The sequence below is a fragment of the Lepidochelys kempii genome, chromosome 2, assembly GCF_965140285.1.
Source record: "Lepidochelys kempii isolate rLepKem1 chromosome 2, rLepKem1.hap1, whole genome shotgun sequence".
In the NCBI taxonomy this organism is placed as follows: Eukaryota; Metazoa; Chordata; order Testudines; family Cheloniidae; genus Lepidochelys; species Lepidochelys kempii.
Genome location: NC_136381.1, coordinates 113,694,568 through 113,755,515, shown reverse-complemented (window position 1 = coordinate 113,755,515; position 60,948 = coordinate 113,694,568). Strand labels below are relative to the sequence as shown.

At 42.4% G+C, this 60,948-nt stretch overlaps 1 protein-coding gene and 1 long non-coding RNA gene across 2 annotated transcripts; both read left to right on the top strand.

Moving 5' to 3' along the window:
- The first annotated feature begins 13,992 nt into the window (after positions 1–13,992).
- Positions 13,993–23,278, top strand: LOC144930157 (uncharacterized). The gene is made up of 3 exons (XR_013635262.1): positions 13,993–14,052; positions 15,644–16,137; positions 19,027–23,278. It is a non-coding gene; the product is annotated as an uncharacterized LOC144930157 (long non-coding RNA).
- Positions 23,279–24,254: 976 nt separating this feature from the next.
- EDN1 (endothelin 1) lies at positions 24,255–31,131 on the top strand. Its single transcript, XM_073332030.2, has 5 exons — positions 24,255–24,723; positions 26,188–26,350; positions 27,665–27,823; positions 28,093–28,206; positions 29,802–31,131. The coding sequence occupies exons 1-5, from the start codon at positions 24,660–24,662 to the stop codon at positions 29,941–29,943; spliced, it is 642 nt and encodes a 213-aa protein (XP_073188131.1). The 5' UTR covers positions 24,255–24,659; the 3' UTR covers positions 29,944–31,131.
- Positions 31,132–60,948: the final 29,817 nt, after the last annotated feature.

Genomic DNA, 60,948 nt, shown 5'->3' with positions numbered 1-60,948 from the left:
ATTCGGAGCTCTCAGTATTTTGCTTTTGGTCGGGTTAAAGGACCAAGCCATTGTCTTTGGTATGTTATAAAATCCTTGGAAAATAAAGCTATTTAGTGGGAGCACTGACAGTCCTTGAAAACGCTGCATTGCTAATTTGGTTCATTTCTAGCCTCTTAGACACTCTCTCTGTGAGACAGCAGTTGTACTCAGTTCTCGTAGAACATGGGGCTCAGAGTGAAGAAACTAGGATTCTACTCCTGGTTCTGCTACTACTGGCTGTCTGGTGTGACATTGGTTAAGCTACTTAAGCACTCTGTGCCTCAGTTTGGCCATCTGTAAAATGGGAATAATGATACTTACCCACATTTGTAAAAGTGTTTTGATACCGATGAATGGAAAATTATAAATTATTTTATTTTAGAGCAACACACATTCAACCTATGATTTTACCAGTGGCTGTCACAAGTTAGAGCCAACATATCTGGTGAGGTTTGGAAGTAACAAAGCCAGGGAAACGTTGGGGTTGTAGGGATTTGAAATTGAAAAACAATAAGTGATGGAGGTTGAAAGAATAATTTATGGTATAAACTAGCAAAGCAGCTGAAAGAGCAACAGGAATCCTACTCGCTACCTTACCCAGTGGTGCCCCCATAAGGAACTCTGCTAGAGGTATCCTCTGATCCTTCCAAGGAGGGGTTGTTCCCCCATCAACAAAAGAAAACAGGGCTCTGTCCCACAGATCCGATGGACCTCACAGATGTGCACTGGCTCTGCAGTCTCTTACAGCTCTAGCTTGGCTCCTTGCCACACGCTCCCCTGCTGGGTTCACAGCTTGGAAAATATATTGGCTAGATTAAGTGCAAATAATTAGCTTTGGTGCATCAGCATAGAGAGGTGTGATCTAAAGCCACAGTTTAAATGTTCTGGAGTAGAGAGACTCATGAAAGCCTAGATCATGCCCTGCGATCCACACATAGAGAGGGCTAGTCAGGCGTAGATTTCCTCCCTACCTTATGAAAGGTAGGTACAGCTGCATCCACAACATTTTACCCCTGCTCAACCCCAACCACACATAGGCTTCTCAGTGGGAAGGAAGGATGGAAACTGCGCTGGGGGGAGGAGTGGGTGTAGCAGGAGCTGGGCACATCTCCCTTCGCCTCCAGCACAGTGGAGCATATTGCCCTATCCTTCCCGTGCTGAGGAGTCATGCAGTGTAATAAACCCCCTCCACCTATACTGCCTTTTGCAGACACCTTCTGCTGGTCCCTGGAGGCATCTGCAGCCAGAGAAAAGAAAGTTCTAAAGCACTGCACTGTCACAGACCTGGGTGGACTTTACTATGGACCAGAGCTAGGACTGGATGAAATTGTTCTAAATTTAAAACGTCAACATTTCTTATTGAAATTTTGACCCCCAAAAGAATCACAATGAGGGGAATTAGCCATTGTAACAACCTAGCTGGAGATGTGGTGGCTTCTTCCTCACTTGAAGTCTGGGTATCTTTCCAAAAAATAACCGAAAGCTCAAACAGAAATTATGGGCTTGATGGAGAAATTATTGGGCGAGGTTCTATGGCCTGTGTTATGCAGGAGGTCAGACTATACGGTTATAACAATCCCTTCTGGCTTTAAAATCTATGAATTTACAGGGCCCCAAGCAAGGTAGTTAACAAAAGGACAAGGCCTCATCCTCCTGTCATATGGCTGGAGGGAATGGAGTGGACTTAGGCTGTGGACTGAGGACGACGGTGCCAGGCACCAAGCAATTGCTGGTCTTGAGTAATTATATTATTTACGCTCTTTCTACAATAGCACCTCTCTACTCAGCTGAGATTGGAGCCCGATTGTGCTGAGTGTTTTAGGTACACACAGTAAAACACAGTCCCTGCCCAAAGAGTCCAAGCTTCCAAACCTGCCATGACTTATGCGCATACTTAACTTTACCTACTACAAGTAGTCCCATTGGAGGAATCTCTGTGAGAACCACGGGGGGACAACAGCCAGTACATTCCAAATGATAATCACAGCTTTACTTGAAGCTCAGAGGACTACTCACAGTGCCAAAAGTTAAGCACATGCATGAGTCTTTGCAGAGTCAGGGCCTAATGAGACAAGTCACGAGACAGAGACCAAGGGAGCAACATGCCTCACTTTTAATACTGTATTTTAATTAGCTGTGCATGATGACAGATATGACCTGTTGTGCTGCAAGATGCTAATGACTACCAGCAGGGGTGATCTTGGATCTAAAGCCAATCCCAGACCTCTTTAACGCCAATGAGTGTGCCAAGCACTCTTTCAGGATCAACAGAAGGAATCAACAAGCCCCTTTGTGTAGTAAAAAGAGTTGCAAACAGTGGGGCCCACCACCTGAGGAATGAGGCTGCATGCTATGGCAGAGCCAAGCCCTGTGGACTGAGGGATTTCCCTGATTGCAGACACAGGGACTGGGATATTGATTGCTACCTGTGTGGGTTGGAACCAGAAAGGCAGGTAAAGGTGCTGTGACTGTGACCCTGAGAGAAAGCAAAGGGCAGGGCTTCTTGGGCACAGAGGTCGCTGGAGTGGCAGGCTAGGGGATTTCTTAGCAAAGAACCTGCCTGCTGTTACATGTCTCTACAGTGTTCAGGGAAATGGGATGTTGTGTACATAATTTGTAAATTAACAAGTTTAAACCAAGAATACGCCTCACTCAGATCTTCACTTTCTCATCCTAATGGAAACAAACCTGCAAGTCCCTGACTATTGGCTAACTGCTCAGACTAAAGGGGCAACAGAACCTTAGAAGGAAAAAATATCCTGGAATCCAAATGCTAACTCTCTAAAAGGAGACCACCCACAATGGCCTTCCCATTCTCCTCCTCCTCTTCCCTCTAATGCTCATTTGTTTCTTATGTTCAACAAGCTTAGCAAAATTCTTCTTGCTAAAAGATTCTATTTTCAACTGCTATTTCCTTCTCTTCCCTAAGTCATCCTGTGTTTATTTTGTTAACTGCACTAGCTGTATATCAGCATGAAGAGATGCTTTTAAAAAGTATTCTTCCTTGCTTTGATTATTGCCCTCCTTTTCTGCATTTTATTTGGGGGGGGTGAGTTATTTGAGGGAATATTACTATTTGTGCTTGAAGTTCCTGGGAGGAATCTCATCAACATAAGCAAGATTTTTACTAAGCTTTTCTACAGACATTTAAAAAAATAAACCCACCCTGAACTCAAAGAATTCTGTGCATGCTCTGGGGAAAAATAATAGCATCATATATGCTATTTGGAGAACTCTTATTATAGCTCAGCTATTCAGATCGTATTTTTGTCTGAATAGCTATTTAGCTGTATCTCTCCCTGGCTCAATCACAGGTGAGCATTAACGGTATGTGTGGGGTGAATCTGTTTTCCGGCTCCCACTCTCCTATCTACTTTATTAAGTGCCAAATGCTATTTGGAGAATTCTCCCAAGTTAGGAATTAGACCGTGTTTCACACTCTCTGTCTTTTACGTACTATGTGATCACAGGAAGCATGATTAATAATCGCTTGGCTTCATTTTATATTCAATGCAAAACTCTGCTTCAATGGAAGGTTATGGTTACGCAGTTAAAAGCAAATTCAGGACATGGAAGCTTTGAACTTCCCACAACAATGTTCTATTTTTTTTTTAATTTTCTCAGCATGTGTGAGGGCCCCTTGAATTGGACCTCTCCCCTCCCATTGGTCCAAATAGCCCAAAATGTGTCTATGTTTCAGGCACGTTTGTTTCCTGAACCTCTTGGAGAGCAGGGAGAATTACGAGCTCAGTACTGCAAGATGCTAAGCACTCTGACTCTAACTCAGAAAAGCACTTGAGTATAGGTTTAATTTGATTTATGCACATGAGTACTCCCAATGAAGTCTCATTGACATCACTGAAGTCAATTAAGATTCATAGATATTAAGTCCAGAGAGGACCATTATCATCATCTAGTCTGACCTCCTGCCTAACATGTTACACAGTGATTGCTGGGTCATAACTTGTGGTTGAGCTAAAGCATATTCTTTTAGCAGGGCACCCTGTCTTTTTGGTTATGCATATACTTAAGTGCTTTGGCAGATCAGCTTCAGACTGATCAGTAGCCTGCAAGATCGAGCCCCATCAGAGTGGTTAGTAGCAGAAAGAAGTGGGAATTGGCTCAATCGTTATTATGCCTACCTATGTCTCATTTGGGGTCAGGAGGGATGCAGTCGGGGGAATTGTTGGCACTGTAGGAATGGTGAAAGTCATTACATTCTATCCTGAATCATGTCAAAGGTGCTTGGAGTAAAGAATAGGTGCCCTTGTATGTTCCTCGCTCTTTATCAACATAACAAAACAAAACAAAACTTTAGGCATTGTCACTCCCCGGGCTTGTAAACCTTTTAAGAAAATCAAAATTTTGACCAGCATTTTTTCAGAAGAGAAAAAAGCTGCAATGGTCCCAATTACCCTATTCACCAGAAATACAAAGCTAAATATTTCTCACAAGCTCAGTAGAAAGTGGGAGCTTCCTTTTGTGCACTAAATTCAAATCTCTAGGAGAACATCAGGGCCTATAATTTACAATTTTCAGTTGCCAGCTATTTAAGCCTCATTGAAGGAGCTCATAATTACCGAGCTCCGTGCTTACAAACAGATTCATATTTATATGAAAGATGAAAACAGCCAGCAACACGTTAACAAATTCAACTGAGGCATAATTTTGGTGATGCAAATTAATTTGACAGCAGTGTGAATTCAGGAGTGTGTGCCCAGGGGAAAAAAATGAGGAGGTGTCTGAAACATTTGTTTTATATTTAGATGAAGGGGGGGGGAACTCCTTAGCCCTCTGATTGTTAAAGAGATACATGAACAATTTACAAAGAGCGAGGGTCCGAGATGGACTCTCTACGTTTGCTTTAGTAAAATCCCACATACAATGGGGAATGTTTGAATTAGTGCTAGTAATGTTTGAGGAACTGTGTGAGCATTAATTCCCCTCTCAGTGGGTGCTCTAGCTTTGCCTTGAGCTGAGCATCCCCTGTTTGTTTCCAAATACCCAGGTCTTTCAAGTATCCAAATGTGTTGCTATCATCCAACCAGCCACTGAAAACCAAACTAACAGCTGCTCTAAGGCCAGTCGTTACCACTAAATCCATTGAGTTGCTGGAGGAGTGTGAACATTTGGGATATACATTTAAACATTTCCAGAACTCAAGCCCGGAAGCATCCAAGCCAGAAGCAAGCTTTTGCTCAAGTTGAAAAGTGAGTTTAGAATTCAGGTCCCAGATTTTCCCTCTAAAGAGAACTCCTTGTCCTCTGTGTCTCCTCTCTGTTACTAATGGCATAATGCTAGAAAACTTTATGCACTAGGTCTAGGGCAAAATGGCACAAGTAAGCCATAGCCTGCAGTAAGAAAGGGTGTGGAACTGTACTGCTTTAGCAAGAATTGCTGAAGAGCTGGGTTTTGGGGTTTTTTTTTACCCACAAAAGCTTATGCCCAAATAAATCTGTTCATCTTTAAGGTGCCACCAGACTCCTCATTGTTTTTGTGCATATAGACTAACACGGCTACCCCCTGATACTTGAAGAATTACTGGAAGCTTTGGGTCCGATTCACCTCTCACTTATATCAGTTTATGGTGTGGCTCCATAGATTTCAGTGGAGCTATTCCTGACTTGCACCAGTGTAAATGAGAGGTGCCTAAGGCCACCAGAAATGCCAAGAGAACATGACAATGTGCCACCCTTTCCCCGGCGTAGGGCCATGGGAGGTGAGGGCTGGAAGTTTCATTGGCTTGAAGTAGACCCTATGCTCCAAGGAGCATAAAGGCTGCCACTGCGTCAGGCTTCTGGGAGAGTATGCAAAGTGCGATGGCTCCTTGTTACCCCCTCTTTCTCTGTTGTACCTCCTGTGCACGCTGCGCACAATAAAGTTCTTAGAGTTTGGAGTCCAGGTCTCTTTTGGGGCTGAAGTGTCAAGTTTCCTGTACGCTGTCTGGATTCCTCTCTTGTCCCTTCTGATTCATTCCATTCACTAATTCCTTTTTGCATTTGCTAAGCAAGCTTTAAAGATCTGATTCAGTTTAATTTGGTTAGTGTGTGTATTGCTCAGGAAATGAGTGTGAGTTTGCTATTGCCTTCCTAAATTAGCCTGATTCTGCGTGGGTAGACTGCAGAGGGTTTGCCATAACAGATCACACTTACACACACACACGGGTTGCCAATTTTGGCTGGACATATTCCTGAGGGTTTCATCACATGACATAATCTTTAACTGAAGATTAATATCTTTCATTCCTGAAGACTCCAGGGCAATCCTGGAGGGTTGGCAACCATAACACACACACTCACTCCTCCTCTCTCACACACACGCAAGCAAACAGAAATGTATTAATTAAGCTATTTCTCCTACAGGCTGGGAAGGAAGATTGTTCTTTTGTTTGGGGGGGGTTGTTGTGGGAGACTGGGGGTTTCCAAATGAGAGAAATCACTTCTGGACAACACAGTAGATGAGGAGTGGTCATAACTTTTCTTTGACTATTCATACAGCAATTTTAATTATAAATATATATAATATATCACACTTGATATGCTTCATTAAAACAAAGCCTTGAGAGAATTTTTACAAGCCCTACAGAGTAATTGCTATAGATCTGAGGAATCTTTCTTCATAGATTTGTATAGGAGTGTGAGAACTGTACCAGGTAATATTGTCTTCACTCTCTTAGACAGCACAGAGCTACTGTGTGGGATAGTGGTCAGCTCAGAATTTGTGATCCTGACAAGGTTTGACTTATAAAGCTAAACTGGACCAACCTTTTGTGCTGTGCTAAGAAATCTGTAGGCCCTGGAGGAGAGGAAATTGGCAGTGATCTATTTGTAAAGGAGTTGGGGGAGGGGAGGAACCAAGATAATTCCACTCCTCCCTATACTCTCTGTTCCCTGGTGCTGAATGTTAAATAACTTTACAATGGGCAATGGATTTTCCCCTTCTTCTCTATCTATCTGTTGGTGGGTCACATGATCATATGCTAAATATCATACAATGCATTCTTCATCTCAATCCACAGCTTCCAGATTTTTGTGTGCCTTCCGACTAGATCAAACTTAGCCCCCACATCCCTCCAAAAATGAGGGTGAGCTACAGCACCCAAAGAGAGGTGGGCATGTCACCCCTTTCTTGTTGAAGCTAAGAAAATGTTCAGATTCCTTCCCCTCCTAGAAACAGCCAGATTGAAGGTTCATAGAACCGTAGGGTTAGAAGGGATCCCAAGGGTCGTCTAATCTAACCCGATGCCAAAATGCAGGTTTTGTCATGTCTAAACTGTCCATGATGTTGTATAAAGCAAGCATTCTATTCAATAAACAAAGGCTTCAGTTCAAGAAAGCATTCAAGCCCATGTTTGTCATCCCTACTCAAAAAAGGATTTAAGCACATGCGTAACGTATCATATGTTTAAGCTGCATTAACTTTTGTGTGCTTGTGTTTCTGTGCTTTTCTAAATGGAGGCCAAAGCCTCTACCTTTCCCCTGCAGACAAGCTCAGTGATGATCTGGGAAGGGCCAGCAAGTGCATCTGCAGTATGGAGAAGCCAGGTCCAGGGACAATAAGCCAAAACTAAATATTTATCCTCAGCGTAGGTGTGCAGATGTTTAAAGGGTCTCCTGCAGTTGTCCTGTTCCAGCAAATGGTAATGGAGGAGACAAAGGGGAAGCCAAGGCCAAGAAAAAGAGAGAATAGCAGAAATCATTGTTTGGGGGAGAACCTGCTGTGGGCTCATCTTGTACTGGCTGAGGCATCGGTAATGCTCCCTCCCACTGAAAAGATTATAATGAGTGTGTGGATTTAGGTGGATATATGTCAGATATATGCACCCTGGCCGCCACTTCAAGGCTGGCAAAAATGTCCCTTGTGTTATACTCCTCCTGATCCACAACAGGGTGCTTAGTTTTTATTCAGACTTGATGTGTGGCTGGACAGGTAGCCCTCAGAGTAAACCTGTAACTGCTGGGATTTCTTCCCATCTTCAAGATAAGGCCTCCTATGGCAGCAGCTTCCTTGATTCTCCCAGGAAGCATATGAGTGAGTGCTGTTAACAGCGAATGGTTGCAAGCTCTGATAGCAGCGTGTCGTTTTTATTCTGGGTGAATTTTAGAACCATCTGATCAATCGGAGCTTCACTCTGATGGATCAAATGTTAAATTAAGGTACAGGAAGGGAAATGGTTACCCAAAGGCTTATTTTTAAAGGACTAAGTTGTGTATACATCCCTTTAAAACATCCAGGGCCTCAGTCTGCCCACCCTTACCCACAAGTTACAGTGCCTTACTCTGTGACTACTCCCACTGGCTTCAGTGGGAGTACATGTGTAGTAAGGTACCAACCAATATGAGTAAGGATGTCAGGATCAGGCACCTAACTACTAAAACTATTGGAAAGGCTGCAGCAGACTCTCTAAAAATGTTGTGGGAGAAGAACTAAAAAAAAACCCAAAAAACTGGAGGGATGGGGGCGGGGAAGAGAAAACAGGTCATTTCTGAAGTATTACTAGGTCAAAGGACTTGGTGCAGGAAAGCCAGCCCAAATTCACATAAAGATCTTAGCACCGGATCAGCTGGAGAGCACATCTGAGAGCTAATCCTTTAGACTATTCAAGACAATGGTGCAAGTCGCGGAAGATATTCACCAGTACAGGACACATCCTGCCTTGTGAATGAATTTTTGAGGTGGTTCTCCTCACATATGCTTCCGTTTGGGACACAATCACCCTTTTTCTCCTGGCTTTCCTCTCCCTCCTTGATGTTTCTGTTGCAGAGCTGTTCAGAGCTGCTCCCAAAACAAATGACCCAATGAACGCACCAAGAGGTAAGGGAGAATCCCAAGTGCAAATACGTCTGTGTCTGACCAAACAGAGGACACTACAGCCAGCATAATTTGTCTTGGGGTGCTGCAGTGTTTACAGATAGCTCTGCCTAGTTGGCAGGCAGAGCGCTGTGTTCTTTTCAACCCAGAGAGAACATATTCAAAGAGCTGTGTGGGGTTTCAGCCCTGTGATTGATTGTCAAGGACTTTGATGGCAGTGACATGTCCGGGGGCCCATGAAATGCTTTGCAAATGTTGGGGTAAGAGTGTAACAAATGGCTTGTTTCAAAGCAGGGGCCTATGCTGTCTCTCCTGTGTGCATGTACGTACACATAGGCATGAGTAATTGGGGGTGTCAAGGTTCGTTCCCCACTCTGGGTACAGATGTGGGGACCTGCATGAAAGCCTCCTAAGCTTACTTTTACCAGCTTAGGTTAAAACTTCCCCAAGGTACAAACTATTTTACCCTTTGCCCATGGACTTTCACTGCCACCACCAAACGTTTAACCGGGTTACTGGGAAAGAGTTGTTTGGAAACGTCTTTCCCCCCAAAATCCTCCCAACCCTTGCACCCCACTTCCTGGGGAAGGTTTGGTAAAAATCCTCACCCATTTGCATAGGTGACCACAGACCCAAACCCTTGGATCTTAAGAACAATGAAAAAGCATTCAGTTTCTGAAAAGAAGAATTTTAATAGAAGTAAAAAGAATCACCTCTGTAAAATCAGGATGGTAAATACCTGACAGGGTAATTAGATTCAAATCATAGAGAATCCCTCTAGGCAAAACCTTAAGTTACAAAAAGACACAAAGACAGGAATATCCATTCCTTTCAGCACAGCTTATTTCCTCAGCCATTTAAAGAAATCATAATCTAACACATACCTAGCTAGATTACTTACTAAATTCTAAGATTCCATTCCTGTTCTGTCCCCGGCAAAAGCATCACACAGACAGATCCTTTGTTTCTCCCCCCCCTCCCCCGACTTTGAAAGTATCTTGTCTCCTCATTGGTCATTTTGGTCAGGTGCCAGCGAGGTTATCCTCGCTTCTTAACTCTTTACAGGGTTTTTCCTCTGGCCAGGAGGGATTTTAAAGGTGTTTACCCTTCCCTTTATATTTATGACAGGGGGAAAGGGTTGGCAAGTGACTATCCAAAGGCTATGAACCCACCTATCCCACTCTCCTTCCTCAATGGTGTAAAGCACGTCACTTTTACAGTGTAATACCCAGACCCTGAGTCTGCATTCCTGTACTTAGGGCTGCCTTAGCTAATGCTCTGGCTGCAGTGGCCACAGTACCATGTTCCAGCCAGGCCTTCTCTCTTCCCCTACACTGGGGACTAAGATGGGGAGGGTGCAAAGCAGTTTCAGCAGCTTTACACTATCTGGGGATACCATTTGCACCATGGGTATTTCCTGGGGCAGTTTCTGCCCAGTTCTTAACCCCTTCATGCCTCCCCAATGGCAAAAACAGGCTCTAGGCAAGAGAAAAGGGGGTGCCCAGCCTCTACAGCTGTCTCTGACCCTCTGTCTGTCGCTGTGGAGAGAAGGATCCATGTTAGGTTTTGTTACTGATACCAGTTCTCTAGCTGACATGGTTTTTTTCCCCACCATTAACTTGAAAACAGTGGGCTGGGTGTTTGCCTTCATCTTTGCTTGTTTTCAGGAGTAAGGCCTGATCCAAAGCCCCTGAAAGCCAACGGGAGGGAGCCTTCCATCTGACCTGAGCGGGCTTTGGGTCAGGCCCTAAATCGATACAGTAGATCTCTGGCCATGTGCAGGAGCTCTCTAGTTGCAGAGGTTTCCTTTGGCTAAAGAAGGGGATGGGTGGGGGGGGGTTCCTAGCACAACCTTGGTGAAAAAGGCTAGGAAGGCACAGCTGCTTCAAGTTCTCACCTATCATGAGAGGGCATGTTTGGTGGTTGTAATGACAGAAAAAAAAACAGGAGTCCTTGTGGCACCCCATTTATTTGGGCATAAGCTTTTGAAATGTATTCGTCTCTAAGGTGCCACAAGGACTCCCGGTTGTTTTTGCTGATACAGACTAACACGACTGCCTCTCTGAAACCTGAAATGACAGAGTTGTTCTAAACTAATCCCACGGGTAACTTGTTGATGCAAATGCAGCAGCCTACATTTGCTATATTGCCAGTCTCCTGATAGCAAACTTTAGAGCAAAGCACCACCTAGTGGCAAGATCTGTTTGTTAAAGCAGTAACGCTTAAAATACGTGCTCCCTTTCTTCTCTGTAAAATGAATATTAATAATATGGGGCCTATTTCCAGCTGAAGATATCAGTGCTGTGGTTGAATGACTTTTTCTGTTTCTTCTTCTTATAAACAAACAGGTGCTCAACAGGGACAATGAATGCAGATCCATCAAAACTATGAGAGAAATTACCAGAATGGGTTTTGGATAAATATACTGGAGATGGGAAATACCATACATTAAAGCGGGCTTTCAATCTGCAAAGTGGCAGTAAAAATGGCACTGAAGTTCTGTATTTGGTGCATCTGAAGGACTCCGGATCAAATGTGTTCAGTTGACAAGTAATTCCTTTCAGGCTGTCTTGAAAAGCCCAGCTTCAAAGTTCATGCACTGAGCAAAGGCTGCTATTCCATTTGTTCATTATCATCACGTGTGGTATCTTTTATGGAGCAATATCAATGTCCTTTTTAATCTCATTAGGGAGGGAAAAATAGTTGACCAGATCCTTCAGTGTAGTGTGATATAAGAGTCTGATTTCTTTTTTTGTCTCTAGTTATTTCCTCTTGGATGTTCGCTCTGAATCTTCATACCCATTCCATGTTTTGACAATCCCGAAATTTTGATTCCTATCCTGGTGATCCACTGTCTAGTAACTGATGGACAAACTCCTTTTGAAAATCAACCATATTCCTGGTATTCCTGTCTCCTCCTCTTGACTTTCCCCTTCTTCTTTTCTTCTTCCTTGGTTAGTCTCTTCCTTTCTGTCCCTCCCTCTGTTTCCTTCCCCACAAATCTGTTATTTGCCTCTCTCAAACAGTAAAATAAAAGAATAAAACCTCCATTGTATTGTTTTCTGCCATGGAAGAGACACCAAGAGGCTTATTCTGCACTCCATGTGTGTGAGTAACTCTCACTGAAGGTGACTGCCTCTCAAGAGGAGAATAAGTCCTTTTTTTTTCTATTTGTGCTTATGGAAGAGAGCTCCGACAGTGGGTATTGTGGTTTTCCTAGGCATGGATTGTATATCCCTTCACCAACATTGGGAGGTGTTGCAGTTGCCATTGCTGAGAATGGGTTGTGACCTAAGTAATATTTGATGCAAACCTACCCAGAGGACCTCATCGCTGATGTAGCTAAGCTGAAGGACAATACCTATCCCAGTACCTTTCCTAGGAGCAATGCACTTGACTTAGAGACTAAAACCAAGGACTCCCCCCTCTCTCCCTCCCCCTCCACCCCAAAAAAGGAGAAGTGCCAGAGACTCCATGAAGTCCACTAAGGACTTCACTATTGCAACTGTTTTACATAGAAGGTGCTCAGCCACTGCTATGACAGGCAGCAATATAAAATGCTGAGGTAAGATAATGTTAATAAATTTCACTTAAAGCCTCTGGTCTGAGCTTCATCTTTGCTCCCGTTTAATACTCAGTGCCCTGTATTTACCCAGGGTTGATCGTAGGTGCCTGCAAACCATGTGATGTTCCCACCTCCAGGTTCCCTGGTACCTCTCAGTAGGAAGCAAGACTTGCATCTTTGTTTATTATTTGTATTGTGCTAGGCCCTGTCCACGCACATAGGAAGCCATGGTTCCTACCTGAATCAAAGGAAATTTCAAATTTCAAGCCCCAATCCTACGAACACTTAAGTACCTGCGTAAAGCTATGCTTGAAGTCAATAGAACAACTCACATAAAGTTAAGCACATGCATAACTTTGCAGGATCAGGGCCTAAATGGCTATTAGTTTTACAACCTTGGGGTGGCTGCAGGGGCCCCATATGACCTTGGGCAAGCTCAGTAGATAGTATCTTTTTTTTCAAATTGGGATTCCAGTCCTTAAATGGTAAAAGAGCTGATATTTCTTCATCCTCTCCATATTAGGCTTAATCCCTGAGCTCCTTGAGTTTCACCCACATTGTTAGATGAGGGAAATATGCTGGTATGTGGCTAAATTACACTTTAGTGCTATTTTCTGTATATTGCCTAGAGGTTGCTTTGCATCCCAGTTCCCTCATAGTTTGATCATATTTCTCAGACCTTGGAGCACTCTTATACTTTGGGCTGTGAAATATCCTTTGAGAAAATAATCCTACTTGTCGATAAGGCAAAAAGAAGTTCTTTCATTCTTATAAAAATGTAGTTTATATTGTATGTGATTAATCAACACCTTACTTTACTCCAAGGCAGTGTGCTGTAAGTGCCCAACAGGAGTTAGTTGTGAATATTCCCTACAACCCAGTAATAAACCGTAGATGTATGTAATTCATAGTGATGAACTGACTAGTGTGTTTCTGTACCACTGTCTTCTATTGGTTAGAATCAGAACCATAGGCCGTAAACTGCTGAGAGCCGATGGAGATTCTTCTTTAACTGAACTGGGTCTGTGTTTTTGGAGATGAAGGATTTGGGTTTTATTCATTAAGTTGCTGTGAAATTCCAGTTTACTGTGGGGTGCAGCAAAGTGAGAAACGTGAATTTCTAATGGCAACGGATTTGTAATAGCTGGTTTGTTTTTATATACTTGGTTTCCACTGTTTTTTACACACACACACACGTTGTATGTACTGATAGCTGATCATTGTGTCCTGCAGAAACTACGCATTGTTTCCAGCCTTGGAAATGCCACCTACTCATCATAATGAAACCCTGTCGATCCTGAATGTTTTGTAGATAAATAGGATTGACTTGAAATGAAAGAAATCAAGGAAGAAAGAGTAATTTGGGGAAAGCTGTGTGAATAGTAAATATGTCAAAAGATAACTGGGTGGGCTGCCCACTCTCTTCCCCACATATGAGTGGTGTTAAGATAGTAGCATCTTGGTGATGAATGTGTAATCAGTCACTTCTCTGGAAAGAGGAAATGGGCATTTCTGTGTTGCCTAGTATACATCTACAGAATGCTTCCTTTGTAATTAAAAACTTCTTGTTTCTTTTTTCCCCTTGGAAACGAGCTAGAAATAAATATGAATGTCTGAAGGCAAAGATGTCATTCACAGGGCTACAGAAATGAAAGGTAAAGTCCTAATTAGTTACATTTCTTTATTTATAACATAACATACCATATTTGTACTAGCAAACTTAGTGCCAACTCTTCTGAGAATAGATACAGTTCTGGAAAGGAATGCAAAAGGGCAATGCCAGGTCCTCTCTGATCCAAACCCCATCAACATTAAAAGAAAATCTATCAGTTTTTAGATCTGCCCCTTACTGTTCTCTGTGTTAAGTTTGGGTTTTGTCTATAATCAAAGTTGTGCTGGTTTAACTAACGGTGCAATTTTAAAACTGATTTAGTTAAACTGGTGCAAAACCTTAAGTTGACATTCTTAATCCAGTTTAAACCAGTCTTTTCTCAATTTAACTTAATTCATTAAGGAACTGACTGATGATAAAATGAGATAAATCTCTTTGGGGGGAGGGATAGCTCAGTGGTTTGAGCATTGGCCAGCTAAACCCAGGGTTGTGACTTCAATGCTTGAGGGGGCCATTTAGGGATCTGGGGCAAAAAGTGGGGATTGGTCCTGCTTTGAACAGGGGGTTGGATTAGATGACCTCATGAGGTCCCTTCCAACCCTGATATTCTATGATTCTTAAATCTAAGAGAATCCACACTGTGGGTTTTTTTTTTTAAATAAATCCAGTTTTTAAACTGAGTTAAAGATAGACTGGTGCAACTTTGAATGTGGACAAGGCCTTAGTTAAATTTTGAGGAAGGAGTGTCCTCTCTGGAAATATGAATTCGCAGGATCAAATATTTCTGGCACCAGGATTTCCACTTTTGTTATAATTTTAAATGAAAATGCTTATTTTATAAATGGAGGGCTGAAATTTTGTCTTGTGTTGCATACAGTGCTTTCTCTTTACAAGCTCTTTATATACCTTGTATAAGACCTACTGATTCCTGGTTAGCTCCACTAAAATCCACTACGAGCACCCTGCACCCCACTTTTATAACCTGATACCGGCAAGAGAAACACAGAGTGCTCATCTCCACAGAATGAGCTGGAGGGTGATGGGGGAGATGTCATTAAGAACTATGAAGGGGCATTAGATACTGTGAAAACTTAAGTTTTCTGGAAATGTGTGACTGGCCAGTTAGAAGGTGGTGGATGCTATAGCTCTCAGTCTCTCTTCATTTCAAGCTCTATGTGTAACTCCCATTGATGGTAGTGGGATTTCTGTGGCAAGAATTGGTCTTAAAATTGAGATTGATCGCAGAAAATCTAACCAAGACTGGTCAGATGTTGAGTGTTTCCCTGCATATGTCAATATGCAGATAAATATACAGAGGAGTGCAAGCAGGGTTGGTACCCACCAGTACCGGTGAGAGATTTTAAGCACGTATGGGGTACCGGAAAGACTTGGGGCTGCACTCTGCTCCCCAAGGACGTTCATTCTTTAAATGTCTTTAACAGCACAATACATATGCTAACAAACAAAGGCTTTGTTTAAGTTTGTTATCCTATGTTTTGTGCTGTTACATTGGTCAGGAGTCCTCAAGAAGGGAAGGGTATGGGGGACAGAAGGTGTTTAAACTGTATTTTTGTTTCTGTTTCTCCCCATTGGTCTGAATTATCCATGACATCACATCAAATCCAAATCATTAGAGGAATGCCTCTGTTTGCACTGTCCAGAAGATGTTTGATGTCAGCCCAGTTCTGCAGCCTGACGGGAATCAGGTGGTGTCACCAGTGTACCTAGATTTCTTCTTTGAAGCCAAACATGCATTTTGTTAACTGGAACTGGAGCAGAAAAACAAAGAAAACAAATGCTTCATTTTCCAGCTTTGTGGGTAAGAGAACTATAAGTGAAAACTATAATGCTGGACACTGATGGCCTTAAACCAGCTGCCTCAGGAATCTGCCAAGAACTTTGCTGAAAATATGTTCCTCATCTTAGCAACAGAGCTAAGACTTATCACATCTCTGCCCACCTTTATTTCGAATGAAGCTCCTTCTGATCTGACAACTCAGACATTGTCAGTTTCATCCAGAACAATTTACAAACTTGGAATCAAATCCTGCAAACCCTTAATCATTTGATCAGTGCTGTTGAAGACAATGGGACTATTTGCATGACTATGGACAACTTTTGTGGACCGGTAAGAGTTTCAGGAGTCTGTTCTGTTCCTATAAAGGAAGTTGAATCCCCCATTGAAATTCAATGTTTGGGTACAATACCATAAAACAGTTTAGGATACAGTCCTACTTAAAATTTGTCTTTTAATAAATCATACAGATGCTGAAATGGCTCCTCACCCAACTCCCATATTCCATATAAACAGACTGAATACTACATATGTGGGGGGAAAGTGAGTAGTTAAGCATGTTGAAGTTTGTATATACAAAGGATGGTGTCGGAGGGGACTGGGAGAGGGAGGGGATCTGGGCTGGGGGTGGGGAAGAGTGACATGGAGGGTCATGTGGGGAGGTCACATGTACCCCTTGTGTCCCTCCTGTGAGTGCAAGACCAGCAAGAAATGAGTTCTACTTGCACCACTGAGTATATAGAAGTCCATCTCTTCCATGGATTATTTAATCTTTGAAGATACCATTCCAGGTTCATTCTATATTGCATCATATTGTTTCATACCCATTAAAGCCTTTTAAAGTGTGAGCTCTTGAGGACAGGCACTCTGTTATTTGTTTGCCCCATCTCATGTCCTACAGTGTACACCTACACTGCTATATTCATCTGAAGATGCATTTTCCGTACGGTCTCAGCTCCAGGTTTAGAACTACTGGTCCTCAAACCAGGCCAAACTGTAGTTCCCAATAGGAAAATTTGCATTTACAAGATGCCTCTTGTATTTTGCTGTTCCGTCTGGGTCTAAATGGGGCAATCTTTACAAAATAAAATCCCCATTGTTGCTACCACCAGTTCAGCTGAGCTAATGTTAGCACAGGTGGGAGGCCTAATGTAGACAAGGCTCCTTCCATTGTGTTTTACTGTGATATTAGATAAGCCTATTGAAAAGCAGGTTTAACTGACCCAATAGAAAAAAATGGATCCAGCTGCCAGTCATGTCTGCACTAGAGTTCCCACCAGCATCAACACCAGTTCTGCTGAACCTGGTGGTCACCCACATGGAAATATTTGGGTAAAATTTCCTAGTACAGCCAGAGCTCCAAACTGCTTATTCAGAGACAGCCCTTAAAGATGGCCTCATTCCTTAAATTCCAAATTCCAGATGCTTAGATGGTCAATGGATAATTCTGCTATGCTGAGAAGATTGGTTCGTTTGAGCTCATTTCCATGAGACAATGTTAGGAAACCCTTGTGGCAATGAATTTGGAGGTGGAGCAGAAGTTTCCACTGCTTTGGAGACAGATAGAGGCAGCCAACTAGGCTGCATCTCCTCTTCACAGCGGTGGCCGTTCAATAAAGGGTAAGCAGGGCCATATTCAGTGTAGCATTTCCCCAAACCTCTTTTAAACACCAACTCCTATAACTGTAAACATATTTCATGTTGCATAATGTGCATTGGTAGCTCTAACAAAACAAAACAAACCCAAAAACCAAAACCCACAAACACCACTGGAACTAGCAAACACGCATCAAAGCCCAGCTAATCCTAGAATCAGTGCAAACTGTCTCACAATCACAAAAGGTGCTAACTGCTCCAGGGAAAGGGCTATTGATGTAAAATAATTATCTCCTGCACCACTCTCCGAACAATGCCTTTGCTAATTAAATTAATCTCCATGAATCCCTTATACAAGGAGAAAGGGGGAGAGCAGGTTGGATTAAAAATTATGTATTGTTTTGGGTCTTTTGAGACACAATCACACAAAAGATGGGAGGTCTGTATAACCTGAAGAGAACCTGGGAATTTTAAGGAAACATTAAAAGTCTAAAAATGAGTTCTAAGAAAATTCTGCCCCCAGTGAATTGTACAAAATGAAAGGCCTAGCCTTTTTGAACAAAGCAACAGAAAATCCTAGGAATGGGCAAACCTGTCAGAAGGTAAGTTCTAAAAAGCAAAAGTTGAGATGCTTCTTTAAAAGGTACATTTAGAGTATACAGTCCTCTTAGGTCTGTAAAATTTTTCTGGGCAATCCTAAAAAAACCACTGTCCCACTTTGGGTGGAATATGAGTCAATACACCCAGAATCCAGACAGAAAGATGCTCTATCAATTCCTTTTCATACAAGAAAGTTAGGTACCGTAGTTGGAAAGAGAAATCAAAGCTGGCCTTCTAGCACAATGTTACGGTCAATTGTTTATAAAGCCAACAGTTAGGGGATTGAGACTTTTTGGTACAGCATCTAGTGCAATAGGATTGTGGATTTCCTTGGGCTACTACAATACAACTAATAAATAAAAATAGCTAGAATGATAAACATGATTAGGCACTCAGATTCCATGGTTATGGGTGCAATATATTAGGCCACTCCTCAGGAGTTGCGGGGGAGGGAGAGAGTGACCCACTGTCATCTACATGATGACTGCAGTAGAGGAAGAGTGCTAGGAGCCTTGGTCCCCGGCCCAGCATTGTCTAAGTCCACAGGGATGAAGCAGAGGAGCGCTCTGCTTATTCCATTCCTCTGTTCCAGGTACTCTACTTCTCTTTAGCAATTGTGGGGCTGGTGAAAGAAGCTTCTAGAGCTTGTTGGGATGGAGGAGGATGAAGTACATTCAATATCCCCAGTCTCCTGCATTTATGGGACCTCAGCACAACTTCCCCTTCAGCCAAGATATTAGGGGTGAGACAACTGTATCGCCCAGGGGAATGGAGAAATGGTGTTACTGGCAAACTCCCTTCCACCTAAAGCTCCATGGATTCTTCATCTGTTTCCAGACTATTTAAATCTTCTCCTCTTCCCACATAATGTTTCCCTTTCCTAATCCTTGATTTGGCTCCTAGCTAATTGTTTCCCTGACATTCCTAGCTCTTTGCTGTGCAAAACAGAAGAAAACAGAAGAAAAGGGGGAGGGTGGCACACAAAGCTATCTCTCCGAAACCTGAATCTTTGTATTTGTGTTTCAGGTGACATCATCCTTCACCCTCCAAGAGGCAGAAAACGGCATTCAGTAAGGCCAACATTCTCCGACATTTGAACGGACGGTGATTGGATTTCAGCTGCTGCACCCAAGTGTTCACTTCTTCTCTTTTTAGCAAGCTTGAAAATAATTATTAGTATTATTTTTATCACCATGGCTGCCCATTGCTGTTAAGATCTCCAAACCATTATGGCCCAAAGCATAACGGCCACATTCCACTCATTTAAAAGAAAGGAAAAAAAAAAAGATAAGCCCAAACACCAGCACCACCACCCTAGTCTTTAGCCTTTGGATCCCTACCTATTCCCCGGCCAACCTTACTAACCACGGATCCCTAAGCCAGTCTCACCATGGTATGAAAACAATATGCAACCAAGATGAGCACTAAATGCTGGCTCATAGTGAACTAAACAGAAAATAAATCCTTATTGATATTATGATACAGTGGGGCCCTCTAGAACTTGGTAGTTCCACCATGCTGCACACAACAGCCACTTGGAACTTTCCAGTGACAATAGGGATAAACCATATTTCTCCTCCTCATTTAGAGTATGACACAAACCATTAGTTAGACAGTTCTGATTCCATCCAGTAGAGGGCAGTGATACACATCTACACTAGCCAATATGTTAAAATACAGTCCCAGCACCTGATTTCTTAATGGTACAGGCAGCCTTTGTGTACTTTCCCATTAGGTTCTTCATGGCATCACATTAGTCCAGTGTTTCCTGGCTGACCATGTTGATTGTCAAGACTCTTTGACAATGCCTGTGCCAAATGACTCCTGATAATGTGTAAGTGTCTCTTCTCTTCTCAGTATTAACAATGAAGTTCACCCCTATGCACCTCTTAAACACTCAAACTAGGGCTGAGATCATAGACCATGGGCCTTTGTGCTGGCCCCCTAACAGGTTGAATCATACCCTTTATGCCTGCCTTTTAGTGGCATTTTACATGGGAAGTGCTGTTTACAGGATAATCATTCCATGTCTATATTCTGCTGCTAAAGGTCTATGTCAGGAATGCTTACCCCATGTCCAGGTGGAGGAAAAATGTAGCACATGGGTTCCTCCCAAGGAGTATATGGAATGGGAAAGTGGTGGTGGGGAGGGAGGATTGTTTTTTCTTTGTTTGTTGTTCTGGGGTGTGTGAGAATTATTGGTTGGACACTTTGGAGGAACCACATAATTATTAGTGATGTGTTGAATTGGGAATATCTGCTAATCATTATGGCTAGACTCCCGAACACCTTACGGGCTCCAAAACTATAGGGAGAGAGCAGTTTCTTTGTCCTTCCGGGAAGCTCATTAATTGGAGGTAAGGAGGAAGGTTGGTTGACAATGGACTCACCTTTCAGTCAGCCAATGAGCAAGCAGAACAGGCCAGTGGCAGCGGTGTTAGTAGACAGAGTGAATGGGGGTAAATAGAAAGCAAGCTATGTGGCATCAGATGAGATGACTCACGAGGGCCCTAAATTTAGGCCTTGAATGTGGTGTTTGAGTAAGACTGGGGCTAAGTGAAAGAATGACTGGAAAGTCCGGGAGATAAGACGGGCAACCCTGATGAGGGAGGGAAGGATTGTGTAACTTTCATTTTGCTTAATATTATGTTTCAAATCCATAGAAAACAACAAGTTGCTCCCCTTGCTCTCGAGACACAAAGGACCAGTTTTGCAATCTCCGCTTATTGTTCCTGTGATAAGCCAGCATTTTCCATTTCTGACACTGGACAAAATGTCCTGCAGAAAATTCAGTCATTGCCATGACAATTCCCAGCTGGAACTCTAGAGCCAGAACCTGTCTGTCTAGTTGATTTTGCTTCCCACACTATATTGCCAAAGCTGCCGTCAGTGGAGGTGCTGAAGCTGGCATTCCCTCAGTATAAAGGAAAAAAATCTGCTGGAAGGTTATTCTCCATGAGAGACTCTCAGCTCTCTAATTGTTCCAAAATATCCCTAATGTGTTAACAAGGCCCATCTATTCACCAAAGATTTGGGGGAGATGGGCTTCCTATGCAGTGGAGTGATTTATTGAATAAGTAAGAAGCCATAACGTGACCTTGGATTTCCAGGTTGCAAAAAATGACTCTCGGCCAAATTCTAGCCCCAGCTCTGGCTGGTTTGTGCCACTCCAGTGGTGCAAAGCAGCTGAATATTCAGTGGATCTAATCCTTTGTGGAATTTCATTTCCAAGCAGTCTCTGAATGGCATAGAAGTGCCATACACCTCCCAGCCTACGGGGCATGGCCTGGGAGAAAGAGTGTGCAGTCTTTCTTTGCCCTGGTAATCCCTGGCTGCTGAAATTTTCCTTTGGATCTATGCATAGTTGGACCTAAATCCGAGTCTGCTCTGATGCCAGGACCAGCTTATTCCCAGCTAGTTCCAGAATCAGAAGGAAATATAGTTGTCACGATTTGCTGAACCAGAATAGATAAATCTCTGTCAATGCTAATACTTAAAACCCTCCCATAAATCACCGATGTTTTTGTTTTTGAAAAATTGAATGGCACTTTAATAAACCCCCACCACGTGATGTTTTTGCTTTGCTACTCCAGGGAAAAAATGCTTCCGAGTCTACATGCCATTTCCACCAGCTAACCCAATACATTCTAGCAAGGCATTTTGACAGAGAAGAAGCAAATATCTTGCACTGATAGATGCACTTCTTGGAAATGGCAATTTTGGAAAAATCTCTTATTAAAAAATGCTGACATGCAATGCCATCCTTAAGTGACAGACCTGGCAAAGTTGTACATTCTTTGGTGTTATACAAAAAAACTGATTGAAGTAGAGAGACATCTTCCACCCCACAGGGTCGTTCTGTCAGCATTTTCCATTTTCTGAACGCAGTTCCCTCCTTTCCCAATATTTGGATAGCAATGAAAATAAAGCATATTGTTTTAATGTGCTACTAATACTTCTTATACAACCCGCAGTTTATTAGGCAAACAACCCAGAGTTACTTGGGAAACTGCATCTTGGGGCTCTGTGCTGGAGTGAAAGCATCCAATATTTAAAACGTATGACTGCTGGTGGATTATCATTCAGTAGCAGTAGTAGTGTGTGTGTGTGTATAGATAGAACCCTATTATTATTCCAGTAGTCACATCCTCAAATATAACATGATAGTTCCTGTACAGAAAAAATGATGAATGTATTATGATGGCACTTAAAAACTTGTCATTCTCCTGAGATAATTTAAACAAGATTTTCATTTAGCAACTTCAATATTTGCCATAACTGAGGAAATGTCTGTAAGCATAGGAAAGTAGAAGAAAATATAACAGATAATGAGGTAACTATCTATCTGGGGTAAAATTGGCACATTTTTTCAATATTATCACTGCACATTTGATCAGAGGCATATTTTGTTCATGTGAGCTCCATTCAGATGAAGGCCATCTCAGTTAGTTTATCTGGTTTCATGGATTTTTATAAAGAGGGCTGGTGTACAGCAATAATCACTAAAAATGTACTGAATTGTCAAATAAACAGCATGAGTCTAAATAAGAGACCACAATATAAATAGGACATCAGAAACCAGCACCTGGGGCCTACTCCTGCTCCTATGAAGTCAATAGCTGGGGGTTCAATGATTTCAAAGGGACAGGATCAGGCCCCTGGTGTGCATACCATACCATGTCATTGCTATAATCCTTGTTATGCCCAGGGACAGAAATACTGACAAACAAACCGGACAGGCATGTTCTAAAAGAACCAAAACCAAATCACAAAAAATAGGTATGAGTGTCAGCAATGCTATTGTATTCATTCTTCTTACAATTACTACTTCCTGTTTTATACCTGTGCTAGGTATTTCATGAAGGACACCGTTCTTGCCCTGAAGACCTTGCAATCTCTATTAATTATTATTATTATTATTAAAATGTATATGGTGTTAAATATGCATATCTCTTTGCAGTGGATTGGATGTAGCAAAATGACCTACAGTTAATGCTATTCAATACACCTATGGTTTAATGGATAAAAGAGAAAAACAAAAGGAGACTAGTTCTTTTCTTTCTTTCTTTCAACTCATCAGGTTCCTTGGAGCCCTTTCACCACTAGGGAAACTCTAGTCCACCCTGACTCCTCAGTGAGATAGGCAGCTTCTTGCACTTCCCGATGCCCCCTCAAAAAGACTATGAGTGTGATCTATAGCAAAGGTTCTCAAACATTTCTTATTGCGGACCCCCTTCCAGATCTACCAATTGCCCGCATACCCCTACCCTTCTCATTGCTGACACTTTGTGTGTTCTTCTTAACACTACCTGTCTTTAGCCTTGTGTCCATACTTCACTGTTACATACAGATATAGTTACAGTGGAAGGTATACAACTGAAAAAAAAAAACAAAAAAAAACCCACCACTCAGTTAGACTGAGTAATTGCTGGGCCACTGAATCTGCTCTGTAGGGTGACTGGAGGTGAGGGCTCTGTACCTCAGGGTCTCTGTGTTCTCACTGATAACATCTTGAAGTCAATTAACCACCTTATTTTATATAACAAATTCCAGGGAGTTTTATAGCTTCTTTGAGTAGCCAAAATGAAAATGCAATAAATAAAATAACTAATAAATAAAATCCACCATTGCACAATTTCTCCTGCGTCCCCGGAGAGTTGCCTGGTGTACCCCCAGTGGTACCAACACCACAGTTTGGGAACCCCTGCTCTATAGCATTCAGGGAGCTAGGGTGTTGGAGAGGGGATATCAGCCTTTCCCCATCCAAAACTAGACTCTTTTTCACCCTCTTCCCTAGAAACAGCCAAACCCTCACCATTAAATGACTGAAAACAGGCAGTACTGTGCCTTCTTCACCCAGACCAGTAAAGGATGATGGTGTTGAACCACGTGGGCTTCAACGTGCTGAGGTTTAGGATGTTTTTAATCTAGCCTGATGCTTGACAGAACCCCTTCCTCCGCACCCGTGTTTTCTTTTCAAACAACCCACTTCTGATTTCTACATGGTTGGCCACCTTGGAAGGGAGAGGGGAGGGGACGGTGGCGGCAGCCGAAGCAGCCGCATCTGGCCAGGTGTCAGGTGCTCAGCGCTGGGGCTCCCCCTGCTGGCTCTATGCCGTCGGCGCTCTTTGCCCTCAGGTTTCTTGCTTGTGGGTCTGCCCGGGCTATTTATTTTCCTTCTCTCGCTCTCTCTCCACTCCCCACCGCCCACCCTGCCAGTGTGTAGCCCGGCCCCTGGATTGCCAGACGGCGTCTGCCTCTCTGAAGTTTGCAGTGGTTTCCTTTCCAGCCTGGCCTTATCTCGGTCTGCACGTTGCCTCTCGGTGACTAATAACACAATAACATTGTCTCCGGATAAAGCGAAGTAGGAGCTGTTGACCCGCTCTATGGGGGTTCGGTATAAAAGGGAGCTGGCGAGAGGTGTCCAAGCCAGAAGCGCTCAGGCAGTCGCGCTGGAGAAGGAGCCTCCAGGTTTCCCAGTGCTGCTTGGGGGACGGTGACTGGGTTTGCAGCTCGCCCTGTCCCAAGGGAGCAGCTTTCCTTTCCAAGGGCGCCTCTGGTGAAAAGCGCTCTGCAGTTGAGAACTAACCGCAGCAGGGAGCGGGGCTTGTGGCTTGCGCTTTTGGGCTGCAAAAGAGCGACCGGCGGGCGTTGGCGGGATGGACTGTACACAGATGATTCTCTCCCTGCTGTTCGTGCTCTGCCCAGGAGCCCAGGAAACAGGTAGGTGTGATCTGGGGGGCAAGCACGGCGTGCAGGGAGCTAACCACAGGCGCGGCGGCTCCGCTGACCTCCAGGGGGGACCGGAGGTGCTACAACTAGGGGTGCTGGGGGGCTGCTGCACCCCCAGGCATGGAGCGACTTTCATCATGGACAGGGTTTGCGGTAGAGTTCACTGGCTCTCAGCACCCCCGCTGTGCAAATTGTTCCCTTGGGTGGGATTTCAGGAGAATGGTCCAGAGCTGCCTAGTCCTTTATACAGACAGCGCGCGCTGTTCAAAGGTCCGTAGGACTAAATCAGGAGCGTGGTCATGTCCAGCAATGGGCTTTCCCTGGGCTTTTTTTTCTCTCTCTTTCTTGTTTTCAGCAAACCTCTGAAAAGGGTTTGCTTCCCCCGCCCCCATAACTTGCCCGGAGATGATTTAACTAGCCCGGGCAGAGCAGCAGTCCCGTCACACGCTGCTGATAATAAACAGCAGGCTGTTAAATGGATGTGAATCAGTCACCTCTCCCTACTGAATGGAACTCAAGGGAAGGCTTAAAAATCACCCCCCGCCCCAAATCCTTTATGTCCCGCACACTGCTGCAGGTTTGGGGGCGCTGAAGTCTTGCTTGGTCTATATTCACTACACCCAGGCGAGGAAAAGCAGATCTTATGGGCGTGCTGATTTCTTTCCATCATCTCTCCTCCCCAAACAACGTGCCTTCCCCGGAGCTGGGTGACCCCAACCAGAGGGAGGCGGGAAGGCTTCAAAATCTGGTAGTTCTGATGCAGAATTACAAGCGCAGCCACCCCCTTGGTGGGGAGAGATGCTACAGGGAGTCGTCACAGCCCCTGAGCATGGGGAAGATGGGGAGGGTTAATGGAAGGGACACCAGGGACAGGTAGAAGAGCCGAGGTCCCAACAGCAGGAGCGCCCGGAGCAATTTCCACGGCCCTGACTCCCTCGCCCGCAATCCCAGCTCCTCCCCAAGAGAGCATTGAAAGGGAGGGGAATCGGAAAACTACAGTCTGACGGCGGGAGAATCCTTAAACAACTGCTGGGGGTGTGTCTCCTTACAACAAAGCAGGGAAATGCACCAGCCCTTGAACGCCTCCAGCAAACCGCTGAGTTAAATGTCCCCAGAAGAACTGGGCAGAGTCCTGCAGGGAGAGAGCATGAGAACTGTAATCCAGCGCCCTGGTACAGCTGCTGAGTGTGACTGTGTTTCACACATTAATTTAATCTCAGCCATGCAAACGAGCTATTCCGCTTTGCAAGACCCTGGAGCCAAAGATCAGGACAAGGGCGGGGGGTGACTAGATAGATGGCAATGGGACCCATCAATCTCCCTTCCTACCACCGCTTTCCTGTCGGCGCGCGTGCCTGGGTCCGAGCAGCCTGGGTCCAATTGTTACATGCAGCAGCTCCCGGGGTCACTCGCCTGCTAACCCCTTTGCTCTCCCTTTCTCCCCTGCCGCGCTAGGTGCTGAGCTGAGCGCTCCTGCGACCGCTTCTGTCGCCGAGGTTCGTCCTTCTAGCGCCACCTGGCCGCTGCGCAGGGCCAAGCGCTGCTCCTGCTCCACCTTGATGGATAAGGAGTGTGTCTACTTCTGCCACCTCGACATCATCTGGGTCAACACCCCGGAGTAAGTGGCGGGCCCTTGGAACGCTCTAACCTCCCGTTCACCCGGGCATTAGGGGCGATCCTTGTAAACCGGTTGCTATGGTTCCCTTTCATTAGGGCCCCAGTGTGCTTGGAAGGGGCACCACTGACAATGGCTCCCTGGGACACCAGCAAATGTAACCTCCTCTGTGCAGCTAATGCACCGGCAGGGTCAGTGAGAGCGCCTGGGCTCATAGACTGCATCTGAAGAGTTCATGCCATTAGACTGCTCTTCAGTACCCAGCCCAAGTGAAACCCTGCAATGAATCCTGTGCATTTTTAGCTGGCATTTTACTTTGGTTGAAAAATAGGTTTAAAAAGGCCATGCACTGCTCTAGAGGAATATTTTTAAGATGGCTAGAGAGGAAGGAGTGGTTGAGGATGGGAACAGTATTTATTAGCACAGATTTCTCTCTACTAATATAGAGCCACATCTCCTGCTTGTTGTACTCACACCCATTGACTTTAATGGAGAGACCACTCACATGAGGAAAGCAAGTAGCATTTGGCCTTATAGATGAAGCAAATAACTTTTAACACTAGGCACAGCAATTCTAACCTTTCCAGAATTCTTAAAGTGTTAAGATACAACCAAGACTAGTTCATAGTTAGGACTGTATGGGTGGTGCTATAAAATACTTTTCACTGAGAAACACAGAAGGGTGAAATGCTGGTGTCTTGTTTCTGCCAGCCTTATTCCCCCAGAGTGGTAATTTTCTTTGGGAGTCTCTTCAGAGCAAAATCCAGCCCTAAATAACTGTAAATATATTCGGTGAAACCGCACTAGTTCTTAAGAATGGCTGGGAGACCCCATTGTGAGTTACTACGTTTTATAGACTAGTGGGCTTATGTATAATGCAGAATACATTACAGTTTTACACTTTCCTCATCAAGGGTGAAGCAGATCCTCAGTTAGTGTAGTGAATATTGACTTCAATGGAGCTATGCCAATTTACACCAGCTGAGGATCTCTCTCATTTTTTAAAATTGATTCTTTCTGTGCTTGCAATTTACCAAAGTTCAGACAGGTCAGGTTCTGTTGCATTCTATTGCATATTGATTCATATTTCTTAACTCATGGTTAAAAATGCCTTAGTCATGGAAGCAGGCACCGTAATCACAGTGCTGCAGTGCAAATTTTTCTGATAATCCCAAAGTTATGACCAAAAGAGCCTTCCCAGTCCCACAACCTTTACTCACAAAAACAGTCCCATTGATAAGATGACACCGAACACACACCGCAGTTCTAAGGCAATGAATTCAATTAATATCTTTCATGTTGATTTTCTGATCATAGGCGGACTGTGCCATATGGGCTTGGTGGCCCTTCTCGATCGAGGCGGTCTCTGGAAGATAGAGCCCCTTGGAAGCAACCAGAATCTAGCAAGAGATGCCGATGTGCCCACCAAAAAGACAAGAGGTGTCTGAACTTCTGCCAGACAGGAAAAGAACTCTGGTGGGTTACTATTATTATTGTTGTAATCAGTTTTGAACTGCACTCATTGTAAAGGGCCAGGTTGTGGTACATCTGCTCATGTTGGTATTTACTCAGGTGAATAGTCCCAGGGAAGTCAGGGGCACTACTTGCCTGACAACTCACCAGCATCTGGCCCAGAAGCCTCTGTTACATTTCTTAGCTTAAGAAGATGGATCATGTAAAAGTGGAACCAGGTAGATTGAAGCCTTGTTTTTTAATAGCAATATTGTTTTCTTTTATTTAAACAGGGCTCAGTCCACAATGGAGAAGGGCTGGGATCATCTTAACAAAGGTGAAGATTGCAAGGGACTCGGACTGAAGTGTGTGCACAGGCAACTACTTAACAGCAGGAAAATGAGAAGGTGAGCTACCGTACCCGCTCCTGAACAGGCTGATGATATGAAGTTTCAATAAAGTATCCACAAAGCAACTGATCCTATTCCCAGTTGAATCAGTGTGAGTTTAGCCTCTGACTTCAACAGGGAGCAGAATGGAGCCCTAAAACATTGACGCTTTTATTGTTGCTCATCCTATAAATCAGGGGTGGCCAAACTTACTGACCCTCCAAGCCAATAAGACAGTCTTCGGAAGTTCAAGAGCAGGGACGCACCTACCCGGGCTTCTGCCCCATGGGAGGCACTTGCTGGGGCTTGGAGCATTAGCCCCACTCCTGTTGAACCCCCGACCCCAGTAAACGCACCCTGCAGGGCTGAAGCTCTGAGACCTCCCTCCCCACTGGGCATAAGCCCCTCCACCACCACTCTGCTAAAAGGTAGAGGGCTTCCCCACAAAAAATCTGGTAGGTGGAGAAGGGAGGTGGGGGTGAGTGCAAAATGCTGCCGGTGTAAACTACCGCACAAAGGGGTAAGGCTGGGAAGAGACAGGACCTCGGAATTAGGACTTCTGGGTTCTATTCTCCACTTTGACACTTACTTCCATGGGACTCAAGAGAAGAAATATAAGTGTGTAAAGGTTGCACTATCAGACCTTTAGACCCTATGTGCCTACAGGAAATTCACTTAGCTTCTCTGTTTCTCACTTTACTCATCTGTAAAAAAGGGGATAATACTGACCTATCTCCTCGGAGTGTTGTGAGACTAAATTAAATTAATGTTGAGAGGGCACTTGGAGATCCTCATGTAATAGGTTGAGTGTCATTAGCTGGCAATATTGCAATGCAGTGTAATTCCAGTTGAATGACATAAGTGTTGCAATGTGATGAAGCCCTATAGGAGTGAACCCACTTTTTCAAAGAACAACTTTGCAGTAGTACCTTCTGTGAGGCAATTTGCACCTTGCCATTTTTGAAGCAATTTATGACTTATTCCATTTCTCTCTAAATAGAATTTGACTATGGGTAAAATTTTCAAAAGCGCCAAAGTCCCATTTTCAAAAGTGGCATAGGCATACAGGAACAGTTCTATTGGCTTTAACTGAGTTTTAAGCTCCTAAGGGACTAAGTTATTTTTGAAAATGAGATTTAGGTTTCTAAGGCCCAGATCATCAAAGGTATTTAGGCTCCTAACTTCCATTTAAATCAATGGAAGTTAGGAAGTTGTGGATCTGGGCCCAAGTCATCTAGCTGCTTTTGAAAATTTTACCCTTTAGCTGAGTTCACTAAAACTGGGTTCCACTTAATCTAAAAAAACCCAATAATAGTAAAAAGTAGCCAACAACTACAGAATATCATTTAATTTGAATACACACAATTTCTGGGGATTGGGGTTTTCAGACTTGCCACAATATCTAATTGGCTGGATCTTCAGTTGGTTTAAATCAGTACAGCTCCAATGGATCTACGGTAATTTACTCCACAGGAGGATCTGACCCCATAAGTCTAGATTTAGATTTATTTAATCAAAGTGCTGATTATATATACACACACACACACTATATATTCACACAAGATTGATCTCAATTTTTATAATAGTATTTGGTGTTTTTCTTGTTTTTACAGACTAGAAGCCATTGGTAACAGTATCAAAGCTTCCTTCAGTATCGCAAAGTTAAAGGCTGCACTCCATGAAGTGAAGAGGCTGAAGCATAACAGAACACATAAAAGGCAAAGCACCTGGGAAAGTCTGAAAACAACTTCTTAGTGGGGAGATCACCAACCCTAACCCTCCTCCATCAACAGGAACGGATAGAGCATTGCCGGAGCTGTTTTGATTTTCACATTCCACGTGGCAAAGGCATGTTATCCTAAATATTAAGCCACGCACCCACAAAAAAAGATAGGTAGAAGAGAGCCTAAGGAAATCTTGTATTTGGACAAGGTAAAAGCAATAAAGACCTAGCAGGTGATCCTTCTGGAATCCAATTGGATGTGTTACATTAACAAACATTGATTGACAGCCGTCTGTCAGGAGGAGAAAGTGAACATTGGAATGTTGCTTCTGAAAAGAAGGTGTAAAATGGAGTGGTGTTGATCAGTTTGGCAGATTTCAGGGAGAAAAATAAAAGACTAATGCCAAAAGATGTTGCAAGGAATACCTGATACAGAAACTCCTAAAAAGAAGAGAAATCAAGATTTGAAAGGAGAGACTATTTTTTTTTTACTTATTAATTAAAACAGAAAGTGAATGACACTGTGCTACTTTAATCAGCACTCATTGCATAGATACAAGTCTACCTCACATACTGTATGTTGCACTCCTGCCAAAGTATTTTTACAAAGTATTGCCTTTACTTATCAGCCACAACCCTTTGCCTTTTTCAGCAGTCTAGTTTACTAGTACAATCACAGTTATCTGAACGGTGGGGCAGACGTGTTTGTTTGGCTAACCAAGGTTTTGGATAATGAAAGGAATTTTCAACATAAATAATAGACAACAGGGGACATGATCTTGTTTAACATAATAGGGAGATTTGGACAACTGAAGGCCTAATAATAGGGGTTGTACTGTATTGCAGGTTGCCAATAATCCACTGACCCTGATGTGTAACAGAAAGTGTTGCTAGATCAAGGATTTCTTCAGCGTCTGTCTGATGTAAATGTGTGGAGACAGAGGGTTGTTTAAAATGAAACCAAAAGGCTAATATTGGGTGACTGTTTATAGCAGTGAATTTACTCACATTATTGAATTTGCTGACTGAGATCTGATGGAATTTTATGATGTGCTTATTTTTTTAACAAATATTTATGTCTCTACAAATTATTCATTTATATTTACCATGTTGAATATACATTGGAATGGGCCATATTGGTCTATGCATGTTTTATGTATTTCTGTGTGAAATCGGGAAATGCTTTGTGCCTGTCAAGGTAAATATCTTTAAAAATAAATATTTTTAACTACTGTATTGGTCTGATGGTTAATATTCCCAGATGTCAAAAAGATGGCTGGAGTAAGGCCGGGCCTTCCCTGGGACTGCCCTTGGACGCAGTGGGAAGGCTTATGTGTTCCAATGGTCCTGAGAGTTATGCCAATGGAAGTTTTAACTCCTGGTGGGTGCACCCAAGCCAGACGGGTGAAAAAGGACCAGATGAAAAGCAGCCCACTGGTCCTCCAGGTGGGGCAGGAGGCTGAGTGAGAGGCCAGCAATCTATCCTCCTGAAAAAGTTAACTCATAAAGTAGCCATTCTGGCAAACGGTATGATACCTGGGGCAGTGGAGCCTTGCTTGTGCCCTAAGAGATGTCTAACAGGGTATACAAGGATTCACATTCAAAAATTCAGTAACCTTGCTGGGGTTGGATACATGTGAAGAAATATTATATCCAGAGGAACCGAGCCTCCTCCCAGCAAAGTTAATGACAAAACTCCCTTTAACTTCAATAGGACCTAGACCAGACCCTGAGGTATTCATAGGAAAGATGGATCCATAGTTAACATTTGCATTGCTCCAAGTCCTTTGGCTTAAGGCAGCTGCACCTGGATGGATGCTGCTTGAAGGGACTATATGCCAGGTAAATCAAATGAGAACAGGAGGCTCAAAAAGTAACTGACCATGCGATGAAATTTGTTATCAAATCCCACAGCCAAAGGAAATAGAGCTGGTAAAAACTTGTCAAACAGAACATTCTTTGTTTTGCTTGAAAAACCAGGCTTTTTAAAATAAATCATTACATTCGGCCAACATTTTGAAAATTTGTTTTATTAAGAACACAAATGGAATGAAAATGCATTTGAAATGTTGAAACATCCTGCAACCCTTCCATATATTGGTGACCGGTTTGTTTGCTGGCATCCAAAGAACACTTATGTACTAGGTGCTGTAGACTTCACTTAGACTTTAAGGGCAGAAGGGACCGTCGTGATCATTCTAGTCTGACCTCCTGCAGGCCACAGAACCTCACCCACCCACTCCTATAATAGACCCATACATTTTTTGTGATATTTCAGTTAGACACAGGGCCAATTTCTCCTCTTAGGTGCTCTGGAATTAGACACAAGGCCAATTTCTCCTCTTAGGGAAATTCCATTGAGACCAAGATGGGCTGCCCTTGTGTGAAAGGGGAAGTGTAAACTAATTACAAACCAGACTTTTCAGCGAGAACAAGACTTCAGTGGGGGTCGCACCCTTGATCTCTTGTGTTTTAAAGGGAATAGGCCCTTTGACTGCTTTAGCAGATAGGATTTGGTGACCCTTGTCAGGTGTGAAAAGACCTCATTAAAGTTCATTCCTTTTCTACTGATTGACCTCCGTTGTTAAATAAATAAATAAATACTCCAGGCTATGCTTCTTCCCCTGCTTTCTGGCTTAAGTGAAATACAAACATACAGCATGTTCAACATGGTCTTCCACAAGACTAGCATCATGCTGGGTGACACCGCAGGAATCAGCAAGGCAAAGGTGTGAACTGGGGCATGTAAGCAGACTAGGATCAGAGAAAAGCAGCCCCCTCACTCCAGCCTGCAGCCATGGTCACTGTCAGGGAAGGAAGGAAAAATACAGTTTGAGAGTCAGATGGCCTGGGCTGTGGTTTAGTTTGGTTTGTTTTTTTGACATTTTTCTTATATCACCACCTATTTTGGTGGATAGCAGAATGGTGGTTCCACCTTAGCTATGGTTCAGAGTGGCTAATTATTTAAAACACAACTGTTTCTAATGCTCTTAAATCCACTTGTTGACTCAGATTGTCTCAACATTTGCTGTGCCTCATGAAGGTGTAGTGTAGGGTTAGTGGTCCAAATATGGGGTTATTTGAGCAAGGAGATCCTGAGATATCGCACCTTCTCCCTAAAAATCCTGGTTACAAAATCACTTGGTTCTTCTAATAGTTTTTGTACCTGTCCAGAGCTCAAACGGCTCTAATCCTTCCCAAACTGATCTCAGCCCCCTCAGGATTTAATTCGGCTAATGCATAGCACCCATTGCCCCTGTGGGGAAGAAATATCTCCAAAGCTATTTAGGCTTAAGTTTAGAATTCCACATTGGGTCAAAGCTTAATTGACATGCACTAGAGAGTAAAATACATATATGCAGAAAGATTCTCTTTCCAAGTTTTCAGAAGGGCAGGAGGCATGACTAAGCAACCTTAATTGTGCATTAACAAAGTTTTTGGGCAGTTACTAATGGCTCTGGACATGACTCTGTTTTAACTGGCACCTGAAAAGATGTGCTGAAAATGGATTTAAAATCAAATAAAGCAGAAAAAGTCCTGTTAGGGCTTTTCGTGACTATGCCCACCTTGGTGCTATAAACTGCACTCATGTGCTGGTAGGGTGCTACCACGCTGTATATGGCAGAGAGTATCTCTTTGAATTGCCCAAACAAGGCCCCCATACAACAACCCGTGAGACTATCTTCATTATCTTAAAGGCCTACGAAGGGCAAAACACACTCGAAAACCGTGAGAAACAGAAAGAGTCACTTTTCTGGTGATGAGCATACATCAGTGGCTAGAATAGATAGGTGACAGAAGACCGAAACACAGGCATAGGTGGAATTTAAAAGTCAGTTTATTGATGTGGTCATGAAAAAGGGAACACAAGCTATATTTAAGTCCAGGTTCCCTCAAATACAAATGTATTGAGGTGTCCCCAAGTTCTTTTCTTTCGCAAATTAAATAGCCAACATATGTCAATATCGCTTCTGCGCAAAAGAAGCCCTTAGTATGTTGAGATATTCTTTGCTGGGATTGCTGGAATAGGGCCCAGCCCTTTATGAAATATATGTTACTTGCCATAAACCCACTCAGGCAAAATTCCTATTGAAACCAATGGACATTTGCCCAGATTCCAGGCACTATTTTAATCAAACTAAACCTACAGCAATTATTTAATTAAATATAATTTGCAATCCGTTCTTGATCAGCCAATTTTGTTTCTTTTTTCTGGGCAAAGATTGATTTGATTGAAATGGCAAAATGAGGCATATAAAAGAAACAAGGATTTAAAACATGACTCAAACTGTATTTATTTCAGGAAAATAATATGATGATACTGGAATTCTTTGTACCTTATCTACACGATTCTGACCTAATTTTTCCACTAATGGCTACTCTAATCTGTGCCACGTTATCACAAGCTGTCCCACATTAAAACATCCATAATGTCCTAATGTTACATATGTTTAGCGTTTACTCAGCCAGACATCAGCCTCTTTGTTCATGTTTCCTTGTGCTAGGATAAATATAGTCTTCGCAATACATTGCTGTATTTACAAACACAGTGAGCTGGATAACCAGGGTTTGAAAGATAGCTGGCTGTTTTCTTTCTCGATGGCAGATTATTTTCCATTGTGTATATAAACCCATATCAATTCCCAGTCTGACTTCATCAGCATCATGGCACTATTAATAGGTTTCTCCTGGTATCAAATCCAGTTTCCTGTCTCAGCTGATGTCTTTATTTCATTTAGAATCCTCACTTCATATTTTAGGAACCAGGTAGAAATTAGGACCTATGAGCAATTAGGTTCGTATGCTCATAAACTATGGTGATAGCCACAGGATGGATAGAATGCTGCGGGTAAAATACAAAGATGGTAACATTTTTTCTGAGATAAACATTGTATGAGTGGTTTCAGAGTAGCAGTGACAATTCAAAAACTCAGCCAGATTGAGTCTGAATTTTCTCTTTGATTTGATTGAAATGAGATATAAAACAATGTTAGGTGAAAAATGATAGTGAAGCCAACTTTTCGATTTTTCAATGCCACTGAATAATCAGTCTTATAACAGTTACATGCATAGGACAAGTTCCTGTAGTTGGATTACTGCAATGAGAACTGAACTCTGTCCTAAATTAGCCTGGTTCAAAGTAATTCTTTGACTTCAGCAGAATCATTACAGGTTTATACCAGTGCAAATGAAAGCAGAATTGGGGCCAGAAAGTCTCTGGCCTTCCTTGTAAGACTTTGATGTGGCAAATCAAAGTTTTGGCTGTGTCCTGGTAGAAGATCTAAAGTCTTTTTTTTTTTTTTACCAGAATCTAGTTGTTAAAAACAAATTTAATAAAAGCCACTTTTGAAAGCAATGGAACAACTTTCCTGACCAGGACTTAATTCATTGAAAATTTAAATCAGAGACGGACAAACCCCACGGAATTTGACATTTTATGAACCTGTCCAAGTAGTCTTTTGGATCTGCAAAACTGGTTTGAGTTAACCAGCTATTTCTCCTGTAATTTAAGACCTCCCTCCCCACCCCACCCCCATCCCCAAGGGAGATTCAGTTTAAAAAACAAACATGTTTTTCTAGCTAAGGGAAAGTCTATGTTATGTACAAGGGATTAAAAAACAGCCTCCAAAATACCTATGCTGACATCAAAGGTGCCTTATTTATGCTACATTGTATTTACATTTTCCCTTGCCTCCTTCACCTCTTTTCATGAGTTTAAAGTTACGCACATGTCTAAGTACCTCATTGAATTGGGGCCACTGAGATTAAGAATAGTCTAATGAAATCCACATGACTACTCATCTGCTTAAAATTAGGCATGTGTGTAAGTACATTGCTGAATCAGGCCCACTGTATTCGTCTTCCATTCTGTCCTTTTTTTTATTTCTATTTTTTCATGGGATTTCTATTTTTTTCTCCACCCTCCTATTTTTCACTTTCTCTCACTCCTAACTAGATCTTGACCCCAGTAACATTCAAATTAAAGAAAAAAGTTCAAATCCACAGTACTCTAGTGGGTTAAAAAATTGGGCAAAATATGTTGCCTCATTGCTAACTGAAATTTACAGTCATTGCAGCTGACTCTGTGTTTCATTTCAAGCTGTTAAGGTCTGGTACCAATAATGCAAACAACCTTAGGGCTTGATCCTGCAACGCACCAATCTCTCTGGCCATTGACTTCAATAAGACTGCACACATGTTTAAAGATAAGCACATGCTTAACCGTTATGCTGAATCCGTGTCGGAACACCCAACACCTTGGCGGACTAAGCCCCTCATTGAGGATGAAAGGATTTCTTATTACTTCAGTCTGCCCTGAACTTGTTTATCTACTTTTGCGGGCGTGGTTGGAGTACTATGGTACAGAGTGTAAAACAAGAACAGTGACATTATCCACAGACACCTCGAGGATGGCCTCTGGGATCTCTCCTAATGGCTGTCCATCTCAACCGACATAAAGGGTTTGAGCATTAGCCTGCTAAACCCAGGGTTGTGAGTTCAATCCTTGAGGGGGCCATTTAGGGATTTGAGGCAAAAATTGGGGATTGGTCCTGCTTTGAGCAGGAGGTTGGACTAGATGACCTCCTGAGGTCCCTTCCAATCCTGATAGTCTATGATTCTAAGACCAGGCATTTTTTCTCATAAGCAAACTACCTCACCCATCCATCAGAAACCTGACTTTATGATGTGAGCAGGCACATTGGGATCAGAGTCTTGTACTGCAGGATGAGTAATTGACACTGGGAAGAAAATCAACCTGACTTGCTACGTAGGGTCTGCTGCGTTTTACTTTCTGCTTTCCATGCACTCATCGTGGTGTGCAAGTACGTGAAGAAGAATAGAAGCAGGAGGCCTGTGCAAACATATCCCTTACATTGCCTGAAGCTGTTTTTAAAATTAATTTTGAGAACATTTTAAGTCAAATACAAATAGTTTAAATCAGTGGTTCTCAAACTTATTTGATCTGGGGGGCCCCCTTCTTTGTGCCTGTAGTCATTTACGTCCCCATCCCCCTCAAGTATATATACCACCACCCGGCTCTGAAGGCAGAGCGGAGAGCAGCAGGTCCTGGCTGGGTACCCGGCTCTGAAGGCAGAGCGGAGAGCAGCAGGTCCTGGTCGGGTACCCGGCTCTGAAGGCAGAGCGGAGAGCAGCAGGTCCTGGCTGGGTACCCGGCTCTGAAGGCAGAGCGGAGAGCAGCAGGTCCTGGCTGGGTACCCGGCTCTGAAGGCAGAGCGGAGAGCAGCAGGTCCTGGCTGGGTACCCGGCTCTGAAGGCAGAGCGGAGAGCAGCAGGTCCTGGCTGGGTACCCGGCTCTGAAGGCAGCGCCACGCTAGCAGCAACACAGAAGTAAGGGTGGCAATGTGAAAAGTGATATTCGTCAATATCATTTTTCACAGCAGACTTAGTGATCCAGGGCCACCCTTCTGCGGTGCTGCTGCCAACCCAGGGCTGCTAGCCAGAGCCCCACCACCTTCAGGTAAGGAATTGTGGAGGGAGCACCTGAGCCCAGACTTCCTCTTCTTAGCATATGTGCCTCAGGTAGCATGTGACCAGGATTCATCACAGAATTTGGTCTGCTGGCTGGATCATTAGCTTCCCCAACCCAGGCTGGGTACTGATGGGAAGCACAACATGAACAACGATCCATGCCCCTGGTGAGTGACTGAGGGAGGGGAAGGAGAACCAGAGCCCGGGTGGCAGAGCCCCAGCTGTCCACTTTATCCCCACCTCCGGGTGTGCACAGTCTTTCTGAATGAGCCCCAGCCACCGGGGCTGACAGCCAGAGCTCTTAAAAAACAAAAACAAAAAAAGAGCACACAGCTCACATCTCCCTTGACACGTTTCCCTGTCTCTTGGGAGACCCGCCCCATAGTTTGAGAACCATTGCTCTAAATAATAGTGTGAATGCCTTGCATGTATATATTGTATTTAATAGTATAATATAACATACATCCATGACAAGCAACCCCTAATATAAGAAAGAAAGGAGATTTTTAAAAAGAATTTATCATTTAAATATCCATAATAGGCGATAGGTCTCACTTTAATTCATTTTAACCCCTTACATAACTGTATAGTTTGCTTTGCTTCTGTGGTAGTCTCACACGGCTTCTAACATTGCACGCACACATGTCCCCGATAGGGGCCCAACTTATCCCTTCCCTATCGTTTCCTTTATTGTCAACTTAACAAACAGATGAGCTGCTGGAGCTTACCCTGGGACTGCCCTGTTTCTAAGGTTGCTTCTTATAAGACGCCTCTGTCACTGCTCCTAGTTCTTTTTACCTCAGAGAAGAGACCCTCAGTCCATTTATGGACTTCTGGACCTAACCAGCGTGGTTGCCTGAGTGAGTCAGCAGTATAGCCCTGCATCGCTGTACAATGTCACAGAACCTGACACCCTGTGACAGAATTAGTTCCTGGTTAGACAAAAACTGTTTATAAAGCTTCACATTTTGTCCATCTGATCAATAACACTGCTTACAAATGATTGCATTGAAGATATGTGTTTTATTTTGTACTCTGTATAGGGTGTCATCCTCTACTAATGTGCAGCCTGAATTAGCAGGTAGGTCCATTCAACTTCCTCTGGAAGTAAACCTTTTTTCTAATATGAGAGTATTAGAAGGCTCACTATTTATGATGCTCTTTCTTTATTCTGTTATTTCTGTCCATCACCTTCAGTCCTGGCTTGGTACTTTTTAATGCATTGAAACAATAAACAAATGCAAAGTTCAGCCAGATGTAACTGGGAGCCTGAGTCAGATTTTGAAATTCTGATTGCAAAGCAATTCTTAAAATGCCCCTTAACGGTTTTATCAGTGTGCACAGCCCGTTTTTCTGAATCCTTTTCTCCAGCTATAGTGTCCTTGTACTATCAGTGTTTCCCAGCTCAGAGCCTCAGGTAGTGTAAATTGATGAAACTCACTTGATTTCAGTGGAGTTACACTGATTTGCACCAGCTGAAGAGCAGGTTCAGAGTTTTGCATGCATTACAGTGAGCACTTGTACGTGGTTGGCGAAACCACATACAAATAGCCTCATAAAACGAAATCATACACAACTCTTTAACGTGCACTAGAAGGTGCTTCTAGCCATTTTCTAAGTTTCAAAAATGCTCGTCTAGGTTCTTTTAAATATCTTTTGGCTTTGGCTGTACACCACATAAGGATCTGACGGTTGATTTTCCCCACTGAGGCCTGGTATATAGTACATTCAGATCTCTTTATTCCTTTGGCTATTGGGACATATTCCTGCTATGTGCAGCTCAGCAGGTTCCACGCAATATGATTTTTAAGTGATTCATTTAAAGTTACCTCACCCATTAGGCTGCTTCCCACCTGAATACTTGAGCTCTTTGCCCTGATCCATAGCTCACGAACGTTACTGAAAAGACTGTCATTGAACTGAATGGGCTCTGGATCTGGCCCTTTAAGACCAATTCAGTGATTCAGTGGTATATTGCCATAGTTTACTCTTTAAAAATAAATACATAAATAAACTATTCTGTTGAGTAATAATTTCTCATTATGTGGATTTCTTGAAGCAGCTATAGATGGATGTAAAAAGAAAAGGAGGACTTGTGGCACCTTAGAGACTAACAAATTTATCTGAGCATAAGCTTTCGTGAGCTACAGCTCATTTCATCGGATGCATGCAGTGGAAAATACACTGGGGAGATTTTATATACACGAAGAACATGAAACAATGGGTGTTACCATACACACTGTAAGGAGAGTGATTACTTAAGGTGGAGCTATTACCAGCAGGAGAGTGGGGGGGGGGGACACCTTTTGTAGTGATAATCAAGGTGGGCCATTTCCAGCAGTTGACAAGAATGTCTGAGGAACAGTGGGGGGGGGGGGAATAAACATGGGGAAATAGTTTTACTTTGTGTAATGACCCATCCACTCCCAGTCTTTATTCAAGCCTAAGTTAATTGTATCCAGTTTGCAAATTAATTCCAATTCAGCAGTCTCTCACTGGAGTCTGTTTTTGAAGTTTTTTTGTTGAAGAATTGCCACTTTCAGGTCTGTAATTGAGTAACCAAAGAGATTGAAGTGTTCTCAGACTGGTTTTTGAATGTTATAATTCTTGACGTCTGATTTGTGTCCATTTATTCTTTTACATAGAGACTGTCCAGTTTGGCCAATATACATGGCAGAGGGGTATTGCTGGCACATGATAGCATATATCATATTGGTAGATGTGCAGGTGAACGAGCCTCTGATAGTGTGTTAAACTTCCAGGCAAGCAACAAAACCCCCTATTTTTTCTTAGGCATTTAGGCCCAGATCCTGCCAGTCAAATACAGCTTACGCACACTGTTGCACCTGTATGGAGCCATCGATAACTTTTTTGAACAGTGTTTATTGTGTGTTAAGGCTGTAAAGTCACGCACTCAGAAGTTGGGCAACTTTAATTCTGGCATTTCTATGTACTGTAAGAGGCAGGGGGGTCCTGTGAATAAAATATAATGTGATCATCTGATGAAAGACTGTACCAGAATGCACATGCGATCTTAATTGTGATATTTCCCGACTGTTGAGTGTGTATGTATAAAATGTGATGAAAGTGTTTCTGATCTTGAGTGACTCCATTGACTAGGAAATGTATGTGGAATCTTGTTTCCTTTCCATTACCAGAAAAGTCCAAACTCAAAGGGTATTCGTCCCCGATTTATACCCTATTTAAACCCCTTTTAAGCCAGTGGCTAGCTTAATATAAGTAAACCGTGTGAGTACTTTTCCAAAAGAATGTCTTGCGCTGTCTGTCCAAAACATCACACCAGTTACACAATCCCACAGGCAACAATACAGAACTGTTGTGTTAGCACGGAACTTACATCCATTCCATTCCGTATGCGTCATGAGCCTAAAGTGTTCCGGTGAAAGATTTCTCTGAGTTCATGTGTTTACAGTGAAATTTCAGGTTTCTTAATGTGTGGGTCTGGATGTGGGTGAGAGAGTGTCTGTGCACTCAGTTTTTACTCTCTCAACAGCACAGCTCAAAAGTCTGAGTGTTTTATAGACTAATCTGTTAAAAAGACAAAACAGGCCCTTTTTTTTTGCCTCCTCACTGCATTCCAGTTTATTTAGCCACTCTATGGGGATCTGACAGGGGCATTGTTGAAGAGACAGAGAGAGAGAACCTATGGTTTGGGTGACATTAGAATGCTAAGAAAAGCCTCTTTTTCACTTGATGGACTAACAAATGGGATCAGGTATCAGAAAGCCTGACAAAACAGCTTAAGAAATGAAATATGCAGCAAATGACTGCCCAATACATCCTACCTGGCCTTAGCTACAGTAACAACTTTGGAGGGGAGCTCATGCAGAACTGCCCTACTCTCCCCACCTGACAGGCACAAAGATCTGATAAATTGCCAGAACTAATTGTTGCCGTGACAGGCCTTTGATCTTTGGAAGACGCAATTTATAAATGGCGAGTTCGCTTACACCCCACTGTTGATGGAGCTGTTGAAATAGTCATAAAATCAATAATATCTGCACACCAGGGATCCTTTAGTTTTCACCATTTATTCTGAGGATGCTTCAAAGCGACTGCAAATCCTGATCCACCTCCAATATGTCAGGCTTGATAGTAGAGAGAAATGTGAAAAGAAGGCACACCCCAGACTTATACAAAGTAGAAAGCTTTGTTGTTTTATGGGTTTTTCTTTGCTTGCCAAGACCAGACCCTGAGCCATATAAACGTTCGGGGTGGGGATAGGGTGGTGGTGATCTAGTGGTTAGAACAGAGTACTGGGTATCAGAACTGCTGGGTTCTGTTGATAACTCTGCAACTGACTTGCATGTTTGGCTTTAGACAAGTGAAACCCCCTTTGTGCCAAAGTACAGTTTACCTATCTACTGAACGGGCATAATAACAATAACGGTTTGTTGGAGCGCAGGCCATCTACATATCCCAGAGTAATTTGCAAACATTAAGAGCCATAGTCATTTGCTGGTACAAATGGATGGAAGTCCATTAAAGTCAATGGAGGGGCGCAATTTAGAGTCTTTGGTCCTCAACTTTTTCTTCAAGAGCACATCCTGAATATTACACTGTGGGTTGTGTTGTATAGTTCCACAGGGACTCTGAAAGGGGCTGGGTTGGGGAAGGAATCCTCTCCCTATGCTGCAAGGTAGTGCCACAAATCACTACTGCAGCACTTAGACAGCTGTGTTCGTGGTGGTCCTAAATCACCTTGTTGGCAGAGGGAAGATAGGAGGGCTTGTGGCTTTCTAAACACAACTAAGGCTGCCTAGCACCATCACACTGAGAATACTTAAGAAGTGGCCTGGATAAAGAATTCATGGAAGGGGTTGCTAACTCTACAATAGCATGACCCCGTTATGGAATTTCCCCAGCTATAGGGGGGTTATTTTTTCTACCTTGGAGTGGCAAAAGTTTTTTACTGTATTTTATTTTTTTCACTTTGGCTGAAAAGATACCTAAACTCTGTCATTGAAATGTGATATCTTAAACATAAAGGGCCAGGGCCTCGACTGGTCTAGAACTCCACTGACTTCCATGGAGCTGCCCTGACCTAGAGCAGCTGAGGTCTGACCCAGCATGACAAGTGTTGTACCAGTTCAATGGGGCACCTCCATATGCAGCAAGCTTCACAGCTGGCCTGCTAGAGGAAGGAACTGTTGAAAATTGATTCACTGGCTGACACAAAAGAGGGAAATTCAATGTGTTGTTTCTAAGGGGAGGAAAAAGTACTTGAATTTAGCAGAAAACTCCTCACTTACATTCCTGAATTCTTGAAACAGGAGAAAAAGGATGAGGGATGTTCACCTTTCAGCCCTTGGCTCAGATGCCCATGGATGAGTTCCCATCTTTCCAGTGAAACCCAGTTACATGAGCTGGCACAGAGCTTTACCACCACCCAGAACGTACAAGCCCAGCCCAGCTGAGACACTTTGCCTTTGGGCAGTTAGAAGCCAGGAGCGCAAAGGGCAAAATCATGCAATAACACACCTGATGAAATAAAAAGTTCTGGGCTGATCCTGCAAACCTTTCCTCCCTTTCCTCTGCCATACTCCAGTGAGCAGTCCCACTCACGGGACTACTCGGCTGAGTATGACTGTCTCATGTGAATAAATTCTGCAGGGTCGCAAGCTGTGTGATTAGCATTCAAATATTCTTGAAATCTCAGTCTTGGATACAATCTGAGGGGAGGCTAATAGTAACTCCCAGCAGCCCTTGCTTATTTCTGGGGACTTTATTGTGGCTTGTATTTGCACACAATCGTAGCTTTGAGTACAATCATGTGTCCTGTCCCTGATTACTCTGCTGAGAGAGCACACATTAAAAATGTAGCCACACAGAGAGAACGCACTCATGAGTATGGAAAAATAGGAGGTGCCGATCGATGCTTCACTTTCCATCATTCCCTGAAAGCTCCTGCGCACACATGGGGATTTGTAATTAAGTCTGATGCTGTTACTGTGGTGCTGAGAAATCTCACATATAGACTTGCCCAGACCAGCCAAACTCTCTTGAAGTGTTATGTATAAATACAAACTAAGGCTGGCAGTCACTTTGATTAAATCACTGTCCCCATGACATCATGCATTCATTAGATCAATAAATGAGATATACAAAATATTTTTAAGCACACTAACGCCAGCATGTTCAATGGATACACTCTCCATGAATCTGATCTACACACACTTATTTATATGATGTTTAAGTTCATTACCAACAACTGTCTAGATTGGGGTTTTGCACGTTATACTGTGCATGTTTCACAAAGAAACCGTACACTGCTAATACTTAAGAGTTTCTTACACACATGCTCACACACAGAGTTCCAGTTCTGGCTGCTCTCAATCAGGCAAAACTCTCAGGCTCTAATATTCTCTTCACTGTCTTTTAAGCTTCTCCTCATCATTAATCTGGGCAAAGAGCTAATGGTCAATGCTACTTAGGGCATTCTTAGGGCTGGGAATAAACATATAAAATAACAAATGAATGCAGAAAGGAGTCATGTGTATTAGATGAGATAACAGGTAGTGTGCAGACTTCCAGCAGAGAATAAAATTGTAAGTAATAATGTCTTCAGAATCTCTAAAAATGATCAGCTGCCAGTGCAGGAAATTTAATACCAAGAGCCAGCAGGTGTAAATTTAGTGTAAGTTTGATTGGAGAATGAGAATTTGTTACAACCTTTGGTATCTGAACTTGGATCTATAGGACAGAACTGCCTTAAACTGATATAATTTCATGGATGGTCCAATGATCTAATATCTTTGAAGATGCAACAAGACATAAGTAGGAATGAGGCAGTAGGACAAATTAGAATTAATGCAAGATTTTGATTGCAATTTTAATTTTCTGATCATAAGACTCTGATAAAAATGAGAATGATCAAATGCCTACTAAAATGAAAATAGAACTAAATCAGATAAACTACTGGGAGGTTACTGAGCATGTGTAATGTCCCAAGTTTGATATTAACTCACTGACAGTTAAATATCCTAGAATTTGTTCTTTGAAACTGTCATTGATACTAAAGTACAATGGTGCTTCACAGCTGATTAGAGTGTTTACATGATGATTCATCATCACACTACTTAGAATCTGTCCAAGTGGTAGGGCAGGCATTGAAGAGGAATACAATGACCTAGTTTCAGGAGGAATGATTAAGTGTGGCGATACTAGGAGGTCTGGAGAAGAGACTTTGATTGTTTTATTAGAGAGACAATTAGGAGTCATTTCCAGGGAGAAGAGATTGTTCTTAAGATATGATATGAGGTGTCTGGGGTGGCCAGGTAGGTGGAGCGAGGCCAGGAAGCTTATGCTGAGGGCAATGTGAGAGAAGGAGGGGTTGAGTGCAATGGTATTTGAAGGGTGTGACCAGCTGATATGCTGTACTAGTGGCTGGAAATGTACTTGGCCCAACCTAGCTTCATCAGTTTTTGGTCAAAAATGATCAGTGTTCAGTTTTTCTAGGGAAAAAGCTCTGGTTGAGATAATGAGAGAATAACAAGGTCAATAATAGGAAAGCTATGTTATAAACCGAAGACATAAAGATTAAATACAGCATTAAGAGAAACATCCCACACTATGTTCTACTATTCTAGTATCTGTGAAGTGCTGGATGCTGGTGAATCAGAGAGATTAATTACATATATTTGGTAAAATTAAATTCTGAAAAAAATATCTGCCAGAAAGAGGCTGGGCACTAAGCATGAAGCAAGTGTGGATATGTCGGCTGTATCTCAAACGTCTCCTGGCAAAATGCTTCTTTAGCAGGATGAATTATCGGACACTTACAGAAGAATATTTTGCGGCATGAGAAAGTCCTTTTCTGAAACAAAAGGGAAGGGTGACTGTAACAGAATAGTCTGTCCCTTAAGGGTAGTCATGCTTAGTGGTCTGCCCATTCCAACCACATGGCATGGCCTTAAGGGGTTGGAAAGCCCAGTAGATATAGATATATAAAAGGACCTAACAGGGATATGGATAGGGAGGAAGTGGTCTCAGGAATGAGTGGTGCTTGGAAGGAAATCCCATCATTTTACCCTTAAGAGCCTAGGGTCTGGAGCTTGCAGAGAGGGAGGGGCAAGGCTCTCCTCTCCCCCAACCAATTGGGGATGAGCTGGGGGCCCGCCTACAGGCTGCCTTCTTTCTCATAGCAGGGCAGACACCAGGACACATAAGCAGGACTGAATCCCTGCAGCCTGAGGGCTACTTAAGGAAAGGGGAGAAGCTGGCAAAGGCCAACCCACAACTCAGCTCCAGAGAGGAGAGATAAAGGCACCTGCTTCAGAAGGACCAGAGGGTCTTATTAACAGAACCCAGTTCCAGTGAGAAGAGCTGGGGGGGACTCCTGTCTGAGGAGAGAGTGAGGGACTAATTAACACATACCACTTCTAAGATGGAGCACTGGGGACTCCTGCTTAAGGAAGGACTAAAAAGGAGTAACCCACAGAAGGGACCAGAAAGGGTTCTAGGAAAGACACCATTTCTCGATATGTGAAAGAAGAGTATCATGAAGGAAGGAGCTAGAGACTGCTAGCTGGACTGAGCCTGAGACAACAAATGCCCTATCACGATTATGATGGCTGTTAATAACTGAGACACTCAGAAGGGCCCGCACTTTGACTAAAAAGTTCGGTCTGGACTTGTCTGTAACCTGTGTGAAGGGAGACCGAGGCAGGACTCACCCATGCCCCCAAACCTGGCCACAGTGGGTTGTGCCTGAGTGACCTGCACATCATCACAGTGACTAAGAGATAATTACTTTCCTGTAGATGTGTTTCTTGAGATTAGTACTCTTTGGTCGGGGTTTCTGAGCTATTCGAACCAGCAAACAGATAGGTCACAGCACATCTTTTTACTCAGCTGCCAGTTAGTTCCTTTCAAAGCACAAAGTGGGAGCACTTAGAAAATGAACTCTAATTAAAAATGAAGGTAAAAACAGAAAGTTGCAGAACTTAAACTCTGGGACAAGGGTGGGAGAGTGCCAATCTGTCAAAAGTCTTATCTTAAGAGAACTGTTCCAGTTTAGTAATTTTCCGTTGGCCAAAGACACACCATCTTGACACATTCCCACTCTTGGAAACCCGAAAGCTCCAGGGATGTCTCTAGAAGTAATGAGAAGTGAGAGTTGGGAAACAATCTGAGAGCACAAAGAAAACAACTGAACAAGGCATCATTTAAAAATTGTATTTATAAGAATAAAAAGACAAAAGATGAGCAACAGAATCAAAGGGAAATCTATAAATCAATAAAACTCCAGAGGAGTAGAAGATATTTGGTGTTCTTAAGAACTGTAAACACAGCAGACAAAATCTCTGCTCCTCTTTGGTAAATGGATTCGGCAAAGATCATCTGGATGCTTTGAAAAATTTCTTGGATAGAACCAGATGTAAAAGACTGACCTTTCACAGAATGGATCTAGATGTGACCTTCAAGTTCAGTAAATTGGACTTTGGATAAAGCTTCTAATCTGTTCTAGATTTAAGCTGAGGGACCTCTTGAAAAGGAGTTTATGGAAAAGGATTTCACCAATGTGAATATGCAGAAAAATGTTGGCCACATTATTTATTAATTATTATTTATTTATTTATTTTTACCACAGTGCCTAAGGGTCCTAGTCATATATCAGGATCCCATTGTGCTAAGTGCTGTACAAACAGAACAAAAAACTCCTTGCCCCAAAAAGCTAACGATCTAATAATTGACTGATTCAGGTGCAACCATCACTACCTGAGGAAGGAATACAGAAGGCATTCATGGTACAGCCATATCTTTGAAGAATTTAACATTTGGTAGATTAGGCAGTAGAGCGTTCAGCTCGCTCACTCAGTAAGTTCAAGTCACTGCCACCAAGAAAAGAACATTCCATGTAAGACACTTCAACTCACAGTACTGAGTAGTTCAAAAGGAGCTCAAGTTTAATTAGGACCACATTAATATTCCATAACATACAAGCTTTTTAAAATGATGCTAAGGGATTGCAGAGAAATTATCCTATGCTCAAAATGTTCATAAGAGGCCACAACAGCTACCAAATGAACTCCTGGGGAAATTGACATTATCCCAGGTTCCAAGAGGAGAAGGAGGTAGCTGAACAGTTTTTGCTTGGAGTACATGAAATAATCTATATACATCTTTCTGCAGCACACCTCGAGCTTTTCCTACTTGTATGTCCTTCTAAGGAGGTAGGAGGACTTGAGACTTTTGCTTGGATCCACCAAACTTTCCAATGTCTACTCTTTCAGGAGTCATGTTGACAAAGAAAGGGAATATTTGCTTTCGTGTAACTTTGAAAATCTGGCCCTGTATTGTGTATTATTTTCTATCACTTTTTTTAATGCACACAAGAATTCTATTTGTTTTACCTTCTACCACAACTTGGGCTGCTACCTTTACTGGCATGCTGTATTCACAACAAATCCTCAGAGGAATCTGCAAGTTCTGAGCCCATCAGTGTATCTGAGAAATTCAGACTCTTCTTTTCCAGTGTGTGTTACATTCCAGTGTGTTAGAACCAGACTTAATGTAATCTGCATTGTGCTGTCCGGTATCCCAGTGTACTAGCAGTGACTCACAATCCTTCATAATCTTTACTAAGTACACCATTTAGAATGCTTCAGTTTGCCATTGATACCAACGATACTGGGCACTATCCGAGACGCAATACTGGACTAGATGGATCTTTGGTCTGCCTTGTATGGAAATTCCTGTGTCCTTAAACACTTGTTCCCCTCTCAATGGGCCTTGGAATGCTGGACTCCTGTTGACTTCAGTGGAGACTAGATCAGGTGCCATATGCACAATGAAGGACGCAATTGTCATGAAAATAATACATATTTAGGAGGGGGGCAGATTTACCAATCCTTTGCACGCTGCTAGCTAACCTTAACTTTGTACTCGACCATTCAATTATTCATTTTTTGTGTGATTGCTCTGACCTTAGGTAAGATCTGCTTTTGGGTTGTTCAGGTTTGAATGGACAGCACCATTTCTTATAAATTATGCTAAGAAATCATGCTATAAACTAATGATTGCTCCTAAACAAAATCCTGGATTCAAACACTCCTGAACTTTTGGGTGTTTAGAATCCACATTTAAATCCTGTCGTTTGCCCGGCTTCACTATAATCAGAGATTCATAGATTACAAGGCGGCCAGAAAGGAGCATTGTGATCATCTAGTTTGACTTTCTGTAGAACACAGGTCACAGAACTTCCCCACAATAATTCCTATAGAAGATCTCTTAGAAAAGCTTCCAATCTTCATTTAAAAATTGGCAGTAATGGAGAATCCACCACAACCCTGGGTAAATTGTCTGAATTGGTCTAGCTTCAACTTCCAGCCATTGGATCATGTTATACCATTCCTTGCTAGACTGAAGAGCTCATTGTCAAATATTTGTTCTCCATGTAGGTACTTACAGATATCAAGTCACCCATTAACCTTCTCTTTGTAAAGATAGATAGGTCTATCACTAGTAATTTATAATACAATTTGTACTCCATAGCATAGCTTTGGTTATCATGGTTCAAAATCTTTGATTGTATTGGACAGGGGAAACAATGATAGAATTGTGTTACTCACCACAGTGTTGAGAGATAGTTGTTTGGCATTGTTCTGGTGCATGACAACGGTTATTAAACACGATTGCTGAATTATGGAAAGGTCCTAAATAAAGGCTTCACATTCTAACAAACTACAGATAGTAGCAAAAAAATTAAAAAGATAATATGCAGTTTTGAAAATTTCATAGCAAAGAAAATGAGGATTTTCCCCTAGCTCCTTAATACTTCTGGACACATTATCATACTGAGATAATCTTGAGGCTCATTATGAACAGCTGAAAGCTACATCTATTAAATGCAGAAGAGTATTACCAGAAAAGGTGCACTTCGATAATGGGTGTATTTCTTCCCTTGGACACTCATTTAAAGGAGTTTCATTCTGGTATATATTTAAATGCCATGTCTATCTATATATATATGTCTAAAAATCTATCTCCTTACACCACTCCTATCACTACACCATCAGACCACCATTTCTAGAAAATCAGTTCATTAATCAGAGATAGAGCATAATCCAAAAACCACTGAAGTCAATCAAAAAATCTCATGAACGTCAACGGTTTTTGGATAAAGTCCTAAGGGCATTTCTTCATATGCCCCATTTCTATTGCATTTCTCTTATCAGGGTCCTTCCTTGATCACGTATTTGTCGGCAAGGGTTCCATTGCATTTTGGTTTTAATATGTGCAAAATGTATTCTTTTCGCAGCTCTGTCCCATTTAAAGATGTAAATGGGCAGCCTGTACATGTACAACAGTGGCTGTGCTGTCATTAAATAGACAGAACTATAGTAAAGGGGGGGGGAAGTCATGAGTAAACAAAATCAGAAAAAGAACAGAAAAAATGTACTTGGAACTACTTCAAAAATTTTTAACTCCCCCCCCCCCCCCCCCGCTACCCCCACACCCACCAGGTCGAAGTGAAAAGATGACTTTTCATCTTTACCAAATCTTTAACACGAGGACAGACCTGCCAACTCAAGCTATTCCCAAGAGACAGACTTACTGTGACTTCAGAGGCTTCAAAAGAAATCCCCCATCTGGCTCCTCTGCCACAGCCACTGATCACAGGTGATGATATCCAAGGGGACAGGCAACTAAGGTGCATAGAAAAGAGATGGTGTTAGAGAATTAAACTAATTATACATCTGCTTAGTTTTTATTCATGTGAGTAGTCCCTTTGACTTCACTTCCACCCACAAGGGGAAAGCTAAGCACATACACAGCTGCTTCCAGGATCAGCGCCTAAGGTCCTGATCCTGCAACATGCCGCACAGGTGAATCACTGCATCCACACAGAGCCCCATTGACATCAATGGGGGTCTACAAGGGCTAGATTCCCCAGATGCAGCGCAGGGCCCCAGCAGCCCATTCCCCTTTCCAGGGCCACCACATGGAACAGCAGCTCTCCTCCACGGGCCAGTGAGAGAGAGGGAGAGGGAGAGAGAGAGAGAGAGAGAGAGCGCGCACCAGGGGTCTATCAACGTGGCACAATTTGCAGGATCAGAGCATTTAATTAACGAACTGAAGAGGAAAAGCTCATAGAATTCCACAGCACCCATTTCAAAGTGAAAAAGCCGCCCTGAGCAACATGAAAGTAACTGCTGGAAGCCACAGAGGATACAAAGAATTAAAGGGACAGTTTAGTTTAGGCCCGGAATCTAATATGAATAGAAATGTTTTCAAGATTCTTTAACTTTACAACAAATAACAGTCTTAAAAAAATTAAACAGTTCCTCGTAGTACTGTGAACTCAGACACAACAACATTGTACTAATTTATGAGAATAAAAAAGAGAATCTGGTTAGAAGCAAAAGCATAGTAAGTCACTTCCATGTTGTCTGCAGGAATTGACACAATAATGTAATAATGCAAGCTTTATAAAATAAATGAATACATTAAACAATATGCTAGTTATTCCCTCCTCTGTTTCTGTCTTTTGGCTGTAAGTTCTCTTGGGCAGTGCCTGTCTGCATTTTGCAACTTTTATGACTCTAAGCACATATTTGAAGCTAAGAAGTGCTAACTAGAATAATATTAATAACCAAAGTGAAATTGCCCAATATCTAGGTAAGGCAGCTTTATGAGCCTTTTGCATCACTGGAGCAGTGCAAAGTGGCTGTACTGAGGCCAAGGGTCTGGCCTTTAATATTTATGTAGTTACAGCTTTCAATAATTGCTTTAAGACTTGAAGTAAAGAGCTGCACAAAGGAAGCCAACTACAGTCCACAATAAGAAGATTTATTGGTCTTACAAACCTCAGAAAATATGCTACATATTCTGCAGCGTCATCTACTGGCACCTTCTCTGTTAACTCTTTACATACATGCAGATCTAGTGCAATCTCATAACAACAATCTCTCAATCTGTACAGTTTGGCTAAGCAATCGTTTAATTATTAGCTCTTTTGGTTTTTAAAATTTTTCAGTACCTCTTAAAAACAAGAGGAGAGTGGATACTGCTATAAATATAGTAATGTTTGGTGGTGTTATCAATGTAGGGAAGCTAGCTAGAGCCAGTGACTATGCAGTGGAACAGATACACTCTCGCAGGTACCAGCCTAGCCTATAATGCTCAAAGGAGGGCAGGTAGAAGTACCACTGTCTGCCCTCCCTCGGGATTCCAGCTGGGAACCATCAGCTTTATTCTCTACTGGAGAATCCATAGGATTTAATTTCTTCCAATACCTACAACTTGGATGCTTTGTAAATGCTTACTTTTTTTTTTTTTTTTTTGATACATACAATTCAGAAACACATAGTAGGTGGGTAAGTTTCTCCAAAGAGCCTTTATGCTCCCAAGGACCCAAGATCTGCAAACCAAGGAGTAGCAAGACTTATTAACAAGAGCTCTGAAAAATACATGGATAGATAATTTGTCAACCTGTCACTACATCTTATTGTGGTAAACTCTGGACGACAGCGTTAGCATGATCACAAAGCTGCAGATTGTTTAGACATGTGACTCCCAGGAATTCTAATGGGATTTAAACAAGTAAAGCTAAACCCCTATGCAGGGCTCATTTCTGCAAAGCAGTTATAGTCCTTACTTACATGGGTAATCCCATTAGTTTCAATGGGATTGACTACCTCGCATGCAAAAGGTTTGTATGGCTAGGTGATAAGTATTTTGCTGAATCAGGGCCTTAAATCAATGGGACTATTTGTGTGCTTAAAGTTAGGCTTGTGCTTAAGAACCTTGATGAAACATGGCTATAATTAGCTGCCTCTGTTAAAACTTTCACAAAGAAATAATGAAAAGAAAGAATTCCAAAAAATAAGATGCTTGAGAAAATAAAGAAAACTTAATATTTCTACTAATGTAAATAGGCAGAATAGAGAAATATTACCTAAAGAATGAACCTATTGTTTTAATAATATGTGAATGTTTGTCAAGATTTCATTCCAAATCATCTCCCTCAGGCCCTACTCTCATTTTCCAGAACAATGATGAATTAACGCCACATTTCATTTCATTGTGCCACTTAGTACTGGAGATCCTTGAAAGAAACACTTTCTGCTATCTTTGTCTCTCTTAGTTTCAACCTTGGTCAAGATCACACTAATGTCACTATGAGTAACTGATGAGGAAGCTGCAGTTGACAGCGATCAGTGCTATAGGCCTCTTCAGAGTGATCTCATGTCTTTAAATTGAGTTAGTCATGGTGTGCAGCTGGAAATACTCCATAATAGGTGATTTGCTAGGACATTTTTGCGTAGTGTGAGTTCTCATGAGAAACAGACTAGACATCCCCTTGGGGTACATGATGAAGTTAGAGATTTGAGGGAACATGTGAAAAGGGTCTGAGATGGAGCTATTTTTATTTCAATTGATTTTTTTTCCCACGAATGCTTGACAGAATGTGGTACTACCTTATTGCCACAACAAAATGCTTCTTGTAGAGAAAAGTAGTTTCTCCCAGCATTTTAATGTTCAGAAACAATCATATCTGAAATGTTTGTTTATCATTATTTCTGATCTGTTTAAATGCCATTATTTTCTTCAGCTGGGTGAGAAATTTGAGAGAGAGAGAAAGAGACTGCTAGTAAACTTCTCTTGACCCTTCACTGTATGTGAGAACAAGGAAAATGACAATTGGGGGTGGGGTTAGAGGAGTGAGGGAGTTATTGTTGCACTTGCATACAAATGCATGCAAGCAGAGGCTAATAGCTTTTGTTGATTTTTCTCTTAATCCCAAGAACTGTTTACACACCTCTGTGTAAAATATGCAAAGAGTAACCCCCAGCTGAGACAAGCTTAGCCGTAGTTCACGCTCGCTTAGTGAGTGGCTTATTTGATAGAGATACTGCCCTAAGGCCTATAAGGGTCCAAGTTTGGGTTTCAGCATTGTGATACTTTCCGGGACACAGGAAGTCCAGCTGTGGAATGAGGGATTCTGTCAACCTGTCTGGGCTGCTCTATCTCTGGTGGCTGTTTAGGAGGCAAGGGGGTGGCAACAGACATCAGTGAAAGATGGTTGTGTATGTGGTTGTGCAAGAAGCAGCAAAGCAGTTTTCCATCCAAGCACCACAGTGATTGTCACCTGGCCTCCCGATCCTAAGGAATAAGTGATGGAAGAACATCAAAAGGGTCAGGAAATGGGTGTGGATAAATACCCTAGAGCTTGGCTACTTATTTTAACTGACCAAGCTTCTTAACTCTACATAAATGGGGCTAGAAACTGTTGTAATTCTGTAAGGGGGAGAAGATAAAAGTGGGGAGGTAGAGAAGTTAGAGATCTGTAAAGGAAGGAGTGTGAAGAGATAGGAAAGTTCAGAGTCTGCAAGGGAAAGAAAAGAGAAAGCATGTGATGGTACATAGAGATGTTGGGGAGTGCTAGCCACTTAGGATATCTGGGAGGCTACATGGATTTGAAGAAGCTAGCCATATGCTATAGTTTATCGTGTGTGGCTGAAGTGCACCATGGAGCAGAAGGTGGTGTGTTTCAGGACCAAGAAGAAGTCTGGAAAGGCAGGAGTGGATGTGGGAGTGTGAGAGTCAGATACACGTGCCTGTGTTGTAGCCCAAGCATATTTCCTTGCCTCTAGCTTAGAAACGTAGGGCGAGAGCATGGATTTTGGAGGCAATTTACAGTTTGCTGATATGCCTGAAGCTCTGGATGGGACATAAAATATAAATATTATATAGACGCACACACTAGACAAATACTCACCACCTCCACCATCATCCTTCCAAAAAATTAAACAGAACATACATTAAAAGAGCTATGGATATTTTCAGCTGTTCCCTTAAGCATCTACTGTTCCTATGAATTACCTGACTGTATTCATGTCATCTGGGGAAGATATAGATGCCTCTTAGCTTCATTGTTTTATATTTAGCATTTTTTTACATGTAGAAAGTTTAAAATAAATAATTACTGGGAATTTAATCGGGTTGTACATTGATTTAAGTCACTGGAAACATATTTCATATCACAATGCAGTTTTTCTTTAACAAGCCACAGTGTATATAGTGGTATAGTAGTTTCCGACAGGAAGACAAGAATACTATCCAGTTGAAACTCTCGCAGGGAGATGGAAAGGAATTATCCAGATTGGAAATGAACCAGGACATAATTGCTAACAGTCTGTTCTTGTGAAAAGTGTACCAGGACCTCTTAAGCGCAGGGGTAAAATTTTCAAAAGTACCTTCGTGACTTAGGAGCCTACGTTCCATTGACTTACCCTGAGATTAAAACCAGTGCTACAGAGTGGTATAACTATTTGGTTAAAAAAATCATACCCCAAACTAAAATTGTTACACCACTCTGTAGCACTGGTATACAATATAATACAACCCCTACTGTGGGTGCAGTTATATTAGTATACAAGTGCCTTATACCAGTATAGTTTAATGATACTGGTATAATTAAAGGGGTACAACTTTTGTGTATAGACAAACCCTCAGAGGAAGGAATGCCACCTTCTGAACCATCAACAAGGCCATTCACCCCATTGCTATCTAGGTCCTATCTTGCTTATCTCGTGTGATGGGAGCACAGCTGATATGATCGGACAGCCTAGTACTGCATGGTTCTACTTCTAGTATCTCTCTTTGGATTAGGTTTCCTTTCTTTTGGAGTGTTAATCACAAAGATGTTGAAGCAAAGAACAGCAGTGAGGGTGGAGGTAATTCATTTTTTTTAGTTTAAACTACAAACTACATAGCTGATGATAGGGTAAACCTCCTAAAGTTTGACTGATCAGCTCTGATAAGCACCCAAAAGCTAAAAGCCTTATCTGAAACCTACCAGACAGGAACTTCCTTGGCCTAGAAATCAGGCTGGAAATCTCATGGGAACAGATTGTTTTACAAGATTCTGATTATATCTTGGTTCTAACCAGAGTGAAAATACTAGACGAATAACCATCCTTAAGATATTTCACTATTTTCACTTTTCTGCACCTAGCTAAAATCAGGAAGTACAGAATCCTCCAGTGATTTACACACCTGCTTCACTTTACACTTCACTGAAGTGTAAATCGTCCCATTGACTTTGATGCCATTTAAGCATGTCCTTAAATGTAAACATGTTCGTAAGTGTTTTGGTGAAGAATGGACTCGAGCATGCTTAATTGAGGGCTCTATAATGCCACAGAGAGAGCTGGAGGTACAAAACTCTTCTATTTTAAGATCTCAGAACTGCACAATGCCAATAACTTGTTTCACTTTTTGTAATTACTGGCCTATATATAGGCCATGGTATTATTTATTTGACCAAACCCATCATTTCCACAATTTTAATATTTCTGCATTCACCTGACTTGCTTATCAAAGGGACACGTTTATGTCTCATGAATTTAACCATTTTAATATGTTCCTAACGCTTCCCTTCAGCTCCGAATCTAAGAAATCTACAAAACTAGCTTGCTGAGCAATTTGGGAGGAGTGAGTTTCCATACACAGGTAAGTGTAATGTTCTCCGTGAAAACTGCAACTACACATAACCGCTATCCTGGCTGAGTATTTCATTATAAACCCCAACTCGAACTAGTTTGAATGGAAGGTGAGTGGTGTGTGTCTCATTGAATTCATGTAAAATCTGTGGGTTTGTGCAGATATTTCACAAAACCAGCAGGAACTGAGTTTCACTTTGTCATTTTGGGTTCCAAAAGGGAAAACTCACAGCGATGAATACTGTATTTATGCAAATCTTGATGAAGTGAAACTTCTGGGGGCTTTCATACAGTTCTCAAATCTCCTCAAATACAAGAAGTTATGATGGCTAGAATAGAACTACTAGGAAAAAAGAAACTGATGGGGGGGCAGGAAGATTATGGTCATGAAGCCTTAATTCCTGACAAAGTAAATGCTAACTAAGGTTTAAACATATTTTCCATTGTGAATGAGGTGCCCTGGCCAAGTCCAGAGAGATCTGAATTTTTTTCATTTTATATTTTAAAATACCCTTCAGTTTCCACATGGCTTGCAAAAAAATCTACTCTTATCAGGAATGGACATAAAAATAGATGTGTTTTATTTTTCGTGTCAGCATCAGCTTTTTTTATAGCTCTAGATTATTCTGAATGCATTCTCTGACTTGTTAACTAAGTTTCCAGCACAAATGAGTTACAACTAAAGAACTTGATATTCAAGGTCCCTAAGATTTTGCAATTCTGTGGTAACTAAATGCATCTTCTGTTCTTCCTCATAAGTAGCTATTTTTAAAAGTTATATTATCTGTTTTCTGCTTTTTTTTAAATAAGATCCTATATGCCATTCTTTTTCTCAATGAATTTGCTCTGCCCATAAAATGATTTTGTTCAAATTAGCATAACTGGCAAATATGCTGTTCAAATAGTCGATAGGACAGAAATACCTTTGGGGCAGTTAGCCAGGTTATTTGGAGCAGTTAGCATCCAGAGTTGCTGCAAGACACTCTTTGCAATGATGTGCAGTTTGATGGGCATATCCAGTCTGCTCTTTCTCAACCTGGAAATTCATGTTCTGGACCTTTAGCCGATGGCTATAGAAATATCAACATATATCAGAGAAAAAGGGCAATTTGACAGTGCAGTGGTAGAACCTCTTAAGAAAAGTGCTAAAGCAGAAACTGCCACTCAGTACCTGACAGCTGGAAACACTCAATATTCTGTTCTATTCCTATTTTGGGTCTTCTCGAGAAATCTTGCTTAAAAGTAGATCAGAGAGACAGAGGAAGTTCAGTTTAATACAGATCTGCAACACTTTTGAGTTTCACCCAATAAAGAGTCTTTGAGAATTGTAAGGACCTAAAATCAGGGTTCAACCCAGCCTGAGATCCTCCCTCTTCCCCCCCAAATCCCCCTTTTTTCTCAGTAAGCTGTGGTTTCCCCTTGTTAACTGTTTCCATCTTTTAGAGAGAGAATATTTGATAATAGCTACCACTCTCCTTCAGGGGTCTGCTTTCTTCTCATCTGAATTCATTAGGGAGCCAGTGAAGTAGACCTTTTTGTCTGGTATCCACATTGCTGACTCTCTGTCAGTGCATAGTGCACTGTGAGAGGTCTCGTCTCTAGCAAAAGGCGGGAAATGGCACACTAGATGGGGAAGGCTCTCAGTTATTGCAGAGAATTATTTCCCAGGTGTCTGGCTGGTGGGTCTCGCCCACATGCTCAAGGTCTAACTGATCACCACATTAAGGAATTTTCCCCCAGGCTCAGATTGGCAGAGTCAGGCACCCGGGGGGAGGGGGGGTTCACCTTCCTCTGCAGTGTGGGGCACAAATCACTTGCTGGTTTGAACTGGAGTAAATGGTGGATTCTCTATAACTGGAAATCTTTAAATCAAGATTTCAGGACTTCAGTATCTTAGCCAGAGATTCTGGGCATATTGCAGGAGTGGGTGGGTAGATTCTGAGGCCTGCAATGTGCAGGAGGTCTGACCAGGTGATCATGATGGTCCCTTCTGGCCTTAAAGTCTGAGGGCAGGTCTACACTACGAGGCTAGTCGACCTAAGTTACACAACTCCAGCTAGGTGAATAACCTGGTTGACTTATTGTGGTGTTTACACTGTGCTGGGTCAATGGGAGAAACTCTCCCATCAACTTACCCCCATCAACTTACCTTATGCTTCTTGTTCCGGTGGAGTACCGGAGTCAACGGGAGAGCAATCGGCCATCGATTTAGTGGGTCTTCACCAGACCCGCTAAATCGACCATGTGTTGATCCCCCGGTAAGTGGAGACAAGTCCTGAGTCTATGAGATTAAACAGCAAGAGGACCTGAATGGATCTTTCTTGCTGCTGCTTAAAGGAAATAGTAAGTATTTGGTGGAGCACATGAAAGAATACATCAACCTAAGTTAAAGAACTGGAAAAGTAGTCAAGAGATTTTATGCACATCATCTGCATGTACTTATAGGAATGTGAGATGAGGCACTTAATATGATTAGAACATAATGCAACTACAGGTCTTTCCCTGGAGAATTTGGAATAGATAGTTGTCTACCCAGCCTCTTATTTTCACCTTTGACATTTTTCATCATGTTATTTTAAAAAGAAGACAGTTCTATTCCCCAAAGAAAACTGACCACTGCCCAGCCCTGAATGGCCTCTGCCAGCTAATCCATCTCTCTTCCAGCTGTCCATCTCTTAGTTTTAATGAACTGAAGCAATAACAAGGTACAAACAACACAAGGACAATTCGGTAGTAAATTTCTTTCAGCAATACTAATTCCTCTTGCCTTTTTGGGATCACTGAACCAGAAATGCACCTTCAATAGATAAAAGGTAAAACAACCCAAACAAATGAACAGGGAAAACAAACTGGAAGGTAAAAACTGCCTCAATTCTTGGGAGTGCAGAATGTATCATTACAGCTCAATTCAACTGACAGATAGGAAGGCCAGAGTCATTCATGCTGGCGAGGCCTTCTGTAAAAACAAATTTTCTCCTAGTTGATAAATCAACACATTGATAATACTCAATACCTTCTACCTTCTAAGACTCTGGGGGTCAGATCCTCAGCTGGTATAAATTAGGACATTTCAATTTACACCAGCTGCGTATTTGTCCTTGTATGTGTGTGTGAAAGAGAGACAGAGAGCAATGAAAAGGAGTACTTTGAGTTGAGCAACGAGTTGTCTTTTTTATTTATTACAGAAGCGACATTCCAAGGCAAAATTAAGCTAAAATCTCATTTCCAAACTGATCACTCTTATTCCAGATTAAACTGATGTGTGACCAAAACATAAAATGCAACAGGTCATTTCATTTTGCCATAATAAAATGTTGTGGCATATAAATAATATTCCCTGCATTCCATTTATAAAGAAGGTGTCCAGGTGACACAATCAATTAGACGATGTAGGCAGATTTCTCAAAGGAAATATGCATCACATTTATTACTGGTAATAAAGAAAAGAAACTGATTTCAAAGGTCATATTCCGTGTATGAATGGGCATTACCAATGCACTCTGGTATCAAGATTACTGTACATCGTTCACTGAAAATTTCACAAAAACTGTCGTCTGTATCCTTTATGTCTGTCCAAAATCCGCAATAATTGGTATATTTATGTTTTAGCTGGGTTGAAAAAAAATACTCTACAGCTGCAATAAATTCTCATATGCCTTGAAATCAAAATCTGCTTACAGAACAACACTGTAAGAAATAGCTCCATCTCGGGTAGAATTCACTTTGGCATCCCTCATATGGAAGATACTATCTATAGTGTATGTAGATTACTGTTGTCATAACTAGGGCTCCATGTCTGTATGAGGTCGCGGAAGTCACAGATTCCATGACTTTCCGCAACCTCCTTGACTTCCGTAACAGCCAGCTGCTCAGATGGCCCCGGGGCCAGCCATCCCAGCCACTGCCAGCCACACCAGCCACTGGTGGAACAGGCCTGGGGCCAGCCACACCAGCTGCTGCTCAGGTGGCCCCAGGCAACTGCCTCCAGGGACCACCAGAGCAGCTGCCGGTGTGGCTGGCCTCAGGGACTGCCTGATAAGTTGTCCTGGGGGTGACAGGAGGGAGTAGCCGCAGCTCAGTGGCCCCTGGCAATAGTCTCAGAGACTACTGAAGCAGCAGCAGGGGGGTGAGGGGGCTGGAGCAGCCACTGCTCTGTGGCCCCCAGCAGCTGGTGCCACTGGATGTGCCCCCCTCCCCCCATAGCAGCTCCCCCAGGGTCACCCAGAGCAGCACCCCCCCAGCTAAGATTTAGTCAGGGGCATTTATACCATGGACAGATCACAGCCATGAATTTTTGTTTATTGCCTGTGACCTGTCCATGACTTTTATTAAAAATACCAATGACTAAACGGTAACTGATGGCTAAGGCTAAGATTTAGACATGGGCATTTTTAGTAAAAGTCATGGACAAGTCACAGGCAATAAACAAAATTTCACGGCCTGTGGCCTGTCCATAGGGTTCCCAACTTTTGTTGGACATATTCCTGGAGGTTTCATCAATAGACATAATCTTCAATTAAAGATTAATTTTTAATTCCTGGAAACTCCAGGATAATCCTGTAGAGTTGGCAACCCTACCTGTCCATGACTTTTACTATAAACACCCCTGACTAGTTGCCTCAGGGCCCCACTGCTCTGGGGGGCCTGTGGGCACTGCTGCTCTGGGGGACCCCAGGTCCAGCTGAGGCAGCTGGCCCTAGGGCCAGTTGTTTAGGTGGCCCTGAGGTCAGCCACACACTGGCCGCTGCACCTGCAGAGTTTCACAGAGGTCGCAGAAAGTCACGGAATCCATGACTTCTGCAATCTCCATGACAAACTTGCAGCCTTATTGATGGTGTATTGGCAGCGAGAATGTGCACATTTCTGAAGGCTTTGTATTTTTTTATCATAATCAACTGTCCCATCCCTTTCATCTCCACAATTATCTTCTGGCTTGGAGCAATGAATAGGGCTTCCTTCTCACTTCTGTTTATGCAGACACAACTAATCCATAAATGGGTGTTACAGTTGTACCACATGATACTTAACCGCCCCAGAATGTCTCCTGTGCATTTCTAGCTCCCGTGGGATCCT

Bases quoted from the DNA above. Each gene is read 5' to 3' on its own strand.
- EDN1 (XM_073332030.2), top strand. From the start codon at position 24,660: ATGGACTGTACACAGATGATTCTCTCCCTGCTGTTCGTGCTCTGCCCA. The intron at 24,724-26,187 runs GTAGGTGTGATC...CTGCCGCGCTAG, and splicing joins CCCAGGAGCCCAGGAAACAG to GTGCTGAGCTGAGCGCTCCT. The intron at 27,824-28,092 runs GTGGGTTACTAT...TTATTTAAACAG, and splicing joins CAGACAGGAAAAGAACTCTG to GGCTCAGTCCACAATGGAGA.